This window comes from Leptodactylus fuscus, chromosome 5, assembly GCF_031893055.1.
Source record: "Leptodactylus fuscus isolate aLepFus1 chromosome 5, aLepFus1.hap2, whole genome shotgun sequence".
Classification (NCBI taxonomy): Eukaryota; Metazoa; Chordata; class Amphibia; order Anura; family Leptodactylidae; genus Leptodactylus; species Leptodactylus fuscus.
In genome coordinates, this window is record NC_134269.1 from 125518503 (window position 1) to 125590591 (window position 72089).

General features: G+C 41.2%; 2 protein-coding genes across 2 annotated transcripts; both read right to left on the bottom strand.

The window, feature by feature from the left end:
* Window positions 1–12890: 12890 nt before the first annotated feature.
* On the bottom strand, window positions 12891–41348 carry HDAC10 (histone deacetylase 10). Its single transcript, XM_075276289.1, has 21 exons — window positions 41250–41348; window positions 40512–40578; window positions 40250–40384; window positions 38229–38325; window positions 36395–36492; window positions 35870–35974; window positions 31706–31774; window positions 30666–30792; window positions 28622–28687; window positions 28439–28498; window positions 28244–28333; window positions 26987–27093; window positions 25694–25761; window positions 23300–23534; window positions 21989–22076; window positions 20632–20717; window positions 19431–19487; window positions 19157–19241; window positions 18736–18924; window positions 15396–15555; window positions 12891–12979 (listed from the first exon to the last, which is right to left on the bottom strand). Exons 2-21 carry the CDS (start codon window positions 40574–40576, stop codon window positions 12972–12974), a joined length of 1995 nt encoding a protein of 664 aa, XP_075132390.1. The 5' UTR covers window positions 40577–40578; window positions 41250–41348; the 3' UTR covers window positions 12891–12971.
* A 12080-nt stretch (window positions 41349–53428) lies between these two features.
* LOC142204955 (secreted frizzled-related protein 5-like) lies at window positions 53429–55640 on the bottom strand. The gene is made up of 4 exons (XM_075276290.1): window positions 55315–55640; window positions 54575–54744; window positions 54337–54429; window positions 53429–53736 (listed from the first exon to the last, which is right to left on the bottom strand). The coding sequence occupies exons 1-4, from the start codon at window positions 55596–55598 to the stop codon at window positions 53429–53431; spliced, it is 855 nt and encodes a 284-aa protein (XP_075132391.1). The 5' UTR covers window positions 55599–55640.
* Between the last annotated feature and the right edge of the window lie 16449 nt (window positions 55641–72089).

The following is a 72089-nucleotide window of genomic DNA, read 5'->3' on the forward strand; positions in this document are numbered from 1 at the left end:
CAGAGCCAGAATCAGTATGAGAGGTCAGAGCCATAATCAGACTGAGAGGTCAGAGCCAGAATCAGTCTGAGAGGTCAGAGCCAGAATCAGTCTGAGAGGTCAGAGCCAGAATCAGTATGAGAGTTTAGAGCCAGAATCAGTATGAGAGGTCAGAGCCAATATCAGTATGAGAGGTCAGAGCTAAAAACAGACTGAAAGTTCAGAGCCAGAATCAGTCTGAGAGGTCAGAGCCGGAATCAGTCTGAGAGGTCAGAGCCAGAAGCAGTATGAAAGGTCAGAGCAAGATCAGACTGAGAGGTCAGAGCCAGAATTAGTCTGAGATGTCAGAGCCAGAATCAGTATGAGAGGTCAGAGCCAAAATTAGTATGAGAGGTCAGAGCCAGAATCAGTCTGAGAGGTCAGAGGCAGAATCAGTATGAGAGGTCAGAGCCAGAATCAGTGTGAGAGGTCAGAGCCAGAATCAGACTGAGAGGTCAGAGCCAGAATCAGTATGAGAGGTCAGAGCCAGAATCAGTATGAGAGGTCAGAGCCAGAATCAGTCTGAGAGGTCAGAGCCAGAATCAGTCTGAGAGGTCAGAGCCAGAATCAGTCTGAGAGATCAGTGCCAAATTTAGTATGAGAGGTCGGAGCCAGAATCAGTCTGAGAAGTCAGAGGAAGAATCAGTGTGAGAGGTCAGAGCCAGAATAAGTATGAGAGGTCAGAGCCAGAATCAGTCTGAGAGGTCAGAGCCAGAATCAGTGTGAGGTCAGAGCCAGAATCAGTATGAGAGGTCAGAGCCAGAATGAGACTGAGAGGTCAGAGCCAGAATCAGTCTGAGAGGTCAGAGCCAGAATCAGACTGAGAGGTCAGAGCCAGAATCAGTATGAGAGGTCAAAGCCAGAATCAGTATGAGAGGTCAGAGCCAGAATCAGTGTGAGAGGTCAGAGCCAGAATCATTATGAGAGGTCAGAGCCAGAATCAGTATGAGAGGTCAGAGCCAGAATCAGTATGAGAGATCAGTGCCAGAATCAGTATAAGAGGTCAGAGCCAGAATCAGACTGAGAGGTCAGAGCCAGAATCGGTCTGAGAGGTCAGAGCCAGAATCAGTCTGAGAAGTCAGAGCCAGAAACAGTCTGAGAGGTCAGAGCCAGAATCAGTTTGAGAGGTCAGAGCCAGAATCAGTCTGAAAGGTCAGAGCCAGAATCAGTATGAGAGGTCAGAGCCAGAATCAGACTGAGAGGTCAGAGCCAGAATCAGTCTGAGAGGTCAGAGCCAGAATCAGTATGAGAGGTCAGAGCCAGAATCAGTATGATAGGTCAGAGCTAGAAACAGACTGAAAGTTCAGAGCCAGAATCAGTCTGAGAGGTCAGAGCCGGAATCAGTCTGAGAGGTCAGAGCCAGAAGCAGTATAAAAGGTCAGAGCCAGAATCAGACTGAGAGGTCAGAGCCAGAATCAGTCTGAGATGTCAGAGCCAGAATCAGTATGAGAGGTCAGAGCCAAAATTAGTATGAGAGGTCAGAGCCAGAATCAGTCTGAGAGGTCAGAGCCAGAATCAGTCTGAAAGGTCAGAGCCAGAATCGGTATGAGAGGTCAGAGCCAGATGCAGTATGAGAGGTCAGAGCCGGAATCAGTATGAGAGGTCAGAGCCAGAATCGGTATGAGAGGTCAGAGCCAGAATCAGTATGAGAGGTCAGAGCCAAAATCAGTCTGAGAGGTCAGAGCCAGAATCAGTGTGAGAGGTCAGAGCCAGAATCAGTATGAGAGGTCAGAGCCAGAATCAGACTGAGAGGTCAGAGCCAGAATCAGTCTGAGAGGTCAGAGCCAGAATCAGACTGAGAGGTCAGAGCCGGAATCAGTCTGAGAGGTCAGAGCCAGAATCAGTATGAGAGGTCAAAGCCAGAATCAGTATGAGAGGTCAGAGCCAGAATCAGTGTGAGAGGTCAGAGCAAGAATCAGTATGAGAGGTCGGAGCCAGAATCAGTATGAGAGGTCAGAGTCAGAATCATTATGAGAGATCAGTGCCAGAATCAGTATGAGAGGTCAGAGCCAGAATCAGACTGAGAGGTCAGAGCCAGAATCGGTCTGAGAGGTCAGAGCCAGAATCAGTCTGAGAAGTCAGAGCCAGAAACAGTCTGAGAGGTCAGAGCCAGAATCGGTTTGAGAGGTCAGAGCCAGAATCAGTCTGAAAGGTCAGAGCCAGAATCAGTATGAGAGGTCAGAGCCATAATCAGACTGAGAGGTCAGAGCCAGAATCAGTCTGAGAGGTCAGAGCCAGAATCAGTCTGAGAGGTCAGAGCCAGAATCAGTATGAGAGGTCAGAGCCAGAATCAGTATGAGAGGTCAGAGCCAATATCAGTATGAGAGGTCAGAGCTAAAAACAGACTGAAAGTTCAGAGCCAGAATCAGTCTGAGAGGTCAGAGCCGGAATCAGTCTGAGAGGTCAGAGCCAGAAGCAGTATGAAAGGTCAGAGCCAGAATCAGACTGAGAGGTCAGAGCCAGAATTAGTCTGAGATGTCAGAGCCAGAATCAGTATGAGAGGTCAGAGCCAAAATTAGTATGAGAGGTCAGAGCCAGAATCAGTCTGAGAGATCAGAGCCAGAATCAGTCTGAAAGGTCAGAGCCAGAATCGGTATGAGAGGTCAGAGCCAGAAGCAGTATGAGAGGTCAGAGCCGGAATCAGTATGAGAGGTCAGAGCCAGAATCAAACTGAGAGGTCAGAGCCAAAATCAGAATGAGAGGTCAGAGCCAGAATCAGTATGAGAGGTCAGAGCCAGAATCAGACTGAGAGGTCAGAGCCAGAATCAGTCTGAGAGGTCAGAGCCAGAATCAGACTGAGAGGTCAGAGCCGGAATCAGTCTGAGAGGTCAGAGCCAGAAGCAGTATGAGAGGTCAGAGCCAGAATCAGTCTGAGAGGTCAGAGCCAGAATCAGTATGAGAGGTCAGAGCCAGAATCAGACTGAGAGATCAGTGCCAGAATCAGTATGAGAGGTCAGAGCCAGAATCAGTATGAGAGGTCAGAGCCGGAATCAGTATGAGAGGTCAGAGCCAGAATCAGACTGAGAGGTCAGAGCCAGAATCGGTATGAGAGGTCAGAGCCAGAATCGGTATGAGAGGTCAGAGCCAGAATCAGTCTGAGAGGTCAGCGCCAGAATCAGTATGAGAGGTCAGAGCCAGAATCAGTATGAGAGGTCAGAGCCGGAATCAGTATGAGAGGTCAGAGCCAGAATCAGATTGAGAGGTCAGAGCCAGAATCGGTATGAGAGGTCAGAGCCAGAATCGGTATGAGAGGTCAGAGCCAGAATAAGTATGAGAGATCAGAGCCAGAATCAGTCTGAGAAGTCAGAGCCAGAATCAGACTGAGAAGTCAGAGCCAGAATCAGTGTGAGAGGTCAGAGCCAGAATCAGACTGAGAGGTCAAAGCCAGAATCAGTGTGAGAGGTCAGAGCAAGAATCAGTATGAGAGGTCAGAGCCAGAATCAGACTGAGAGGTCAGAGCCAGAATTAGTATGAGAGGTCAGAGCTAGAATCAGTGTGAGAGGTCAGAGCCAGAATCAGTGTGAGAGGTCAGAGCCAGAATCAGTATGAGAGGTAAGAGCCAGAATCAGTGTGAGAGGTCAGAGCCAGAATCAGACTGAGCGGTCAGAGCCAGAATCAGACTGAGCGGTCAGAGCCAGAATCATTGTGATAGGTCAGAGCCAGAATCAGTCTGAAAGGTCAGAGCCAGAATCAGTGTGAGAGGTCAGAGCCGGAATCCGTATGAGAGGTCAGAGCCAGAATCAGTATGAGAGGTCAAAGCAAGAATCAGACTGAGAGGTCAGAGCCAGAATCAGTGTGAGAGGTCAGAGCCAGAATCAGTATGAGAGGTCAGAGCCAGAATCAGTGTGAGAGGTCAGAGCCAGAATCAGACTGAGAGGTCAGAGCCAGAATTAGTATGAGAGGTCAGAGCCAGAATCAGACTAAGAGGTCAGAGCCAGAATAAGTATGAGAGGTCAGAGCCAGAATCAGTCTGAGAGGTCAGAGCCAGAATCAGTATGAGAGGTCGGAGCCAGACTCAGTCTGAGAAGTCAGAGCCAGAATCAGTCTGAGAGGTCAGAGCCAGAATCAGTCTGAGAAGTCAGAGCCAGAATCAGTCTGAGAGGTCAGAGCCAGAATCAGTATGAGAGGTCAAAGCCAGAATCAGTATGAGAGGTCAGAGCCAGAATCAGTCTGAGAGGTCAGAGCCAGAATCAGACTGAGAGGTCAGAGCCAGAATCGGTCTGAGAGGTCAGAGCCAGAATCAGTCTGAGAAGTCAGAGCCAGAATCAGTCTGAGAGGTCAGAGCCAGAATCAGTATGAGAGGTCAGAGCCAGAATCAGTGTGAGAGGTCAGAGCCAGAATCAGTATGAGAGATTAGAGCCAGAATCAGATTGAGAGGTCAGAGCCAGAATTAGTATGAGAGGTCAGAGCCAGAATCAGTCTGAGAGGTCAGAGCCAGAGTCAATCTGAGAGGTCAGAACCAGAAGCAGTATGAAAGGTCAGAGCCGGAATCAGTATGAGAGGACAGAGTAAGAATCAGTATGAGAGATCAGTGCCAGAATCAGTCTGAGAGGTCAGAGCCAGAATCAGTCTGAGGGGTCAGAGCCAGAATCAGTCTGAGAATTCAGAGCCAGAATCAGTCTGAGAGGTCATAGCCAGAATTAGTCTGAGAATTCAGATCCAGAATCAGTCTGAGAGGTCAGAGCCAGAATCAGTCTTAGAGGTCAGAGCCAGAATCAGTCTGAGAGGTCAGAGCCAGAATTAGTATGAGAGGTCAGAGCCAGAATCAGACTGAGAGGTCAGAGCCAGAATCAGTATGAGAGGTCAGAGTCAGAATTAGTATGAGGTCAGAGCCAGAATCAGTCTGAGAGGTCAGAGCCAGAGGAAGTATGAAATGTCTGAGCCAGAAGCAGTCTGAGAGGTCAGAGCGAGAATCAGTATGAGAGGTCAGAGCCAGAATCAGTTTGTGAGGTCAGTGCCATAATCAGTCTGAGAGGTCAGAACCAGAATGAGTCTGAGAGGTCAGATCCAGAATCATTCTGAGAGGTCAGAGCCAGAAGTAGTATGAAAGGTCAGAACTGGATTCAGTAGGAGAGGTCAGAGCCAGAAATAGTCTGAGAGGTCAGAGCCAGAAATAGTCTGAGAGGTCAGAGCCAGAAGAAGTATGAGATGTCAGAGCCAGAAGCAGTCTGAGAGGTCAGAGCCAGAATCAGTCTGAGAGGTCAGAGCCAGAATCAGTATGAGAGGTCAGAGCCAGAATCAGTATGAGAGGTCAGAGCCAGAAGCAGTATGAGACATCAGAGCCAGAAGCAGTCTGAGAGGTCAGAGCCAGATTCAGTCTGAGAGGTCAGAGCCCGAATCAGTCTGAGAGGTCAGAGCCAGAAGTAGTATGAAAGGTCAGAACTGGAATCAGTATGAGAGGTCAGAGCCAGAATCAGTATGAGAGATCAGTGCCAGAATCAGTATGAGAAGTCAGAGCCAAAAGCAGTATGAAAGGTCAGAGCCGGAATCAGTATGAGAGGTCAGAGCCAGAAGCTGTATGAGACATCAGAGCCAGAAGCAGTCTGAGAGGTCAGAACCAGAATCAGTCTGATTAGTCAGAGCCGGAATCAGACTGAGAGGTCAGAGCCAGAATCAGTATGAGAGGTCAGAGTCAGAATTAGTATGAGGTCAGAGCCAGAATCAGTCTGAGAGGTCAGAGCCAGAGGAAGTATGAAATGTCTGAGCCAGAAGCAGTCTGAGAGGTCAGAGCGAGAATCAGTGTGAGAGGTCAGAGCCAGAATCAGTTTGTGAGGTCAGTGCCATAATCAGTCTGAGAGGTCAGAACCAGAATGAGTCTGAGAGGTCAGATCCAGAATCATTCTGAGAGGTCAGAGCCAGAAGTAGTATGAAAGGTCAGAACTGGATTCAGTAGGAGAGGTCAGAGCCAGAAATAGTCTGAGAGGTCAGAGCCAGAAATAGTCTGAGAGGTCAGAGCCAGAAGAAGTATGAGATGTCAGAGCCAGAAGCAGTCTGAGAGGTCAGAGCCAGAATCAGTCTGAGAGGTTAGAGCCAGAATCAGTATGAGAGGTCAGAGCCAGAATCAGTATGAGAGGTCAGAGCCAGAAGCAGTATGAGACATCAGAGCCAGATTCAGTCTGAGAGGTCAGAGCCAGAATCAGTCTGAGAGGTCAGAGCCATAAGTAGTATGAAAGGTCAGAACTGGAATCAGTATGAGAGGTCAGAGCCAGAATCAGTATGAGAGATCAGTGCCAGAATCAGTATGAGAAGTCAGAGCCAAAAGCAGTATGAAAGGTCAGAGCCGGAATCAGTATGAGAGGTCAGAGCCAGAAGCTGTATGAGACATCAGAGCCAGAAGCAGTCTGAGAGGTCAGAACCAGAATCAGTCTGATTAGTCAGAGCCGGAATCAGACTGAGAGGTCAGAGCCAGAATCAGTCTGAGAGGTTAGAGCCAGAATCAGTATGAGAGGTCAGAGCCAAAATCAGTCTGAGAGGTCAGAGCCAGAATCAGTCTGAGAGGTCAGAGCCAGAATCAGTCTGAGAGGTCAGAGCCAGAAGTAGTGTGAAAGGTCAGAACTGGAATCAGTATTAGAGGTCAGAGCTAGAAGCAGTATGAGACATCAGAGCCAGAAGCAGTCTGAGAGGTCAGAACCAGAATCAGTCTGATTAGTCAGAGCCGGAATCAGACTGAGAGGTCAGAGCCAGAATCAGTATGAGAGATCAGTGCCAGTATCAGTATGAGAGGACAGAGCCAGAAGCAGTATGAAAGGTCAGAGCCGGAATCAGTATGAGAGGTCAGAGCCAGAAGCAGTATGAGACATCAGAGCCAGAAGCAGTCTGAGAGGTCAGAGCCAGAATCAGTCTGAGAAGTCAGAGCCGGAATCAGACTGAGAGGTCAGAGCCAGAATCATTCTGAGAGGTCAGAGTCAGAATCAGTATGAGAGGTCAGAGCCAGAATCAGTCTGAGAGGTCAGAGCAAGAATTAGTACGAGACGTCAGAGCTAGAAGCAGTCTGAGAGGTCAGAGCCAGAAGCAATATAAGAGGTCAGAGCCAGAATCAGTATGAGAGATCAGAGCCAGAATCAGTCTGAGAGGTCAGAGCCAGAATCAGTCTGAGAGGTCAGAGCCAGAATCAGTCTGAGAGGTCAGAGCCAGAATCAGTCTGAGAGGTCAGAGTCAGAAGCATTATGAAAGGTCAGAACCAGAATCAGTATGAGAGGTCAGAGCCAGAATCGGTATGACAGGTCAGAGCCAGATTCAGTCTGAGATATATATGCGAGCGCATATATATGCGCTCGTAAATACAGGGTGTCCAAAGAAACCGCGCACGCACATGGGCGCGGGTGTCCCATATATATACGTGCACATATACAGGGTCTCGCATATATATGCGTTCCATATATATGCGTTCCATATATATGCACGCGCATATATAGGGTGTCCCATATATATGCGCGCGCATATACAGGGTGTCCCAAAAAAATGTATACACATTTTAGCAGCTGATAACTCAATTATTTATTCTTTCTTTACAGACTGAACCCATTACGAGCGCTCCCATTGAAGTTAAAGGGAAGTATTCGGCAGCCTGCCGTAGCGCTGGCGTATACAGCTGTGATACACGCTCGGCGTTACTCTGTGTGAATGTTCCCTTACACGTGGTTGTGCACCTCAGTTTCACAACCTGAACAGGTGAGAGGCCATCGGGTCTAAATAGATATTATTACTTTTTATATTTTTTTTGTACCAACCATATTTTAAAAATTACTACACTATCATCGGTTTTTGCTCAGTGCTGTTTTGTTTTGTGTTCTCTTTGAGGTTTAATATGATGGAAGTTCTTGGTTTTCCTGATCTGGTCCTAGTCTTCACTGAAGTCCTCGCCTGTCTTGGATTGTGTTCAGTCCTGGTCTTGGGTTGTGTCTGGCCTTGTCCTGGATTGTGTCTGGCCTTGTCCTGGATTGTGTCTATTCCTGTCCTTGGGCTGTATCTAGTCCTGTATTGGGCTGTGTGTAGCCTGGTCTTGGGCTGTGTCTAGACCTATTCTTGGGCTGTGTCTGACCCTGTCCTGGATCGGGTCTAGTCCTGTCTTGGACTGTATCTAGTCCTGGCCTGGCGCTGTGTCTGACCTTGTCCTGGATTGAGTCTAGTCCTGTCCTTGGACTGTATCTAGTCCTGGTCTTGGGCTGTGTCTGACCTTGTCCTGTGTTGGGCTGTATCTAGTCCTGTATTGGGCCGTGTCTAGACCTATTCTTGGGCTGTGTCTGACCCTGTCCTAGATTGTGTCTAGTCCTGTCCTTGGACTGTATCTAGTCCTGGTCTTGGGCTGTGTCTGACCTTGTCCTGTGTTGGGCTGTATCTAGTCCTGTATTGGGCCGTGTCTAGACCTATTCTTGGGCTGTGTCTGACCCTGTCCTAGATTGTGTCTAGTCCTGTCTTGGACTGTATCTAGTCCTGTATTGGCCTGGTGTAGCCAGCTTTTGGGCCGTGTCTAGACCTATCCTTGGGCTGTGTCTGGCCTTGTCCTGTATTGTGTCTAGTCCTGTCTTGGGCTGTATCTAGTTCTGACCTAGGGCTCTGTTTAGCCTGGTCTTTGGATGCTTCTTAGTCTTGTCTTGGGCTCCGTATACTCCTGATCTAATATTATCTATAGTCAGAGTGTTTTGAGCATGCATTATCCCTAGCCTCACACAGCGGGGACTCAGTAGTCAGCACTGCTACATTTGTCAGACCCCATAGGAATGTTATTATCCATATTCTGCACCGATTCTATGCTGACGGCTTAAAGTGACAGAGCAGACTTTCATATAACCTTCTTGGAGTGCATCTGTCAGGGGTTTGTGTGATGCTGCAGTGCCGCACGTGTCTCATTCAGTCCATTCTTTGTTACACACACACATACAGTATATATATATATATATATATATATATATATATATAAATATATATACATACTGTACATATCATGGAGGCTTCAGACCCGGGAGGTCAATTATTACCATCTCCCAGTACATGCTCGGCGTTCTACCTCCCAGAGGACACAATCCGCAGCAGAACCATCACCCAATTATATCGACAACCCAGCAGGAGCCACAATTATTATTATTTCTTTCTAGTCACGTCCAATGTAAGCATTATAAAAGTATTTGCCCCCTTCCAGAATCATTATTTATGAGTGTAAATGTACTTCAGTACTTTCCTCCTGTATTTGTAGTGCAGAAGTCTCGCCCCTGGCCATTGGGGGTAGCTGGTTCCATAGATCCAAAAAGCCCCAAGATGTCTCCGTAGGACAGAGGCAGGGTCTTCAGTATGGCACCTGTGAACCGAGTAGGGTCCAGTACGTAGACAATGGGGCTGAGCCACAGAACTACCATTGGAGAGGCTAGACAATGTTGCAGACAGAAAAATGGAAAAGAGTCCATGTTGCTAGTTGGGATGGGTACAGCACAGATCCAGTTGTGAACCCTCAACAACATGGAAGACGTCATCTTATCAAGAGACTGAGTTGGCCTGGAACCTGGAGGACAAACCTGGGTTTGTCTTTGTAACGTAAGAGACCAGCTTGTAGGCTGTGGGTTGAAGACCAGAGGCAAAGACAGCAGAGACACTGCACTTATTTGGAGATCCCTGGGTGGAAGTGGTGATCCTGACACCGCCAAAAACGGCCTATAGAGTCACCTGTAGGGGTGGGATGAAGCCGCTTCTCCCCAGTTCTGTTGATCTACTTGTTAAATATTTGGCAGGTTTGCAAAGACAGTGATAAAAGGTTCCACCGATGTGATTCTGAGCCTCCGGTAGAGCAGGAAGCCATAGGCCTCCTGCCCTACCACTCTGATATATAGGTTAAAAGTACCCTGCGGTCTACAAGGTGCGAGGAAAACAGACAAGTTACGTGTCCTGGTGCAGGTGGTGGAATAATCACTGCCTTGTGTCCCCCGTGTCGGGTCACTCATGTCCTCTTAGAACTCCCGGTACCTTGTATGTGGCTCACAATCTGGAAGAAGAAGCAGCGTCACCGCGGGATGGCGGAGGTGAGTATAATATTCACACATCGGGGGGGGTTATAATAAGGGGACATTGTGGGGGATTATATTATTGGGGGAATCAGGTTACATTACAGGAGGGTATAAAAACATGGTGGCAGCAGGTGACATTGATGGTCTTAGAGCACATTGGGGGGATTGGTTATATCATGGGGGTATCCGGGGATATTGGGGGAATATTAATACAAAGAGACACCATTTATATCAGGCTATAGTCATACTACCTTCTTTCTATCTTGAAACACTATGCTAAAAAAGCGCAATGCCACAAAAAATGTTTAACAAAAATATATCAGACTTTATTTAAATACATGTTAAAACATATATAAGAAAAGAGATAATGAGGTGGTACAACCATACAAAAAATGGAGGCCCAATTGAGATACTATATATTTATTACTCTCATTGCATACATATAAGGATATATACAATATCCATAATTTTAGAGTGCAAATACAACATAGAATTATCATAGTACAAAAATATTAATTATCTATGGGAAGACCTCCATATAGTAAACGCACCCCAGGGACCTCCAAACAAGGACACAGGTCGCAGCATGGGCATGTTATACTGTATGGGGGAGCACTGCTGGGCTTGCTATACTGTGGGGGGACACACTGCTGGGCATATAATACTGTGGGGGGACACACTGCTGGGCATGAAATACTGTGTGTGTGTGGGGGGGGACACTGCTGGGCATGTAATACTGTGGGGGGACACACTGCTGGGCATGAAATACTGTGTGTGTATGGGGGGGGGGGGAAACTGCTGGGCATGTAATACTGTGGGGGGGCACTGCTGAGCATGAAATACTGTGCACGCCACTGCCCTCCCCCTTAGCTGCAGCAGTACCCCCAAAGATCTCCTGCTCCCCCTTAAATGCCAGAAACACCCAAAGAACCCTGTCTCCCTCCATGCCAACGACTCCTATACCACCCTAAACATCAATCCAATCCCCCAGACCCTCCGGGATACAGTACCATATAAAACATCACTCTCTTTTCAGCCTCATCCAACATGCAGTCCCGTGTAACTACATAACTCACCCCCCCAGCCTTACCCAACATACAGCCCCATGTAACTAACTCACTTCCCCCCTCAGCCTCAACCAATGTGCAGTCCCATGTAACTACATCACTCCCCCCTCAGCCTCATCCAACGTGCAGTCCCATGTAACTACATCACTCCTTCCCTCAGCCTCATCCAACATGCAGCCCCATGTAACTACATCACTCCCCCCTCAGCCTCATCCAACGTGCAGTCCCATGTAACTACATCACTCCCCCCTCAGCCTCATCCAACGTGCAGTCCCATGTAACTACATCACTCCCCCCTCAGCCTCATCCAACGCGCAGTCCCATGTAACTACATCACTCGCTTCCCTCAGCCAACGTGCAGTCCCAAGTAACTACATCAATCCTTCCCTCAGCCTCATCCAACGTAAAGGCCCATGTAACTACATCACTTGCTTCCCTCAGCCTCGTCGAACATGCAGTCCCATGTAACTACATCAATCTCTCCCCTCAGCCTAATCTAACGTGCAGTCCCATGTAACTACATCACTCCTTACCTCAGCCTCATCCAACGTGCAGGCCCATGTAACTACATCACTCTCTTCCCCCTCAGCCTAATCTAACGTGCAGTCCTATGTAACTACATCACTCCTTACCTCAGCCTCATCCAACGTGCAGTCCCATGTAACTACATCACTCTCTCCCCTCAGCCTCATCCAACATGCAGTCCCATGCAACTACATCAATCCTTCCCTCAGCCTCATCCAACATGCAGTCCCATGTAACTACATCACTCCTTACCTCAGCCTCATTGAATGTGCAGTCCCATGTAACTACATCACTCACTCCCCTCAGCCTCATCCAACATGCCGTCTCATGTAAAACAAACCTGTCTCTCCCCTTCCATCCTCCATTACCACGCTACAATCCCCTCTGCTTTCTGTTCTCCAGCTCCATGTGCTCTGCTCCGGCTTCCTCTACACAGCACAGAGCAGTGATGGCCGAAACTCCGCCCTCCTCTGAGAGGCCACGCCCCTTCCTTTGACATCATACCTACCAGGAGCAAGTCCACTCTAGTCACGACCACAATGTTACAGCGCTGCGTTCCTGTTCTCACTGTGCGATATAGGAATTAGCAGTGGGCCAGCACCTAACGCACTATGTACAGCCTATTATCGCACGCGTGCTGCAATATGGCACAAATAGTGTTCTTGCGTTTTTAAGCAGGGCCTAAATCATCATAATGGCACCCAAAGTGCATCTGGGAATTTTATCCTAATCGTAGACACAATTTCTCTCACGTTCCCATATACACACTTCCTTCCACTGCTGGGTTCAGTATTGAAATTTTTTTGCAGACCAAGTATATATTCCATTTTCATATTTTATTCAACATTTTCTAGGAACCATCAGTGAAAAACAGAGTGAACACTGGTGACTTGTGTGCAAGTTTTCTCACTGACCCACAAGGGGGCGTTCACACTACCGCAGCTGGCCGCCCTTTGTGATTCCGCTGAAAAGCCAAGAAAGACTTCACATTTTTCTCTCTTAGCTCTGTCTGGCTCCAATTTCATAATAAAAATTCGAACCAGAAACATATTTCATGTCTATTCTACAATGTCAGATGCAAAACCTGCAGCTTACGTTTTAATGACAGAAGAAAGATGATCACCACAGTATGGGACAGAGTAGCACCTCAATGACTAGATTTCACAATTCCATATCATTTTTATTTTTTTTATAGTAAAGGTCTTAGAAATTCAGAATTCGTATGGCCTTCTTTTTCATCTTAATAAATTGCATGATATTTTTCGTAATATCCACGTAACCATAATCAAACATTTCTTCTCCTCCGGTTTCTTTTGACCAAATCTGTCTTCAGGGTTTCAGCATCTCACTGCAACTGTTTTGGCTTCTACTTTGCTAATAGTAAATAAGAAAACACAATTAATGACATCATCTTTAAATGTTTGTGACACAAGCTTTCAATAAACCAGCACTGAACTTTACTTATTATATATGTGTAGGCTCATAAAAATCTGATGTCTACAAAGGTAACTACCCCATGGAAAAATGTATAATTTCCTGCAAAAAAATAAATAAAAATAATGGGTTTTTCCGGGCAGAAAATCTTTTTTATTTTATTTGTATAAAGTTCTGTTAGTGCTAGTAATGGGTAAATAAGCCAATATACCTTTAACAGTGTTTGGAGTGATTTCTGGGTGTTGCTGGCAACTGCAGCATCCTCTGCCTTTGTTTATTTGGAGTTAGCTTCCTGCTGTGCAGCTGCTATACTAATTCCCTCTCACGCAGCCCCCCTCCTCTCTCTCACTAGCCTAGCCCCTACCACCCTCCCTGTCTCACTAAGACTAGCGATCCTACCCATTACTAGCCCCTCACCCCCTCCGTCTCCCTAGTTAACCTATTCCATCCACTACTAGAAGACATGAATAGAGGAGGAGCCATTCCCTGGTCACAGGAAGGTTATGAAGGTTTGGTAAGTATTGATGGGGATAGTGGAGGGGGAAGAGTAATGGTGACGTTCCATTTCAGAAGCGGTAAAACGAAATGTCACCAGATTATCAGAAAGTGTCCCTGGGGTGGTCACATGACCGTTCCAGGGATATGGGTGATTATAGATTTTTTTTTTTTTTATTGAAGTAAATTAGAAGTTGGGGGGGCAAGGAAGTTTGGTTTAGAGGTTAATTCTCAGTTTATCCTGGACAACCCCTTTGAGGACACAGCCTTAAAACACCTTAAAGGAAACTGATGTGTTACTTTTTGTGGTACTTATTTTGTTACACTATAAAAGGGCTTGTCCACTTTCAGCCTAATATTGAGAGACAAGTGCTATTGCTTGTATAATAAAAAGTTATACAATTCTCTAATATCATTTCTGTATCTATTCATCATTGTCTTTTAGATTTCTGCTTCCTGTTACTCATTCTGCTTACTCCCAGTGTATAAAAAAATAGTCCATGGTCAGGTGATATACAATCCATTGTCATGTGATGAACACAGGTGTACAATTCAGTACCAGGCAGATGTCTGATTACTGTGCTGTGGTTATAATGCAGGGGTCAGCAACTTCCGGCACCTGTGCCAGGATTGAAACCTCAGGCACATTTACAATGCATAGAGTTCTTTTTAAAATACTGCTATTCCAGACACTACGGGAGCCTTCACACACAGTAAACGCTCGCTCATTTTGGAAAAATACACATGTAAAAAATACACGTGTAAAAATAAGACTCCCATTGACTTCAATGACATTTTACACGTGTATGTTACACGTGTAAAATACACGTGTTAAATGTCATTGAAGTCAATGGTAGAGATGAGCGAGTACTGTTCGGATCAGCCGATCCGAACAGCACGCTCCATAGAAATGAATGGATGCACCTGGTACTTCCGCTTTGACGGCGGCCAGCCACTTAACCCCCCGCGTGCCGGCTACGTCCATTCATTTCTATGCGAGCGTGCTGTTCGGATCGGCTGATCCGAACAGTACTCGCTCATCTCTAGTCAATGGGAGTCTTATTTTTACACCCATATTTTTTACATGTGTATTTTGCCAAAATGAGTGAGCGTTTACTCCATGTGAAGGCTCCATAAGAGAAAAAAAAACCAAGAGGCATGATACCCGAATGTCTGGATTGTAAGCCTGCCTAGTCAGGGGGGCATCCTGTGCAATTCATTTTTGTACTTCGAAGCAAGTGCAAAAGTATGCTATGGCAGCTGAACATGGTAAAGTGGGCATTTGTTCATTTCAAGAAGGCTGGACAGATTTGTATGGATTAATTTAACAAAAAGAATGGGCTATGTAAAGGACTGAAGACCACTCTGCATCACAGCTACGGTATCTCACTATAATCTTGCACATACATGTAGTGCTCCACAGCCCGGTCATTCTCAAAACAGTACTATGCATAAACTGGCCATGGAGCTATTGGGGTCATCATAGTACTATATAGGGGATGACGATACTGGGAACATACCCAGTAACACCGGATAGTCAGCACATACATAATATATCATGTTAAGGAGCCATGGTGTAGGCTACTAGCAGGAAGCTTTTGGGTGGGCCCCTAGAACAAGTTACACTTGTGGGCCCTTCGGTCCTACACTGCGAGTTAACTCTTAGCGCTCAGATTTGTTACCGCTTATTGTCAGGTGTATAATACAACGGAGAATGAGAATGCATGCTCTTTTTTAAAAGTTTCAAGGCAAAAAAAGTATTATGTCCAGTGATCAATGACACTTCATAACTTTTCAACTATTTTCATACAGTAGTTGTGCATATAAAATGGAGAGAGAGAATGGTTATACAGCAACATACCAAGACATTGCAGCATTCTCCATTTTGTCTGCAGGTCAGTAAGTTCTACAGTTAAACTTTCTACACATTCTTTGTCAGGTGGTCTGTAAGGTCCAAATGACATTGATGCACTGTCTGCTAGGACATTAGACAAAGTTTCTATGGTTTCTTCTTCTGTTTCCTGTGGAAGTAAAAAGCCACAGCAAAGGGGAAAAAACTGAATAAAAATACATGAAAGTTGTTTTCAATAACATCACCAATTTGTTGATCAATGAAAAGACCATATTGATAAGAGGATCACATCCAGCAGGACGTAGACAACCTGCAATTTTATATTAGGGAGTCACATACATACAAAATACAAATGAACATCCACTGAAATACTTTCTATCCATGAGTGAGGTGGATGCTTTGTATTCTAAATGCGCACAGAAAAGCCTTTTTATAAAGATGCCAATGGAATATAATGTGATATGACAATAAACACCCTTGACACAGGTTGCAAGTTGCATATTTTTGGCACAGCTTCAACTAATACCTAATGTACAGTATATAATTTAACCACGCCCCCTACCCCCTGGCCAATTCTCCTCCTTTAACCCTTTCGCTGCCAGGCACGTACACTGTACGTGCTCCCAAGGTGGCACTTCAGTGGCGGAGGACGTACTTAGTACGTCCTCCCTACTAATGCCGATATCTCTGGACTGCATCAACATATCTAGATGCTTTAAAATGCATTTTAAAGAAGAGACTCTCATCTTTAAAATGATATCAAGAACTCGATGATTGGATGTACAGTCTTGGAGCAATTCACTGTTGAAAAAACTATTTGGCATTGAGATCCAACTGCAGATCTCAATTCCCGACAGCGTTTCAACAGTGAATTGCTCCAAAAAAGTACATCCAATCATCGAGTTCTTGATATCATTTTAAAGATGAGATTCTCCTCTTTAAAATGCAATTGAAAGCATCAAGATATGTTGATGCAGTCCAAAGATATAGAGCTCCAAAGTGTCCCCCCCCCTCCTGTCTAAGCAAGCAATTTGAGATCTAACAAGAAAGGAAGAGGGACACGGAGCAGTGCAGCAGAGAGAGAGAGACAGTGAAACGATCTGACTCTCTGCATAACTTGTATGTGACAGCAGGAGGTGGCAGGGACTCTATTGTCCCTATTAACCCTTCTCCTGCCAATCAGAGCGTATACTATACATTTGTCTCTGATTGTCACATACAGTTATAATGTAATTCCCCCCTGAGCTTTACTAGTGGGGTATTCTTATGTTATACCTCCTGAAAAATAACCAGGAAGTTTGTTGGCGCTGTGACCCAGACGTTTACCATTTTACAGGTCGCAGAGCCAAAAAAAAAAAAAGTCGCACCAAACACTTACACAACATATACATAAAGTCGCAAATAAAGTTTACATTTCACCCAATCCCTGTCCTGTCTATACCTGAGCTTTCTACAGTAAAATACTGTACGTCTCTAGTGATGTCCGTTACACACTAAAATAATAGTAATAACGATTATCACTAGAGATAAACGTACAGATTGCTAAAATTATTATAGGGGGATGGAAAATAACATTTTTATGTAAAGTCCTATTTAATTTGCATGCACAAAATGGGATGGCGCATTTCTGCGATTTTGGCGATTCTTTAACACCCGCCCCTGTAAATATATACATGTGCGGTATGTATGAACTCCTCACATATTGCAGTTTTATGGACAGTACATTATATGTGCAGAAAGGGATTTCTTGAGCCGCACTTTAGTGGCAAATTTGAATTTTTGCGCAATTTTTGCTAACAATCTCCGTTTGCGGCAAAGTTGAATGAAGGTGGTTGTATATATAAACTATTAAATTGTGTTTTTATATACGGTATGCTGTGTACTCTGAAAAAAGTTAGATTTTGGTATCACAGTCACAGTTTGGTAGGTGCAGTATAGCTTTTTAACATATTAGTGAACAACAGCAAAATCCTGCTTGTCTTCTGTATTCGTGTTTTTGGGAGTCCGAGCTCTTGTTGTAGTTGATGTTTGCGGTACATATAGTATATATACACATTGTATACACCATAAGCTATTATTTTAAAAGTATTTTGTATATGAATGTGAGATTGAACATGAGTTTTAGGTGCAAATATGTGTTTTAGCGTATTTTTTCAAAACATTATTTGTGTTGGTCGCAAAGTTGCATGAAGGTGGATGAGGCTATCGATGACCCATTAAGACATTTGTAATCTTCAGGTTGTCTACTTTCAAAAAATATATAGGGTTTAGGGGTTCACTTACTTTTCATGGTGTGTAATCCCTACATTTTATAGGATGATACTTTTTTAACATTACCAGCTTCAAAACAGAATTTAGTTCCTTCCAGTTCTAGCGATTTTCTGAAGACACGTGCATGCGGGTTCAGGCCATAGTGATATGTATGAACTCTGCACATGTTGAACTCTTATTTTTAGGAGGTTTGGTGCATTTAATTTTTTGTTTGGTTTCCGCTTTTAACAACTAATATACATTTATTTACATTTTTTCATAAAACATTCACTTTAAATCAAAATTGCATGAAGGCGCCTGTTCGTATACAGTACCAAGTGGCATTCTGACAATGCTGCAGGTGTCTACTTTAAGAAAATATATAGGTATGGGGGGGGTTGGATGCTTTTTTAATGTTGCAATTTAGGTTTGATTTGTCCATCTCAAAACTGTGAAAATTGCTCTGGCTACTGGAGGTGCAAAATTTCCAGAGACCCTTGGCAGCGAAAAGGTTAATTAAATTAAAGAGGACCTTTCATCAGATCGGGCACATGCAGTTTTATATACTGCTGAAAAGCTGACAGTGCACTGAATTCAGCGCACTGTCGGCTTTCCCGATCTGTGCCCGGTGTAAAGCGCTATCGGTCCCGGTACCGTAGAGCTTTAGTGTCAGAAGGGCGTTTCTGACAGTTAGCCAGGAACGCCCTTCTGCCCAGCAGCGCCTATCGCTCTGTACTGTGGAGCGGGGAGGAACGCCCCCTCCCGCTCCTGATAATACTCGTCTATGGACGAGCTGTGTGAGCAGAGGGAGGGGGAGTTCCTCCCCAGTCTTAGAGCACAGCGCGAAAGGCGCTGCTGGGCAGAAGGGCATCCTTGGATAACTGTCAGAAACGCCCTTCTGACTGTAAAGCGCTACGGTACCGGGACCGATAGCGCTTTACACCGGGCACAGATCGGGAAAGCCGACAGTGTGCTGAATTCAGCGCACTGTCAGCTTTCCAGCAGTATATAAAACTGCATGTGCCCGATCTGATGAAAGGTCCTCTTTAAAGCATATTACGTCATTCTTGTCACATCAAAGAACAATGTTTCAGCTTACCGTAATAACAGTGAGTAATGCACCATCAGACAAACCCTGCAGCAAACTGGTAAGCAGAGCAATATCCTTTGTGCCAATACTCTTAATTCTTTCAATCGCTAATATAATAAAATCAGGCTGATAGGAATAAGCCAATGGAAGTAGAAATCGGAAGAGTGCATAGAAGAAGCTGCTTCCTTCATGTGGACTCTGTCAGAATAAAGCAAAGTAATGGCAGATGTAAGAGCAGGTGTAATCATAAAAAAAAAAAAAAAAATTGATTGCGCAAGTGTCTGTGCAAGTCTGTGAGTTGCACACTGATGTTCTTAAAGATATGCATAGAAAGAGAGGCTTGCAGTAACTTGTCCCTGAAGTGTCTCCAGTGATTAGAGATGCATACATTTTGGAAATCAGATATTAAAGCACATTCTGTTTTACTTACTTCCTGCCACTTGAGAAACGCCTGATACTGTGAATAAGCCCTCTCAAGTATCTTGTCTCCAGGAATTGTAACACACAGAGTTTTCCTGTAAGGTGTAAAGTAAGTAAATTTCTAAGCATTTATCAAAATAATTCATTAAATATAATCTACATGTCAATTAATTATTTTCATGTCTATTAGTAAACACCATGAAAGAATGTATTACTAAAAAAGAAAAATGATAAATGTTTATTGTGTATGAAACAGGAAAACCCTTTATTTCAAGGTCACTTACCCATCATTTGTAATTTCAGGTTTCCTATCCACATCTCCAATAATGACAATGAATAACCTGCACAAAGCAAAAAAATAAATGGCAGGATATATTGTGCATCTGGTCACATCCTCCTTCACTACAAGACCTGGTCTTTGTAATGTTTTCTGGTCTTAATATTGGATATATGTGTACTGGTTTGTGAGAAAAATGTTATGAGTTGCAATCACTCATTCCTGTATTGCATGGTGGCAGCAATGGGGAAGTATACAGCATTTAATACTCTAGTAGACTGACATAAACACATTACTTTTAATCATATATATATTACACACTGAATGCAGCAACAGTAGTACTAGTGACTACATAGGATGCTTTTACAATACATTCTCAGACATGAGACTCAGTCCATGTGTGGGTTGGATTTACCGGCCTGAACTCTATGCCAGGAGGCCGACTCCTAGCATTATAGTTACTGTGACGCTAGGAGTCCCTGCCTCACCGCAACACACTGTCCCCATAGTGCTTCTAGATATGATAACTATGTGATATATAGCTCTGAAAAAGGTGTAATTTTTATTGCAAATTATTATTATTGAGTAAATTGCTCCGCGCAAATTTGCTCCTCACAGAAATAATATTTAGAGCCAAGGTTTCACTGTACTCCAATATCTCAATGTACACAAATTACAAAAAAAAATAAAAAGACCGAAACATATAGTGCTAATGCTGTAATCTAATGCAAAAGTTTTTACTATTTTTTAGAATAACGTAAAAGTTTTCATTATAATAAAATTGAATATCAGGGCTAAGATTCAGAGCCGGGAACAGGTTTAGGTGGAGTCCTTCCATTACTTTCATAGGAATGCAATCACTAGCTTTATTCAGTGTGACCATGGCTGCCAGCTACTTATGAAGGAGTTGAATCACGCATCAGGAGCTAGTGGTTTGGCCTACCAACTCCACACTCATGGTTAATATAAATACTGTCGATATGAGTGCTATTTTGTTTAGATTGATAATAATGTATTACCTGTGGATTAAACCTAACATAGAGTTCTGATAAATTTTAATCCATTTACAGCCATGGACAGGATCTGATCCAATCCTATAAGATCATGAAAGCCTTTCATAAAGTCATATGTGTTCCAGATTCCTTAATACTAAATAGATGTCTCCCATAGAAAACCATAATGCAACAATATGAAAACTGTATATGTACCTTTCTGAACCCAAAGCTAAAAGTTGTTGACTGGCAACCGCAGTTGAAAGAGATACATTTGAAGATAAGGTGATACAATTCCTTGTCTAAGAAAAGAAAGAACACGAATATTAAACAAACATTTATTTTTAACAAATTAATTTAAAGTTACTTAAAGGGGTTGTCCAGGATAACTGGAAATCCCTACACTAATCTAAACATCCTCCCCCCTCCTATTTTCTAAATAACATAATTAATCAAAAATGTATAGTTACCCATATCCCTGGGGCAGTCATGTGACTACCCCAAGGACATTTTCTGATTATCCAGTGACGATCCTGTTCCCCATTTCTGGAAACGGATCGTCACTACTACTCCTCCTTCCCCATCCACTTCACTATACTTACCCTCCACACTTCTTCCTGCGAGACGGCTCCTCCTTCTTTTCTGAGTGCCTTCCCTTCTCCCAGTGCTGCTCTGTGCACTGCTGCCAATAATCCACCTCTATTCTGCATGCGCAGTAGAGGTGGATCATCACTGTACAGAAAAGAGCAGCGATGGAGAAGAGTGCACGCTGTCTCAAAGGAAGATAGGTATAATGTATAATGGTGACAGGTTGGGCTGAGTTGGTAGGGAAGGGCGGGATAGCTAGAGAGACAGGGAGGGAGTGTATGGGAGGGAGAGAGGATGGAGGGATAAATGAGGGGGGAGTGAGGAATTAGGGGGAGGGTAAGGTGAGAGAGGTTAGTGTGGAAGTTACAAAGCAGAAAGCTGATGTATGTAAACAAATGCAGGAGATACCAGAAGCTCCCAAACACATCTAGAAATCACTCAAAACACAGCTAAAGGTATGTGGGTACATTTATTAATCCATTAATAGCTGTAAAAGACATTTTTTTTAAAAAAAAGCATTTCTTGCACGGAAAACCCCTTTAACTGCAGAATTTAAACTTTTTATAGAACAACTGCATAAAGATACAATCTATAGAGGTGTCTGATATCAATGACTTGTGACAACAGAATATATCATTAGTTTCAGATTGGTTGGGGTCCAATACCTGGGACCCAACTCAATCAGGTGTTTCGGCCGTAGAAGGCCATATACCAGATATATGGCTGGAAGAAGTCTTTCTCCTATTGAAGAGGATGGAAGCGGGCCTCCTTCCGGTCATATTGCTAGTATACGGTTTCCAACATCCGGAAGACCTGAAGGGTTCCAGATGTTGGACCACGACCATTCTGATACTGATGACATAGCTATTACCTTTAGATCCTGGACAACCAGGATCTTTAGATTTAGCCTAAAACTTATCTTGGTTCTAATATTAAAATGCTTTAACATTAATGCTAAACCTATATATAGTTACAAGAAACTCACCTTCCTATGGACAAGCTTGTGTAAGGCCAGTAGCATTTTACTCACAGAATTCAACAGATTTTCATTCAGTTGATCTTGAGTGAACACACTGAAAATTAACACAGTGAAATGAAAGTCACTGAAAATGTAGAAAGAAAATGTGTGCCACTGTACAGGCTTCCCTTCCATGCGCATGAGGATTTAACAGCACCTATACTTAAAGGGGTTGTCCCATCACAAGGATCCTATCTATACTGCTTGTTAATGTGGATGTAAGACTTTTCCTAAATACACTGCTTCAGCAAAACTGCTTTGTTTGTCCACTATCTTACTTTATTCAATTTTTTGTGGCCACAGCCCTGACCTAGCTGCTCCTGAGTCAAATGATGTATCTGCCTGCTCTCAGGGGGGAGGGAGGAGGGGCTAAGTGCAGGGAGCCAGCCTGTATATCTAGCTATTCCTGTGTCTACACCATGTGACCTAGCTTCCTGTTAGCAGATAGGGGAGAGGAGCTGCTTTCATTTCTTCTGTTCTCCCAGTTATCAGGCTAGCTAATTCAATTGTGTTCATTATGGCAGAGACAGGCAGTCTCTGTATGTAACACAGAATGGAGTTCCTGCTGCCTGTACTTCATAGTCCAATATGGGTGGGCGGAGCTACACACGAATTTGGGGGCGGAGCTAAATGGCAGGTTGCCTGTGAAACCCTGCCCACCAAATGATGCAAGAAACCAGGAAGAAAGAAGATTTTACAAGAGTGAAGACTGCTGAGTATGTGAGGTGGGAATACCCCTTTAAAGCATACCTCCAAGTTATTTTCATACATGAATATTACCTGTGAATATAACTTTGTAGTATATTTGAAATTGGTTTCTGTCCAGTTTCGGGCAGGAAATGGACACCTGCAAAATGCAGACTGGGGCGCAGATGTGAACGAGCCCTTTGAGGTGTTTTTTCTCCTGCGAGGTCTTCACTCTGCACTTTAGATAACCAACCCTGAAACCTAATTCTAATTGGAAACTGGATTTTCTTTTTTATTTGGGTAGAATTTTAATAACCCTCACTATATTTTTCACAATGTTGTTGCCTATGAACTGGCCCATATATATGCAGGTTGTTCGATAGAAACTGGTGACACATTATCAGATACCAGCAACTAAACCTCTATATTTAGTAGAGACTGGTATCATACATCATAGACCTAGCCCAGTGAAACTAAGTAGATTCCTAGGTAAGAACTTTTTCTGAATCAGAGGTTTAAACCTTTGTCTCTCTAAACAAATATTGTTGCTCGACCAGTGTATTTCAAGAAGTTTATATTCAGACATTCTACCTTAGTGCATTAGTTGCTTGCTCTGTAGTTACAGTGTCTTCTTCTAACTGCACACCTCCATGCAAGTGAAGTGTGTTCTCTGCAGGAGCTACCAGTAAGGTTGTTATTGGAGGTTTTGGATGCAGGATCTTCTTCATGTGATTTTCTAGAAACTCATCCACATTGGCTACTTCAGCAATCAGAGGCTTGGGCGCTGATAAGCCCTTTGTGCTTATCTCTTGTACTAACCTGGTTTCTTTCATAAACAAAATACACAAAGAAAACAAATATTAATGACTTGTTTCATGCATCATCGGTTGGAGTCTAATCACTATGACCCTCCCCCCCAACCAGAGATCCCCCCCCTTCTGACAGTAATGTCCATAGGTCTGTACTGTCAGAGGGGGGCGTTCCTTACCGCCCAGCAATGACATTAAGCTGTGAAGAATGTTTCTCACAGGTTAGCGTCATGGCTGGGCGGTAAGGATTGCCCCCTCTGACAGTACAGACCTATTTACAGTACTGTCAGCAGAGGCATTCCTCACAGCCCAGCTATACTGATAGAAACGCCCTTCTGACAGTGAAGAGATATTGGTAATAGCACTGATATCTGTTTCCCAGGGGCATATAACGGGAAAGCAGACAAGGTACTGAATTCAGTGCACTGTCGGATTTCTAGCGGTATATAAAACCGCGTGTACATGAGGACATGAAAAGTCCTCTTTAACCCCTTCCCGACATGCGCCGTAATAGTACGGCGCATGTCGGGTCTGTAACTATGGCGACCGCCTGGGAGCCGGGGGGCCGCAATAGCCGCCGGGTGTCTACTGCTTTAAGCAGTAGACAACCAGCTCTAAAGCCTCCGATCGGTCCCCGGACCGATCAGAGGCATTAACCCCTCTGGCGCCGCGGTCAAAGGCGCCGGAGGCGCCATTTTCCCGGCGGCGCATGGGCGCCGCCATTTTGGCCGGGATCGCCGGCTCCTAGAGCATGCTCCAGGGCTGACGTCCCGTTGCCATGACAGCCGGGAGCCTTGTACAGGCCCCCAGGCTTGTCTGCAAATCCTCTCGTTTGCAGGCTGGTCTATGCAGCCTGCAAAAGAAAGGATGCTTTTTTGCAAATCATTGCAATGCATTAGCATTGTAATGCATTGCATTAGTGATCAGACCCCCTGGGGTTCAACACCGCTGGGGGTCTAATAAATGCAAAAGAAAAATAAAAAAAAAAAGTTAAAAGAATATAAAAAAATATAAAAAGAATTAAAAGTTCAAATCACCCCCCTTTCCCTAGAACACATATAAAAGTAGTTAAAAACTGTGAAACATATACGTTAGGTATCCCCGCGTCCGAAATCGCCCGCTCTACAAATCTATAAAAATATTTTCCCTGTTCGGTAAACGCCGTAGCGGGAAAAATAGTCGAAAGTGCCAAACCGCTGTTTTTTCACTGTTTTGATTCTGATAAAAATTTGAATAAAAAGTGATCAAAGCAATAACATTTCCCGAAAATGGTAGAACTAAAAAGTACACCCGGCCCCGCAAAAAAAGACGCCCTATGCATCCCCGTACACTTCCGTATAAAAAAGTTACGGCTGTCGGAATATGGCGACTTTTAGAAAAAAATTTTTTTAACAGTTTTGGAAATTTTTTTAGGGGTCAAAATGTAAATAAAACCATATAAATTTGGTATCCCTGGAACCGTACCAAAACACAGAATATAGGGGACATGTCATTTTGGCTGCACAGTGAACGCCGTAAAACCAAAGCCTGTAAGAAAGTCGCAGAAATGCATTTTTTCTTCAAATCCACCCCATTCTGAATTTCCCAGTACATTATATAGAATAATTAATGGTGGCATCATGAAGAAAAATTTGTCCCGCAAAGATTAAGACCTCATATGGCTCTGGGAGCGGAGAAATAAAAAAGTTATGGGGTTTAGAAGGAGGGGAGTCAAAAACGAAAAACGAAAATCAAAAAATGCCATCGGCGGGAAGGGGTTAATATTTTATCCTGTGTCTCAAAGGTTAAAACCATGAACAGCAGCCAAACAGCTTTTCACCTTGTTCTCCACAGTATTCGAATGCATTTACATTATATCTAAGTCTGCCTAACAATGCATAAGTTTATGCATTACAAAGTCTCTGGAAAGCTAAGAAACAACCGTACGGATATAGCAATAATTGCTAGTAGTGAATCGGCATTTGCTATTCATGTATAAGACCAAGATAACTACAAGATACCCTGAGTATAATAATAAAAGATTACAAAATAATCTAGATCACATTTTATTTTTTAAAGAAAAATGCAATTAGTATTTCAGCGTAGAGAGAGAAGTAAAAAAAAAACAAACCAAAACATCAGTCAGCCATGCAGAACAAAAAAAACCTAAACAAATCAAGAAAAACAACATAATTACCATCATGCAATAAACACTTCCAGTATGGGGAATGTGCATGCCTTGCATTCTGTATGGATTCTAAGGCACTATAAAATAAAGCATATTACTGATCCCATTTACAATTATAAGTTGCACAATAACATGTCAGTTTCAAGTACATACATTTTCTCCTGCATATCTCATAATGTAAATGCTACATAGATGTGCAGTACTACAGACCACTAGAAAGTCAGTATTGCGCCCCGGTGCTGGAGATTTCGATGATGTTAGTTTCGGCACCGATATCTCTTCACTGTCAGGAAGGCGGAGTGTGAAAAATCTTGCCTTACCAAGCTGTTTGGCACACCTGCGATCACCTTTCTTATCTTTTACTCACGCCCCGTGAGTGTCTGAGTTCATAGTTTAATATGAAACAAGCTTTATAAATTTTATATATTTATTAACCTCAGTGGGGCTATACTAGTCATTAACATATACAGGAATGCATATTAGTGGATGACAAGTAAATACAGGTAAAAGTACAACAGCATACAGAAAATAAAATGGGAATAAAAGAGTAGAAAATGAAGTTGTGGTCTGGTTCGCTGTCAGTAAGGGTGGGTTCATACCTGCTCCCGGTCTACGCTTTAGCCAATCCAACAGGTTTCTGTCTTCTGCTCCGAGAAACTGGACAGGGGACGGAAACCCAGCGGTCAGTTTTCAAACCCATTCACTTGAATGGGTTTGCAAAGTGACCGCCCATGTGCGTCTTCTGTCTTTTTGCGGAAAAACCGTTTTTTTTTTTAACTGGACACAAAGTCCTGCATTCTAGTGGTATGCAATGTCGCTTATCTCTGTGGACATAAAAGGGACTCTTTGAAGGCCCCTTTAGACAGAATGATTTAGTAGGAAATTGTTGGGAGTGCTTGTATAAGCACTTGATCCCAACAATTAGTCTATCTCAGAGTCAACAATCACCTGATGAATGTGGAATAAACCTAAGTAAACTTTGGTTTATTCCAGGCTAATCATTATTACTGGGTGAAGTTTTTCTGCTAACGAGGCCAGTATTCAGAAATGATCTGGAATTAATCAGTGTGTCACTTACCTAGTAATGCCATCTACTGTCCCATAATGGAGTGCACTTATAACTGAAATTGGAACACCGTGTCTCCACCCTTAGTGTAACTGTACCCTTACTTCAGGTTTCACTTACCCAATGTAACAAAAGTGCAGCAGGGATTAGAACCATCCTACTTTTAAAGTTCTTATCTAAACAAGATTGAGAACAGTAATAGAATAACATGCATGAGGAACAATGATAAAACATACCTGTGACACGGTTTCATTTCTCCAGATATCCTAGGTACTGGATCTCCAAGCAACGTTCTTACAGTCATGGAAACACATTCTGACAGACAGCGCAAATGGTATCCACCCTGTTAGAAAGATACTTGTAATTACATACTATCTAAAAGATGACAAAGTGTGAAGCTACGCTGCATGAATAACTGTTATTTTTTATCTTGCAAACAACTTGCAACTTACGGAACATACAACTTTGTAGTTGTGGACATCATAACCAAAGACAACCACTTCAAACAGTAAATGTCCCACTGACTATGGACCAACAAATAACCTCCCATCCATACATTTCACTTTTAATTAAATATATTTATGGGATGGTGGTGAAATTAACCCTTTAACCATTTATCTAACTGCATACTGGGATCATAAACCAGACATAGGACTCCATGGGTTATATCTTTCACCTTCCGGAAACAATACAGGTATAAAAATGTTATACAAGAGTTTAATATACTGCCCACATATTAGAAATCTGTATGTTTCCCTTTTCAATAAATTAAGTAAACAAAAGAAGAATATACCCTTAAATGTCACATACAAGTTAGCGTGAAGAGTAAAAAATCATGTACTTTCAAGACAAACTGTATTAAAACACTAATTCATAAGGGCAGGATCTGTTTCCAGTTTAGCACATGGTTGGTTTTAGTGGACAGACCCGGCACTCAGAAATAACAAATGGGTCTTAGTAAACCCAATTAGTAAGGCTGGCTCATTACAGCTACAGTAACATGCTTTATTTCAGAAATAGACACTGTTCATTTTGCTCCAGGATCCTTTTCTCTTCTTGTAACATGGCATTTATACCATGCATTAATACAGCTCAAAATCCATAGTCTACAGCTTGCAAAAGTAGACCGTAGAAAAAAAACCTGCTGATATCATCCACTTACGTGCATAGTAAAGGCTTGGATGAGCTCAGAGCTTGAAATATGAAATATGCACAATAAAGCTGTGCTCACGAATGTACAATAGACATCTTGTCCGTAACAATGCTATAAAACCCTACAGTAATCCTCTGCTATAATGGCCACTGACAGGAAATCTAGCCAAAACTGCACAACAAACGTAGAGAAGACAAGACTTCCATTGAACATGGAACGCCAATCCCTCCAAAGATTCTAAGTCCTGTTTTCATTTGCATTTGTCTACTTTTGGGTCAACCAAGGTATCCACAAAACAAGGGATGACACACAAAAGTGCTTTTATTGCACAAGTATTTACCTCAAGGATCATGCAAAGTTTACCACCAGCAAGATGCATAAGCATGTGAGTGAGATGGGCAAAACACTCAGGAGTAGCGCACATATGTCCCTGCAAACATACAACATTATTACATTTTACTAAAAAGAATGCTCAGGAAAACAAAATAGTAACAATAAACAACTATATGTTAATAAAAAAAAATATGATACATGCCTCAGGGTCTCCAATTCCTGAATCATAACCGGCAGAGACCAAAACTAGTTCAGGATTAAACTGGAAAAAAAAATAATTAAAAGCAACCAGGTTCATTTTTCAGTAAGATGTGGTATCCAAAAACTAACTGAAGTGTATTTAATATTATAGGATTATGCTAACTATAAGCAATTTAATAGTTACCTCAAAGGCCATAGGGAGGAGCACATGGAAGAAGGCTGCAATATAATCTGCATTACCCATGCCAACCTAAAAAGAGAACCACAGTGAAAAGTAAAACAGAAACATGTATAAATGTGATCAAATGTATTTTGACTTCTATATTGTTTTGTTGAAATAACTAAAGGGAATTTACTTTTCTCGCTTATTTCATTGGAGGACACAGCATCACAGGTATAGACCTAGCCACTAGGAGGCTGACACTAGGAATAGCAAAAGATGTCGACTAGACCCTCTCCAAAGACACAGTGCTAGCTAGTTTGTACCGCAGCCGTAGGAAAAAGACACAAAAACAAAAAAGAATACAAACATGTCCCGAACCCAAAAACGAACCAAAACAGCCCAGGGCAGGAACAACAAGAAAACAAGGATGGGATCTGTGTCCCCAAATGAAAACAACGAGAGAAGGATTTTACAGTGAGCACAAAAATCCATTTCTTTCCCATAACACAATTTGCACCTGAAGTAGATGCCCAACATATAAAATGAAAAAGCTGAACCTAGTGCAGGGGTCGGCAACCTTTTCTGTATGGCGTGCTGATGTAGTTAATGTGACGTGTAGGACGCAGAACGCTACTTGAAAGTGATAGAAGGCAAGCTCTATCCACAACCAATTATTTAGTTGATCAGACTTACATTTCAATTGGGATCTTTATCCCTGACTTTTTATTTTTTTTGAGAAGATGATCCTTCTCTGGTGGATAAGACTTTTGGCTGAAACACAATAAGACTGCTTGTGGGAAACAGAGGATGCCCCTCACACAGGCCGATCTTTTTATTCAATATATCTATACAAATCATTTAATCCTTACTTATATGGAAGTCGAGTTCAGTGTGTTTAGCTACCATATTAGATTTTTGCAATGGTATCACGTGTTACACTTATTTTCTCTTCCCGTCTGAATGGGGTTCCAAAGAGAGCCATGTACCAGGTACAAAAGCCTGAAGTGCCAACTCTGGCACCGGTGTCGGGAGCTGCTGACCCCTGATCTAGTGTGTTGTAAAAAGCTAACAACTGGTTTGGATCTGTTTTATAACATGCAAATGTGTCATCACTCAAACTGGAGGTAAGTTTTAAAGGAAGGTAGGTCAACTACCTGGGCTAAAAAGTGCATTGCTCATTCTGACTGATGCACAACCCAGAGTCAATAACATTATCCCCTTTACTGTACTTATAAGGGTACCAACCACAACTAAATAACACATCACAATTCTGAAAAACTACAGAAGGTAGATGGACGCTGTCATTGAGCAATTTTGAGTTGTCTATCAAATTCAGCTGTTCCTGTTTGTGTTGATGCAAATTAGGATCTATAACCCACTATGGCTTCTCTTGGGGAAGGGTCTGTGTGCTGTACGTCACTTGGCTAATAGACCTTAATGTGTATAAATGGTAACATGGCTATCTTTGGTATTGCTGATCAGATTTATATAAAAAAAATACTAAATTTCTCAGGATTTCATATGATGTACGTCATTTGGCTTTTCAGACCTGGTGACAGGTTCTGTAAGGAAAGTTTTACATTTGCATTGTAGGCTCTGACAGTACTACAAAGTTATTAAAAAATGTGGCTGAAAAAAGTGCATGTAGGACTCTCTCATCTGACAAAATGGTAGGTACCTAAAAGACTCCATTTGTTCACGTTGGTAATTTTGTTTTTCTGTTTCTAAAATTAAACTGAAAAATGGAAATCTAGTGCAAATGTTAACTTACCTTTCAAAGTGACCCAACCTTTTTTTTTTATATAAAGAACTTATGAATTAATATTTCATTGAATGCTCAAAGTTACACGAATGAAATAATCTGATTGTATAGGTGGCAGAGCTCCCTTACCCATTTCATTATGTACTATACAATGCTGTTTCTATCAGCCCCACAGACATGGAAATGACCAACATGGTGAATGCTTGAACAGTGAAACATATTAGGCACTTCTGTGATCAGACATTTATCACTTATCCTGTGGACAGTAGATATGTTAATATTTTCCAAACATTAATGTTTCACCTGGTTCCAGGGTAGATTTATATTGTAGCCAGCTCCTTTGTCTTTTCCAATGGAATCATAATCTGATTCCCTTAGGTTTGGCCAGAATGATCCATGTTCATAGCGATGCCATGAGAAGTAAAGGACACTAAAAAGATAAAAGGAAATGCAAAGATTACATCATATTTCTATTAGAAAAAAATTAAGCCTTTATTTAAAAAACACTTTCTTTGTATCGCCATATTCTGACAGCCATATCTGTTTTAATATATTCTGTCCACAGAGCTATTTTTTTGTCTGTTGTTTTATTTAATATTGTTTGGGAGTGCTTTTCACTTTTTGATCACTTTTTATTCAGCTTTTCAATTTTTTATTATTATTATTTTTTTTAATCAAGGGGAACTGGTACCTCCAATCATGACATCACCATAAATTGCAATGCTACAGTATTGTAGTTTATGGTATAATCACCACATTTTTGAGCCCTGCCAAAGGAAAATAAGCAGTAATGGCCTTCAGACAGCTCCCATAGCAACCAAACGTCTCTCTTAATCCACGTGAAAGCTGTTCCGTGCAGAAGAATAGAAGTGTAATTGAGCTTTCAGACATCACTGTCACGTGACTGCGGCATCTGAGGTTTAAATGCCCATGATCAGATATGTGTCCACTTGTAAGAAACAAGTTAAAATGTGCCAGGTTTATTAGAAGTGTGCACCAATATTCTAGCACAGTCTGAAGAGAGTCAACTAAGAACTAGCTTAAAAAGAAAACAGTGTCTAACTTCTAACAAGATAAGCCATGTGCTGCTATGAATGCAGGGTCTACTTTTAAGCTATATAATTTGTAGACTGCATTAGTAAATGTTGATATATTCAGATACATCTACTATATTATGTTTAATGTTATTTTCTTAAAAGATAAAGCCGTATACAATATGTAGATCTAATATTATAGAATGATGAGTTACTAATTTAATTTCTATTAATGTACACCTGAAATTCTTAAAAAAAATAATACACATTTAAAATTTCATCTCTGTATTTATATGCATTTATGCAAACCTTGGGTCGTCTTCAAAGATGTACTGGATTCCTTGCCCATGGTGAACATCCCAGTCAACAATTAGAATTCTGTGTAAAAGGGTAAAATATATTATTATTATTATTATTATTAATCAATCATCATAAGGAAACCCTATAATATACTACATACTATTACACTTCATGATATATGTGTACACCATTGCTAAGTACATCATCTATCACAAGAACAAACTATGTGTTATGTTTAAGTTACAGTGTACTCCTTATAGCTTTTGATTACCCTAGCATATCCATTCTTAGAGGGAGTCTATCACCTATGTCATGTGTTTTAAACTACTGGCATAGTAATGTTGGTGCTACAAATACAAATCCAGACATTTTTTTTTTTTTTTGGAGATTCGCCCATCAGTTTGTGTATAATAACCAGTTTTCTGTTTATGCAAATGAGGCTCACAGAGCACAGGAGGCATTCACTTGCTTCAGGAAGAGCACAGCTGCATCAACACAAAGAACGTCCATCCATCGCTGAAGCTCAGCCCCCTCATCCTCTTCAAACCTGCATCATCAGGAGTTCGTCATGGAGCTGAGCACTGATCGCCAATGCTTGAGGACTGGGCAAAAGAAAAGTAAAAACACATCCTCAAAGAACTAGAAAAAGAAAAGATGGTGGACAGAGGGCGATCTGTTCTTGAGAAGATTCTGCAGAAGGAAGAGACAGTCACCAACAGGACAGAAGGCAGAGAACTACACAAAGGCACTAAAGGGGACCTGGAGTTTCCCTGAGGACGACATTGAGGCCCTACTGAAAAACCAAAGGATGGTAGGGAAGAATGCAGTAAGCCGCTTCCTGCAGGAAGGTCTTCACCAGAAGACGAAAAAAACAGGGTCCTCGGAAGAGGATGGAAAAGGGGGAAAGACTGCCTTAAAAGAGAAGGAAAAATCCAAGACCCTGACTAGACCAGAATGGAGGAAAACAGGATCCAGGGTAGATAAAAGAAAGCAGACTGTGGGCAAAACCTAGCAGCATCACATATATACCTCCACATACTATGATAGAGTCTACAGATTGGGGTTGTTGGCATTGAGCAAAGTCTAGAAATGAGACCCCAAAAAACCACTCAGCCCCCGAACCTGGCTCAAACAGCCCACCCTTAAGCACAGCCGAGGTAAAGATAGGCAGAATATGAGGACGACTTGAATACGAAGAGGCCCAGGAGGATCCACAAGGAAAGGATGACCAGGGATCCTGAGAGCAATGGCGGTGGTCTGAGGGACCAGGGACAAGAGAAGGAACTTGAGCCCCTCCATCGCGCAAGCTCCGCCAATTGCATGAGGAAAGAGCTGGTAGAGAAGAGACCTTGCGGCTCCTGGAGCCTCCTTAAGGAGTCAAGGAAGCAACCACAGTCAAGCTGTTTGTCTGGACAGTGACCAGACATCTCCGGAGGACAGTGGTCCGACAAGAGAGAGCAACTAAAAAAGGGGGTTTAGGGGCAACACGGTGGCTCAGTGGTTAGCAATGCAGCCTTGCAGCGCTGGAATCCTGGGATCGAATCCTGCCTGGAACTACATCTGCAAGGAGTTTGTATGTTCTCCACGTGTTTGCGTGGATTTCCTCCCATACTACAAAAACATGAAAAATAAAATAAAATTTAAAAAAAAGTACATTGTGATCCAACCAACAGGGGGAAAAGAAGGAAATTGCATGCAAAAAAAGAAAGAGAACACAGAGTTTCTCCAGAGGAAGGACACACCAGACCAGAGAGCATGGACTCCGGAAGGTAAAAAATAACCCTGGAGAACACAGAGGAGCATGTACAGGATGTCCAAGCACAAGGTACAAGACTAGATTATTCCACATTGATGAGCCAGCCAAACTTGTGAAGGAGATCCAAGGTGACCCTTAAAGGGGCTCTATCAGCAAAATTATGCTGATAGAGCCCCACATATGCGTGAATAGCCTTTAAAAAGGCCATTCAGGCATTGCTAATGTTATATAAACAAAGTATGAAAACACAGTGATGCCTCTGGAATGGAAGATAGCCATGAGGGAAACCATCACCTTTGTTGAAAAACCTGGGAGGCAGAGACCAGCTTGAAGGGAAGCGTGACAAACTGAAAAGGGCAAAAACCCACCACAAATCGAAAAAATGCTGACGACATAGTGCAAAGAAAATGTGGAGGAAGGCATTGTGAATGTCAAACATTGACAGAGACTTGACTCCAGAGATGCTACCACCCACCGTAGAGACTCCATGTACAGCCTGCAAACATGGTCAAACCGGTTTCACCCCATCCTGGACCTATAGATTATCTATGGGACGGAGAAAGAGTGGAATAAAAGCCCTGACACTACTCATAAGCGGAACAGGGAAAAGAAACAACGTTTTGTAGCTGTATAGCAAAGACTGCCTGCAGGAAGCCAAGGGAAGTAGAGTAGCCAGTTGACACCACCTAGGTCTTAGGAATCACCGACACTGACAAGCCAGAACTCCCATAAGGAGAGCGATGCCCGCCCTCAACTCGGGGCTGCTTCATGCAGAGTAGCAAGGGAGTCTTAAAACTAGAATAAGAAGGTCTTGAGAATGAGAGACAGACCGCCAGTAAGTTGCTTCCAGAGAGGCATTGCACAGATACTAGGAAGCATCAGCTGGATGCGGAACCTCCTCTAGAAAAAGGGGGCTCCAGTAGAAAGGCCCTTCCAAATCTGTTTGGCCCAAGAAGCAGCAAGGCTGCAGGAAGGAGCCAGCTGTTACTAAGGCTGTCTTAAAAAAGGGAGTTCACCATCAGACCGAGTGACCCCTGAGGGAGATAAAATCTGCCAGAGGTAGAGCAAAAGCCACAGTTAGCCTAGCTATGGGGCAGTCCACCAAGGGAGGCCTGACCATTTGGAGGAAACAGGACGCCTGACTTCTAGCGAACGGCAAGTGACTGTCTGGGTGGAGCCGGTCAGGCAGCTAAATATAGTCAAAAACCCTGTGAGGGATAGGGGGTTGCGTTCCAGGGGGACCAGTACACAGTCCATAAACAAAAGATCTCTGATCACCCAGATGAGCTCCAGAAAGACAGTGGCTATGGATATGCCTAGCAAAGGCTCCGGGTCGGAGTCAGAGGCATCCCCAGGAATGGCAGACCGGGTCGTAACAGAATTCACTGAGATATGTATCTCTGACCACATGGATGATCTCCTGCGTAGCAACGGCTATGAATATGCCTAGCTGAGGCTTCAGGAAAGAGTCATAAGCATCTCCAGGTTAAGCAGGCCAGGGAGAAGGAGGCTAGGTTCCACCTGTTGTGGTGGAGCCAAAGCTGTAGCCCTATCTTGAGGAGGCGTAGAGGAGGGGAAGGGTGGCAATGATGCGTGATTAGATGTTCCAGTCCATTTGTGGGGACAGCTCCAGGAGAACTCAGAGATGGGCCCAGAGCGGCAGTATAGGAGGGAAGCTGTTCCAGGAGGACCACCACAGACAGCAAGTCTGGTAGGGTTAGTCCTGGCCCAAGTAGGGATTGGAGGTGGCTAATACAAACCTGATCCATCTTCGAACGCTGCAGGATCACCGGCAATCTGGCCGCCAATGCCACTGTGATAGGGACCTGGTGACCGGCAAAGCTCTCTTTAACAGAGCACAGCAGCCGCAGGAGGGCACTACTAGTGTGGCATACATGCTGAAGACCCTCCTGCATATAAATAGAGAAAAGAGAAAACGGTGCCAGGCCTCCTACGGACACTAGGCTAAAACTGACTAGCACATTGTCTGTGGAGAAGGTATAGCCCAGAGGCTGAGCTGGCTTCTTTTGTTATTCCTAAAGTCAGCCTCCTAGTGGCCAGGTCTTTACTCATGGAGATGTGCCAACCAATGAAATAAGTGAGAAAGTATAATTTTATTATTCAGGTGCTAAAATCTTTTAAAAAGAAAATACTAAAAGGTTAATTAATGACTAAGCTTTTATTTTATTTTTTTTTTAATGCTAATAGAGTAGCTTTATATACACACTCATTAGGTACATGCAGAAATTAAAGTATACGCACGGATTCCACACACTTTGTTACCAAAACAGTACCATAAAAAGTTCAGACTAATTTCATATTATATGTACTAGTTTGTTTACAAAGCCATTTTCTACTTTATTGTCTCTTAAGTAGAATTATAATGCAAAATAACGTCTTGTTTTTTGTCCTCTCACCTCTGAACGTTGTACTTGCTTTTTGCATATTCTGCAGCAACTGCAACATTATTAAAGACACAAAATCCATTGCTTTCACTTTGTTGACTATGATGCCCTGGAGGTCTGGAAGATATACCAATGTTAGTCAATCACTGTAATACAAAAACAATGGAACAATATGTAATCTGTTCTTGGCTGAATATCTATAGAAATTGAGATATACCATATGGTTACACAAATTGAGAGGCAGGAGAATTCATAGGGGCTATAGGGACTGTGGCATTAAAGTTGTTCAAAACTGGCATCACATTATATAGTGGACATTACATAACAAATTAACAAAAACTTCAACTTTATAGCGGTTCCCTCTTTGCTACCATGAGGCATACAAGCAGGGCTTGTACTATGTGACGGGGACATCACTTATTTGCAATTGTATGGAGGAAGAAAAGATAATCCCCTAGTGGACATCTATGACAGGGTTTCATACTCTGAGAGGGAACAATGTGTCCAATCATTCTTTCACCGATAACCTTTCATTACCTTATAAGAGCCATTCCATTTCGAACATCTCCTGACATTACAGCATCAACTACTTGCAGTGTGCCACCGAGTGACAGCTTAGCACAGCGGTAAGAGTTCTGCAAGAAAATTACATATTTAATTTTTAGGAACCTCAAGCACAAAGTAAATGCTTAAAAATCATTTACATGAAAATTTTCTATAAATCCCACTATATGGGACATTGCCAGCGATGATATATTACCAAGGGATGCTTCCCACTATACTTTACCAAAGTAAGGTGTTAAAGCTAAATTCCATTTATTATGCTAACCAATCCGTTACCCAAGAAAGTAGTCAATATAGTCCAACAATTACTTTTACTCTACAGCATGTTACTATAAAAGTTTGCTATTTTTGTAATTTGCCTTTTCTGTTCACCTGCTAGCTAAATAAACAAAGTGAGAAGGAGACATCTACAAATCCACTAGGATACTCTATGATCTGCCAGTCTGGAATCATCCTAGTTCCTCACTCTGCATAAAGTAGGGATTATACTCTCTATATACTGTTACCGGGATATTCAGCTGTAGTTCCTGTGGTTGGCTATTTCTCATAGATAGAAAAATGTAATAATGAACATTGTAAGAGATTTATCAAGCCCCTTTGTGGCTTAAAGAAATAAAAAAAGCCTTGTGACTCACCACTTCCCAAAAAGGGACACTGCCATCAACCCCACCGGATTTATAATTATTTACACTAGTTTCTGGTGTAAATTATGCCTGAAATCTACATCAAATACCAGCTGGGGCAGATGTAAGTGAAAGCCCACGACTTGCACCTTATCATAAGACTGGACAATCATAGAACTTAGCAATCCCCCAAACCCTCTCAGGATTTATATTCCTCTTTGTCAAGAAACACATTGTCCAATATTCATATAATAATTGAGAACAGCTTAGAGGTACACAAAACATGCCACAAAATCTACACAGCTATAAAATGCTAGAAGAATATTACACTGACTAAAGTTCCTTGAATGCAACAGAAGTTTTGTTCAAAGTTCTTTTGTGATTGTTTTTCAGTGACTAGCACACTGACCTAGTCTTTTCTACGGCCCTAAATACACAACCATATTTTTCATGGGTTCATGAGCCCAGACACAAAACTTAGAACAGGTCTTCTTCTGATCTGTTTTGCAGTCGGAACTTATTCACTGAAGTGCGAGTGTGTTGAGAGCAAAGAAGGGACACAGATAAGGGAGCGTTCACACTACCATCAGTGTCCAACAGCTAGCGTCCGCTGCTAACGTCCGTGCAAAATCTTGTGCGGACATTAGCATCGGACACTAGGTGTGTCCGTGACATTTTGCATTGTTTAAATGGACATCGGGTGCGTTCTTTTACTGTCCGTGTCTGTCCTTAACTGTCTGTTCCCAAAGATGTCCGACTTTTCAAGCGGACAGCAAAAACCTACATGTCGGGTTTTGCTGTCCGCTTGAAAAGTCGGACATCTTTGGGAACGGACAGTTAAGGACACCCACGGAAAGTAAAAGAACGCACCCGATGTCCATTTAAATAAATGCAAAATGTTACGGACACAGTTAGTGTCCGATGCTAATGTCCGCACAAGATTTTGCACGGACATTAGCAACGGACACTAGCCGTTGAACACAGACGGTAGTGTAAACGCCCCCTTAACATGCATGTGCCACTTGTTTTATTATAATTTGACCCATACAGGACACATGGTCGTCTACATGTAGCCTACTTTTAGTGTAAATGTTATGTCATAATTTAACTTAAATAGTGAACTCATCCTTTCAGGTAATTTCTAAAGCAAACAACCTCTTTAATAGTAGAATAATGTTTCAAACCTGATGGAAGTATGCAGCAATATACTTCTTTGAGGTTTTCTTCAATTCATCTACATCCATAGTCTGAGTACTTTTAACTACATCGAGGTATTCAGGACTGAAAACAGATTGTGAGATCATCAGTGGGATCGGTATATACAAATTAATATGAGAATTTATACATTATAAATACAGGTGTGCATGACACTGTGTTTAATCAATAAGTCTTAGGCATATAGTATGTCAGTAGTATTGCACAATATATAACTGACATTCCACTGAGCAGTCGCATATTGAACATTGGTTGCAATACAAAAAAATATATATATATATATATATATATATATATATATATATATATATATAAATATGCGCATTAGGGCTGGGCTATAATGCTTAAAAAATAAAACTCTTTCAAGCTTATGGACATGCATGAGATTTTATTTCAGCTGACAGGAAGAAGCAATGAAGAGGTGGAGAAGGCAGGTACAGCAAGGAAGAAGAGGGCAGCAATGCAGGGAGAGGATGATGAAGCGGGTGTTCTCGGAGGACAGGAGGAACTTGTAGTCATACACTTCACTTTATATGAAAATACAGTTCTACTTTATCATTAAAAAAAGAAAAAAAAAGTATTCCTATTCTAGCATAGTCATGGATGCTCTGTTTTATCTATCTATCTAACTATATATATTTTAATTACTCTTTGGAAACATATAGCTACAATCAGTGTATGTATTTTCCAGCAGCATGTGCCAAATGTGATGTCAACATAGCCTAAAGAAGGCAGATACAAAATAAGAAAGTCATCCATATAAACAGGCACTGATCTGAATAGGTACACATTGCCCCAAAGCTAGCATTGACGTTTGTCTATATACATTTCAAAATAGTGATAGAATGTAAGATTGATTCATGTAATGTAAAACTCATATTTCACCACAAGACAAACGTGTAGGGGGTAGAGATGCTTTGTACTACGTGCATACATACACCAATTTATATATCTATATGAACAGAAATATGCAAAATTTAAAAGGGATTTTCTGGAAATGTAAAAAAAATTAGCTAATGGCAGAATATGCAATAAAATAAATAAAATTACTCTTCCTAAAAAAACACCACCACTCTGGTGGCCCTCATTGGTCTTTGCTGAATTTCCTGAAGAAGTATCATGCCATACACCTATATAACTGCTACAATTAGTTACTGGGCTGAGTGGCAAGGCCTGCATGTACAGCACAAGAACACTATGGCCAGTCAGATTGGAAAAAAAGCAAAGGTTGACAGGGAAGACTACACTAGACCAACTACTAAATTTCCTGCCATTAGCTTAATCCCTTCCCACCGAGGGTAAAGATATTAACGACCTGTCCTTAGATTATCAATATAAAGTTGGTGTGGGTCCAACACCCGTCAACCACACAAAACAGATGTTCACAGCAAGCAGTAGCAGTAGAACAAACAAAGAGAATGTGCTAGAAGTACAGCTCTGTTTAATGTGCAGTGGCCAAGCTGTGTTAGCGCAGCTCATGTCCTATTCACTTATATAAGCGATGCAGCATGTCCATAGCTGACAGAGAAGTCATCTGCTTCCAGTTTCATTCTCTGTGTTGGTTCCGATAGCTGCTGGAAACAACTGAGCAATGCGGATAGTGGATGCCAGACCTACATCAATCTGTTATTGATGACAAGTGCCAAAAATAGGTTATCAGTACCTACATTTAGAACAGAAAAACAGTCCTTGATGTCCTTTAGAACTAAGCTCACCTTCCGTTTCTTAAACTGGTTTGGAAAATTTAAAGCTGCACTCAGATTGCTTTCCATGGCTAACCACACCAGTTTTTCTGTGTATCATACAGCAATATTCTTTGTATCTTGGTTACAAAAACACTATGTATAAAATGTGTCTTACTAGACAAGAACAAGAGTCACTCTGGATATAAACAACTTGATACAACTAATCATATAAATAGGTGTTGTGTAATGTAATACTTCCCCTCAATGCAACATTGATGTATCTACCTTTTTCAGAGTATACAGACCTGTGAACTAGTGTTATTTCTTCCTCTGTTGCCTCTCTGACAGGTAACTGGACACATCTGTTCACAAGATCATAATCCTGGAGCCTCTTGTAGGAACAAGATAGTCTCTCTGGCACCTCAATAGCACACTCCGGGCTGACACACAAATATAAAAGAAAGACAATTTAGACTAAATTCACTGTAGCAATTGTTAAAATAAAATGTTATTTGCTGCTGCATATATAGTTCCAACATCTGCCATAGCACAGTACAGATTACTTACTCATCCCAAAGCAGCCGATAGCTCATCATCTCTTCATCATAAACTAGTGCTGTGCCGGACGACATTGCTGGAAAACAAAGTCATTTACATTTAATATTATATCTATATAATAATGGTACAGTAAAGTATATTTGGGCTAGGACAAAACTCACAGTTCCTGCCTATATAGCAATTTTCTGTAGCTGCATCTTATATGAGTTTAATACACACCATCACTAGATACATACTAATGTTTTTAAGTGGTAAAGGGGGGGGGATTAAAGCGGTTTTCCAGGAAAAAAAATGGACAACCCGTTTAATTTTTAAAGGAGCTGGGGCCAGTGAAAAAAACTTAAAATTCATACTTACCTTACCACGGTGCTCTGGTGCCTCCCAACACAGTCTGGTCTTCTCCAGTGTTAACAGTGCCAGAAGTCCCCACCAAACATGACCGTTAGGCCTCAGCGAAGGGCAGGCGATGTCACTACCTGTGACATCACAGGACTCTTCCTGAGGCCTGCTGAGGGCGCTGACTGGCCTCATAGGTCATGTGACCACTGAGCCAATCAGCGGCAGGGATCCATGACATCACAGCTGGTGAGTAGTTTCACTTTCAGAAGACACCGGAGCAGAAGGTCCCGACCATGCTGGGAGGACACCGGGGACAGGTTTGATTTTTTTTTCCACCTCCCCCCACCCTATTGAAATAAATAAATAAGGTTTAATTGTGATTGTAAATTTGGATTATATGCAATTTACCTCTGATAATCCTGTTTATCTTGCTTGCAGTAATTGTGTTCTATTTTTGAAAAATGGCTGCGAATGGGAGTTCTCAATTAAAGAGATCTAATAGGAAAAAAAAAAAAAATATATATATATATGTACACAGTCCAAATCATGACCGCACCAGCAGTACAGGGTGTGTGCCAGCCCCAGGATAATTAATCTCACTTAGATAATCTTCTCAAAAACACCATTGCTGGTGCCGTCATGATTTGGACTGTTATAAATATATACAGTAAATGGATTTATTTTTTTTTTTATATTGGCTATAAACAGTTGTTACTAATGGACAGACATGCAAAATGCAGCTACCTAAACAAAAGCACCCACAATTCTGACTTCTGGCTGAAAATGCACACATTTTAACACACAGACTTGCATCTTGTTTTAGGTTGTTTTTTTTTCTCCATGGCGGATATGATGTAAATAGAGAGGGTTGTGGCGTACAATACAACAATATGTACCACAAATGCATCCAAAATATCCGCATCAGATTAATCTAAGTGACAACTCGCAAAGGCGCTACACTGACCACCATATTGCTTATCACCCAGCTTTCCCCAGGAAAATACAGAAATTCTATTTGCTATAACTAATGTGAGTACCTCCAGTACTGTTATTATCTATTCCTCTCCGGTAACTGAAGTGTTACAGTGTGCCCACCAATATCATAGATTAATACACAAATATATATTGTAAAAAAGATTAATAAACACAGCTAGTAACTAATCCAAATAAAATACAACAATAAAGAGAGTGGAGGGTAGAAGGGAATAGCTAGCCCTAAAACAGATAATGCACATGTTATACAGCTTTACAATTGATGGTACTACAAATGTGTATATGTATACATGTGCAACCCCAGACTGATACATTGCTATAAAATACGTGTCAGTAACACCTCATGGCAAATACCACGAAATAAATATAGATGGGCTGATACACATACATGAGAACCACAGCACACGTGCAGCATGAACTCTGATTACCTACTGAGGAAGGGACGTCCAGTAAGATGCTGAACCTCCACAGGTCACATGATCACAGTATCAGGCTCTAAGCCTTACCCACTTCCGGACATGTGCATTATGTAACAAGTACCCGGGGCGCCATGTTGGTTTAGGGAAACCAGTAAGTATGCACAAACAATAAATTAAGTAACTAGAATAGCTGAATGAAAACATTAGGAATTAGGACTAAAGTAACAAATGCATCTCTAACACACATATAATGCAACAATTCAATAAAGAAGACCTATATAAAACCACTGTGAATAAAGTGACGGTACCAAGTAGGTCCTGAGAGTTCAAAGTAGCAAAATCATGTGTAAATATGACGTGTAAAATACAGTTAATGTGAATACAACAAACCACATATATCAACTAATATATGAAATACATCAATTGATATACCTTATACATAATAAATATACATCAATTCATATGTAAATACAGCCATTCATGTGTATATATAATGTTATGAATAACAATGACTAAATGCATGTAATAACATTATAAATAAATGCATGTAATGTTTGAATTCAAGAATAAATATAAAATATACAAATAATTCAATTCATAAATACATCAATGCATAATTGTGTGAAAAAGCACAAAAGTTCATAAAAATGTATTGAGATAAATGATGTAACCAACGTGCACTCACAACACTATTCTTGTGCGTACAGTGCAGCAGCTAATCTATAGTAGCAGTGCATGGTGTATATGTTGGTTTTAGGTAACAAATACAGTGAAATAAAAATGCATAATTTAAATGATAAAAAAATGCAAAAAAAAAAATCTCATATAAAATATATTCTCATCGCACATGATTTATGATCTGCGATTAACGTCCATGTAAACTAAAAAAATTTTTTAAAAAAAAATTAAGCCCAGCTACTAAAAAAAAAAAAAAAAATATATATATATATATATATATATATATATAAATTAAGTATAACACAAAACAATGAACAATCAAGGTAAATTATAAACCCAAATAGAAGATAACATCACAATGATCTAAAACTATTCCCAAACATCATCGAAAAATCCATACTAAGGTCCCTTGCACACTAACACGTATGGCCTGTCGGCTGTGATTCAGTGAATAGGGGCCCCAAAAGCACGGCCACAAAACTGCAATTGATACTCCCAGTCTATATCCTGAAGTGCAGCCCTTTAACTTGAGAAATTTGGCTTTTTTTAAAATCAAGAGATTTTTTTCCCGGAATCTGGATAGATTATGGTCACTATTGCCGAGATTTTCACCGACAGTCTCGTATTATTAGATATGATCAGATCCAGCAGAGCATCCCCTCTAGTTGGATTTTCTACAAGCCATAAAATTGTTGTGCAACAAGCTGATGATTTTTTTCCCCTTTACAGTCGATTCAGAACCATGACCCCAGTCAATATCCAGGTAGTTAAAATCTCCCATCAAGACCACCGTACCTGCCTGCGCCACCCACTCAATTTCCTTATACAACTGACCCTCTAACCAGGGAGACAGCAAGCCATTTGGTTGAGTTGGTCCTGGTGACAAATTATACCATCTGTCTTCCTGATTATATAATCCCCTATAACCACTAACTTCGCCATACCTACACCACCGTCCACCCTCCCACTACCAGCTGGACTGTCCTCCTAGCTGTTAGGGAGAGCATGGATAACCTACTCTGAACTTGCCCTCAGACATCTGCCAATCAAGTATCTTTCATCTACTGTATACTGTGCCAGTGGCGTAACTACCGCCATAGCAGCAGAGGCAGTTGCCACAGGGCCCGGGACATTAGGGGCCTGGTGACAGCTGCTACCGCTGCTATCATTATACTCGGGGGGGGTCTTTTCGGACCCCCGAGTCTTTACCGGGAGAAGTAAAAAACATAAAAAACACTGATACTTACCTCTTCACGATCCTGCCAGGCCTCCTTCCTGACTTCCTTTCTGACGTCACATGAATAGATTGTAAGCTCTTGCAAGCAGGGCCCTCAGTCCTATTGTGTGAAATGACGTTTTTTGTTATGTATCTGTCTGTATTTGAACACCAAATTGTACAGTGCTGCAGAATATGTTGGCGCTATAGAAATAAAATTTATTATTATATTATTATAACCCGGCCTGCGTCCCGGGTCATGTGACGTCCAACGTCATTGAAGAAGGACGGCAGCAGAGGTCGACAGCATATTTGCTGGGGGACAGGTAAGAAACAGTAGTTTTTTATGTTTTTTTCCCCGGGTCTCCGATTATTATACTCTGGGGTCTGAAAAGACCCCAGAGTATAATAATTGTTTATGGGTGTCCACAATGGGACATAATACTGTGTGCAGGGGCCACTATGGGGGATAATACTGTGTGCAGGGGCCACTATGGGGGATAATACTGTGTGCAGGGGCCATTATTGGGGATAATACTGTGTGCAGGGGCCACTATGGGGGATAATACTGTGTGCAGGGGCCACTATTGGGGATAATACTGTGTGCAGGGGCCACTATGGAGGATAATACTGTGTGCAGGGGCCACTATTGGGGATAATACTGTGTGCAGGGGCCACTATCGGGGATATTACTGTTTGAAGGGGCCACTATGGAGCATAATAGAACGCGCAGGAATGCGTAGGAGGGGGTCGGTCGAGGTCTTCGGGGGGGGGGGGCATGTCAAAAGTTCGCCACGGGGCCCCGCCATTCCTTATTACGCCACTGTACTGTGCACCATATTGGATGGAAACTGATGATGATGCTTTATATTTGTGAAAGCAGCCATACAATGTAAAACTTAAGACCCTGCAGATGTGCCATATTCAGAGTGTTGCACGCAGTGTGATGGATTTGACATATTGCTCAAACTTTTCCTATTCATAAAACAGCTCTGACAGTTGTCTTACTGTACATTATTTTTCTGTGGAAGATGTCTGGCACATGCTTTTAATAAATCTGGCACATTTTAGGACTAAACTACGTCTCGTTGTCGAAATCTTGTTATAAAGTTTCCTACAAGACCTGTTATTTTTGGTACAAATCAATAATACATTTGTCTAGAATGATTTGCAGTAAAAATAAGGTTATGTGAGATTTCTGGTGCCAGGATTGCAGTGAATGTTGGCCATTCTTTTGGCTTTAATGTCTTTTGGTGTCATATGAAAGAGAAGACTTTTTATATGCAGCTGCATATATATATACCACTTTCGACTGTATTTTCAATCAGTGGTATTTCTGTAAATCTTCTGTGTAGAGCTGCATCCCGTGATGAGATTCTCCTCTTTTATATGACACCAAAAGCAAGTCTCTAAGATTTATAATGCCAAGATATAGCCACTTGAAGTTACTCTTCCTCACCCTCATTTTCTCTTCATTTCACACAGACCACCTACACAATGAGTACATGAGAAGCAGGATATACACTGTCTAGCAATAAGTATATGAACACCTATGGTAGAATAGAAAAACAACATTTATTCATATTCAATAGTTGACAGAACCCAGCAGATGCTTCCTTACGGATGGTATTGATCGACACAATACTCCCGTATACCTGTTGAAACTCCTGGTGTATGTGAGCCATCGGTTGGGTGCGGTTCTTCCGAATTTCTCTGGCCAGCACTCGTCAGTCTCTCTCTCCCAGTTTCAGGGGTCTGCCGACTCGGGGCACATTTTGACAATCACTGTTCACCTTCCACTTCATAATCACATAGGCCACTGTCAATTTTGGCTAATTCAGTTTGTTTGCTATGTCCTTTAAGGATCGACCATTTCTGTGGTACCCCACAATTACCCCTTTCTCGAAATTTTCACCGCATGACACCACAGATATCTTCATTTGCATGGGTGTCCTAATACTTATTGGTAGACCGTGTAGCTCTTAATCAAGAAGCTAGAGAAAGAGTGAAAAAATTAAGGGAACCAACATTTGTTGCTAAAGAATATTAATTTTTTTAATTATTATTAATGATGATACAATTACTGCCAAAAAAATCAAAACTTGTGCACAAGTTTAGTGTTATGCCTTAAAAAATACAAATTTAAACACTGCCAGTGCCTTAGTGTGTTGATTGTCCTTTATCAGCAACAATTGGTCTGTGTAAATGTGGCTGAAGTGCTGTCCTATATAAAACCCCTCTACAATGAAAGACTTGTTTGGGCACCATGCTAACAGAGGAATTTTTTTTAAGAGAAAGATAGTTTTTAAAAATAATAAATATGATGCTTATGCTGATTTCCAATTCATACCTATTTTCCCACAGAGTAAAGCATTCCAGATGACCTGTAAAATGTATAGAATGGTAGGTGACAATATGAACAGATAAGTGTGTGAGATGAGTGTGAAAGTTTGTGTTATATGATCATCAGACAGATTATTACTGCTGTTTCTTTTATGACTTTACATACATTGTATTATGTATAATATGTATTTTTCTGTACTAGACTAGAACTACACAATCACCTTTTTGTTTTTCTTACATTTGAAAAACTGTAGCAATAGAAATTGTAATAATATAAATCTTAGAAAAAAAGCATTAAATGTGACCAGAGATTTCCAGACACATGAAATTACTTTCTGTACCTAGTTTATAATATAACAGCCACAAGGGGAAGCTGTTGCCCACAATTTCTTCATGTACAATCTACTATTGTTAGTAAAGGTAAAGATGAGATCAGATATATGCTGTTTATGGATATTTTTTTCTGTTACTGTTCATGGATGGGAAAGCTGAATAATCAACAGGCAGTACAGGAAAGTGATTTCTTCATATATTGGTTAATACTTTTTGTTAAAGTGAAAATCACAGCAATAATCCTGAAAGTGTGATAATTCACCCATTGCTTCCAGCATATAATTTCAATTTTGCTAGTCCAGAAGCAAATGAATGAAAAGATATAACAAGTTAGTTTTTTTTTTTTTTTTTTTTTTTTGTTTTTTTTAAATAGCTGGTGATGGCAATACAAATAAATTAAAAGGGTATTCCTATGTAAGCATTTATGGCTGTATCCAAAGGATATGCCATAAATGCCTGATAGATGCAAGTCGTACCACTGGTCCCCGCATTTGTCTCGGGAACAGAGCACATTCATGTCCTGAAGTTGGGCATACATACGCTAATCTCTCTCCAAGGCTGCCTGGTCAAATATTTTTGTAAGTCCCATACAGGTGAATGGTGGGACCCATATCTATCAGGTATTTATAACATATGTCTATCTATTCTATATATCTATATATCTATGGATATAGCTGTAAGTGCCAAGATGGGACTACGCTTTTTAGTTTCTAATTGATTTCTCTTAATAATTCTGTTGCTTTTAGGATAAGTGAGGACCCCCCAATACTGGCTGCATCTGCATCTAGGGGATGAAGTTGAGTCTTAGCCAGTACATTAACCAATAAGCTATATGGCCTTGTCACCAGGACTTTGGAGTTGATAGCCAGACCCCTACTCTGATTCCTCTATTTTTCCATACCCCAACTCCACCTACTTAATAAAAGGCTGACAACTATGGTCAGTCAGTAGCAGTAAAGATTTTTTTAATTTGTTAAAAAAACAATGACTGACTTTCTATAAAAGTAAATATACAACAAACTATGTATTTAATTATACAATAATCATGAGTATATAATATAATTAAAAACAATTATTTTATTTTGAAGTTGGCAAATCCACATCTGCAGCTCTACAGCCCTAGTTGTCACATGACTACTTCAACAAATAAATTTGAGGCTGTTTTTTAAAAGTGCAGGTCTTGTATGATTAGTGGTCACAGTGTGTAGTCATGTGACGCTATATATGCATGGAGGGGTGTAACTAGCAAAAATTGGGCCCCATTGAAAACTTTTGACTTAGGCCCCCATGGCATAGCACCCCCTTTCCTGTCCCCCACACAATATAACACCCCTCCCAAAGTAGGCTCCAGACAGTATAATGTCTTATAATGCCCCCTCCTCACAGTATAATATCCCATAGCGGAACCTGCACACAGTATAATGTCCCACAGTAGCCATTGCACACAATATAATGTTCCATAGAAGTCCCTCCACACAATATAATGTCCCATAGTTTCCCCTTCACCCAGTATTATGTCCCATTGTTTTCCCAGCAATGTTCACTGCAAATATTGCAAAATTTTCTGATTCCAAAATCTTTGGGGTACACTACCCAAAAACTATTATTATACTCTGGGGTATTTTCAAACCCTATAGTATAATCAGGGCCGCCATCAGGAATTTTGGGGCCCCATACAGCCTAAGTGTCTGGCCCCCCCCCGCCACCATTTTAAAACTACCTTATTTTGCGACATACCCATTATGTATTACATTTCCCTTTATTTAGTAGCATTACAAGGCTTAATCAGATTCTATTTGCAGGTAAAATCTGCTACGTATGACAGCGCCTATAGAGAGCCAACACCATTTATAAGAGCCCTCTTAATAAATCCTCAGGGCTTATTCACATTGCGTTTTTGGCCTCCCTTGCTGGGATACGTTGGTAACCAGTCAGAATCAGCTGTCAACTTATCCCTGCACAAAGAACTGGCCATTAAAAAAAAGGGGGGGGGCCTGCAGTTCTCCGTGCAGGGATAAGTGGGTAGCTGATTGTAACTGGTTACCAACGTATCCCGGCAAGGGAGGCCAAAAACACAATGTGAACACTCCTTTAACGTGAAAGTCCCACCCCCAAACAGGCTGCTATGCTAGCAGCATAGCAGCCTACATCATTATTAATACAAAGCACACATACCTTTGGAGGTATTGTGTGCTTTGTAGTTCTCCAGCTAAAAACGTATATATTATATATTATTGCCCCAGTTCCCTCTCCGCAGTGCCGCACACCCGATGTCCTAACAATCCCCCCCCCCCTCGTCCACCCTCTAACATCTTTCCATTGCCCCCTGTACCCATACCTCCCAACTTTTGAAGAACCAAAAGAGGGACAAAATATGCTTTGCGCGCCGTGGGAAATTTAGCCCCACCCACTGTTATGTTGACTCCGCCCACTCATTAATTTTTCATGTGCCCGCACACTGTATAATCCTCCTACAGTCACCCGTAAATTAAATGTCCCCCCTCTATCTCTCCCCCAGCTTCATATACACCCTTCATCTGCCCCCAGTTTCATGTCTCCCCCTCCATCTCTACCCCCAAATTCATGTCCCCTCCATCTCTGTCCCCAGATTCATGTCCCCCATTTTTGCCCAGTTTCATGTCCCCTCCATCTCTGCCCTCAGATTCATGTCCCCACATCTCTGCCCCAGATTCATGTCCGCACATCTCTGCCCCCAGTTTCATGTCCCCCCATCTCTGCCCCCAGATTCATGTCCCTCCATCTCTGCCCCCAGATTCATGTCCCCCCATCTCTGCCCCCATATTCATGTCCCCCCATCTCTGCCCCCAGATTCATGTCCCCCCATCTCTGCCCCCAGATTCATGTCCCCCCATCTCTTACCCCAGATTCATGTCCCCTCCATCTCTGCTCCCAGATTCATGTCCCCTCCATCTCTGCTCCCAGATTCATGTCCTCTCCATCTCTGCCCCCAGATTCATGTCCTCTCCATCTCTGCCCCCAGATTCATGTCTCCTCCATCTCTGCCCCCAGATTCATGTCCCTCCATCTCTGCCCCCAGTGTCATGCCGTCCTCTCCATCTCTGCCCCCAGTGTCATGCCGTCCTCTCCATCTCTGCCCCCAGTGTCATGCCGTCCTCTCCATCTCTGCCCCCAGTGTCATGCCGTCCTCTCCTTCATCTGCCCCCAGTGTCATGCCGTCCTCTCCTTCATCTGCCCCCAGTTTCACGTTCCACATTACACTGACTTACCTTCTCCTTCGTTCCCCCGCTGCTCTCTGCGCGCCTCTCTCTTACTGGCGCACAGTTGTAGACGCGATGTGATGTCATCACATCGCATCGCATCTACACTGCCAGTAGGCGGCGTTCACGCGCGAAGGAAGGAGCTGACCTGTGTCAGCTCCTAGCTTCAGCCGCGTATGTCTTCAACTCAGATCTGAGTCCTCTGGACGCAGATCTGAGTTGAAATAGGACATACAATGACTGCTGCGGGCGCCAGGGGCCGGCACACGGTGGCGGGCCAAAACCGGGCCCCCCCATTTTTCAATTTGGCCGGGCCCCTGACTTCAGTAGCAGTAGTACTGGCCTATCGGCGGCCCTGAGTATAATTATTGGGTCCATGGGAGGTGGCAAACATGAAAAACAATTGTACTCATCTCTCCTAGGCTCCAGCACAACTCTCTGCTGTTTTTGGCCCTCTTCAATGATGCCATAGGTGTAGGTTACAACAGCGTCATTATATGTTGTGATGCCAGCCTGACCCACATGATGTCTGTGACGTCACTACAGAAGCCCAAAAGACAGCATGGATTTGCACTGAAGCCCAGAAGAAGTAAGTAACTCTGGTTTTTATGTTCTCTCACCTTGCCTGGGCCTCTGATCACTGTACTCCAGGGTCTAAAGAGACCCCTGGATATAATAATAGTTTGTGGGTGCTGAACCCCCCCCCCCAAAAAAAAAAAAATAAAATAAAATAAAAAAAATAGCAGTATTTGTTTGCTCAACAAATACTGTTGCCATGAGCCTTCAGCTTTACTTACTCAGCCTTACTGCCCTCCAGGGGGCTCCAGTGATGTGATATGGGAAGCACAGGGCCCGCTGAAGGGCAATAGGGGAAGTAGAGGCAGTCATAAGCAGGAGCGGGGCTTGGTAAGTAAATATAGCCCATTACCTGCTGGGATTACTTTAAAAAAAAAAAAACGGCCCCGTTATGGCTGCTATGGCAGTACTTACACCACTGGAGGCATGTAAAGGATGAGCCAAGTCTGCATTGTTGATATGCAGACAATGATATTAAAGGAGGACTTGACTTATCATATAGGCAGCAAAAATCAGTTAAAAAATGAGTTTGAATTAACATGGCCAATACTAAAACTTTTGTAACCTTTTCATAACTGAGCTTAATACAGTGAGATTCACTCGAAAGAGGTCCCTGAATATCCTGTAGCATCTCTCGCTAGGATGAAGCGATCTCAGTGAAACATTTGGCATGTTGAATAAGAACTCCCAGTCTCTCTGTGCTAGGCATCTCAAAGATTTTTGTAGGCGACTGCTTCAAATAATGTTGCAAGTCATTGATTGTGTCCTACAATATTTTCGGGTGGTCTCTGACATGAGAAGGGATCAATAATCCAGTTGGGTCCAGTTTCTGTACCATCTTTTGAATATCACTCTGGAAGAGTCAAGAGCACCATCTAAAATCGCCTATACAAATTGGTGACCCAATAGGTTGGCACCATTAAGATGCTCTCTGTGATTACTGTACACCATCACAGTGACTGAGAGAAGTGATACTAGGGTATACACCTGGAAGTCACAAACAGAGGTTAAACATCGAAATGATTGTTTGGTGCCTACTTTTTTGCTCTGATGTCCAGGCCTCCCGGCTAGTTTGACGCTCTATATACTGAAGAGCACATCTTATATGCCAATTTCAAATATTTTATTATTCAAATTTTATCAAATCCCATTGATGGCATATTGAAGATGGTTTACTGCCCATAAACCATTTTATGAGATTTTAAAGGGTTTTCTTGGCTAAAAATACTGATGACTTGTGCTAAGGATAGGTTATTAATGTTAGATAGATGGGGGTCCAACTCCCCTCACTCACATCTCTAGTTCTATTCTTTGTGTAGTGGTAAGGAACGCCCACTCTGACTGTACAAGTCTATGGAAGAATACTGTCAGGGAGTCCTTCTTCACATCCCAGCGATGACTCTGAGCTCTGAGGCCTGCCCCTCTGACAGTGGGGAGATATTGATGCTGAAACTAACAGCACCAACATCTCCAGCATCGGGGCACCTACAAGGAAAGCCAACGGTGCACTGAATTCAGAACACTGTCAGCCATCTAGGATTATAACATGTCGCACATCGGTGAGGACATGAAAGGTCCTCTTTAAAATTATAATATTTTCCCTGACTGTTCTAACATGGGAATAGCAGTATATAAACACAATACAGTAATGACAGCAATTTAGGATATTTTTAAAACAAATAGGCTCTTTTTAGATGATTTCGTAAGTTCCCCAATTTGTATTACAGTTATAATGGTATCTCTGTTCTTCATTTTATTCATACAAATAAAAGCTGAGCATTTTTTCCATTATGTGAGTGGATCTAGATTGAACATCCACTTAAGTTACTATAGTTACTGTTGTAGTCTTGCCTTTTGACACTCTTTCACAGGCTATATGTCTATTTTTATAAGCTCTGTTGTCATTGTAGCGTCTAATTCTCACACACAATCGTGAAATTATTTAATAGCATTTTATTATTGTTTAACTTTCTAGAACAGTGAGTATGTTCTTCAAAACTGGGTATACTGATGGTATCTATACTGATTAAAGGAATATCACATGAAGGAACAATCGATCGATGATCAGCTGATTGCTATTAGCATGGAAACCTCTGGCAATAACAACTGTTTACCTGGGGTTAAACTGACCATATTCATTAGATGTATATCGGCTGAACCTGACAATTTCAATGGGACCATCTAATGTGTATGAGGGCTATTGACTCCTTTGCAACAGCAGGTGCCGTGGGAGATAAAGTATGAGCAGTTATCTTTCCACATGCCCCAAATGTTTATTCTCGGGTAGGTAAGCCTCCTATAGGGAAGTTAGATCAGCAGCTGGATCTCTTCTTCTTGCTGAAAACACACACATACTCATTAAAGCCCATAGTTCATGTGCATGGGAGGATGGAATAGGTAACTGTCTATACAACAAGGTTTCTTTCACCAGCTATCTAATGTATCCAATGTGTATGATCAGCCTTAGAGTAGAAAAGCAACATGTGGACGTTCTTTTACACTCCGATGGCCACCACAGGGGAAGTGTAGCATTACCTGTCCCCAGCCAAAAATAAATCATTAGTAGATTTACTGAGACAACTAAATGATTGATTAGAAAAATTATTTTTATATCAGTATATTTTCAAAATCTATATACATTAGATATCATTTTTACATTTCATTCAGTTGCAGTTTAGCTGAAACACATAACTGCCAGCTGTTGATAAAATATATTTATTTATGTATATATAGATATTTACATCTGATAGTGTGCCTTAAATATGTAGAGAGAAAAGTTCAAACAGTCCATTAACATTTATGCGTCTTCCACTTCCTAGTGGCCAGGGTCAGCTGAGAGTCCTTCTTCTGCCAATGGAATACTCTGTTAACCACAGCTTTTCCATTCTGGATGTTTCCAGCTAATATGTAGACCATGGATTTGGAGTGGTGGATCATCCTGTGGGCACAGTTTTCATTGATCCTCAGCCATTGCTCAATCAGATTGCGTGTGTCATATGGAAGCAGTAATCCTTTTTTAATAAAGTCGACTGGGCCTTCACTTACATATTCATGATGTCCTGATGCAAACTTTCTTTTTGCCAACTGTACCTTGACAGCTGTGAAAACACAAAGAGTTTTTCAATTAGCACTAATCTTAGAAGTCCCCATTCTACGCCATAAATAAAGTACTATCTATTAATATAGGATAACCTCAGGATGGTGAGCCCATTACAAGGGCATCATGTCATTTTCTGAGTATTAGTTATTTTTTGTCTTTGCATCTTAAAACAGCAATTAGGATCTTAATTATATACTTTGTGTTCATGTATTACCAACCCACTGACACAGTTAAGCAAAGATATTAACACTATCAGCTCATTAGCGCTATCTCAACCTCCCACTGTTTTGCAACACCTAGGGAATAAAAGCAGATATTTACCTCTACCATATTGGAATTATTTTGTAGAAAATGGAACAAATTGCATGAAATGAGCTAAGACTACTATCTATCTATTTATCTATCTAAATATCTAGCTCAAAACAGGCAGCATTCCAAAATGAATTTTGACAAAAAGGCGCTTTATTAACCCAATAGCTGTATTACTTTTGGAGTGTCACCTGTTTTTTAGCTGTTTATTTATCTTTATAAAACAGGTATAATGCTAACATTAAAATATGAGTGCTAGAAATCATGTACATAAGAAACAAAACATTACCAAAGTCATTGTCGCAAAAGGCTCCCAACACACTCTTGTAGGAATAGGATTCTTCAATCAATGGACAGCCTTGGCATGTTGGTTTTGGCTGTTCTATAAAAAGAAAAAAACTTTATTTTGAGTTTTCCTTTATTTATAAGGTTAGGAAGTAAATCACCTGTAAAAGGTCAATTATATTTTATCAAGTTATTAGGTAATTACTTTTTATCTTTTCGTTTTGCCAGTAAATCAATATTACCTTTGTAATTATATTGGTATTCATTACTCAGAGTGGACAGGCACATATCTTCACCAGCTGGAAAACGCTCACAGTTCAGGCTCTCTGGCCAGGATTGATCATGACATGCTAGTATGGGAGCACAGCTGTCTCTCACAGCCTCACACATACTACGACAAGGCTGGATGAACCTACGACAAAAATGAAAAAGTGTTATTTTCAATCTTGAGAAGAACTATAGTTGTACACTGGAAAAGGAAAACATTAAATTGCCTCTGATTGGTCTTACAAAGCACTAACAAAGCTCTATCTATCTATCTATCTATCTATCTATCTATCTATCTATATCTATCCATCATCGGTTATGATAAGAGAACTCTGGTACCCCAAAATGTGTCAGTGTATATTCACCTAGCCCTAGATTCTAGATACCTATGTTGCAACGCACCAGGAATTAACGTAGTAAGGGTCAAGCTACAAAGTGGGCAGCATATAGTCTTCAAACTTCTTTGTTGCAGAGGAACTGTACAGTGAAGAATACTAAGCAGTTTATGGCAGCAACTTAGAAATAGTGGTAAAATCTCTGAGTAGTTACTGCTTGATATTGAAAGATTGAAAGATTTTGTTACCACAGCTTAGTTTCTTTAAAGGATAACATTTAAAGATGTGGAACATGAACAATGGTTAAGAAAGGATGCAATGAATAATATAGTCTGAAGACTCTGTGTCTAAAGAGGAGATATAGTAAGATTTCTACTTACGTATCTAGGCAGACTGGAGAAAACAAGGAACACAGAAACATTCTGGCATATGGATGGCAGTCAGTTTGCAGAAGCTTGTGCCACTGTGGTGCTTTGGACACAACTTCAGGGATGGTAACATGCCCCATCAGGTTAGGAAGCCTCATCTCTGTGTAGCCTAGGTTATGGCAAATTCCTAGTTCTCTAGGTATAGAGACACATCTTGTTGTTAGTCCAATATCGAATGCCTTGCATAATCCTGCAAGGAAGCCAGTAAGGAGGAGAAAGATAGTGGAGGAGGTCATTTTGTTTATGAGATGTCAAGCTTTGCTCCAGTGTTCAGGTACTGGCACAGCTGAGGTCTCAGCTGTTTATATACAGGATGGAGCCTCCAACCCTTTCATTATCCATGACTTATCAATATACACAGACACAACTTGGACTCATTGCCCACTCAGGTGATTGTTGTGATAACGAAAGAGGTGGAGACACACAGCCATGGTAGACTTTCCTACAACGTAACATTTACATAATAGATTTCATTACTTTGAAAGTGCCAAGGCTATGCAGTATCCTTAGGACTTGGATATTAAAATGAGACAAATTGAGGTTTTGTTATGTACATGCTAAGTGGTAAGGTAGGAGAGCCTGGACAGACTGGCTGTCTCCTCAATTTGGCAAGTCTGCATTATACTGTACCATGCTGACCTGACATATCCTAAGAATGGACTTATCAACAGAGCAGGTTCTGCTATTGCTAATTACTCTATGTCTCTGAGAACATTTTACAGTCTAGTAGGATACTTTCCCATGTTACCAGGTGTTAGCAAGTCTTCTTTTTGGCATTAGGACAATTTTCAGAGTCTGGAGTCTAACATACATAACAGACTGTTCTAATTATCCAGAGTCTCTGATCTTGTAGGCAGCTAATATTGGAATCGCTTATTCCATGAGAGTAACAAGGCTCCTGTATACAAAATACACATATGTGGTATAGTAGTATGTTTATTTACAAGAATGACAAATAGCAATAATTTACAGTGATATTTTAATAAGTATTTTTAAACAACCTGAATATTTTCTGGCAATGAATGGATCTAGTTACATATAATTATATTACTGATACAGATGTAAGGCAATATAAACTAGATTTCAGTGCAAAATATATCAATCTGCTTAATAATTATAATAATAAATTATTAACAACAACAACAACAATAATATGAACAATAAATAGAATAAAAATTATAAAAGTAAGTAGTGAAAAAAGATAAATAGTCTTTAGGTAAATAGTTTGATTATATTGTTCATTTGATCCTGACCAAATCTCTATACCACTGGCCATCTTTACTCATCATCGCCTGTACCACACTCACATCCCAGACCACCGTTGCCTCTGTATCACCATCCTACATCCTCCTCCAATCTCTATCCCAGATTCCACTGATGATGTTTCCACGCAGTCACATAACTACTGATTTACTGAATGCAACAGTGACCACAGTGTGGTCCACTGCAGCCTTTGATTGGTCGCAAACGGCGCAAAACCATATGGCCAGGATCATTGAAGACCAAGAAAGAATTATGTGGAACCTGCAAAAAACTGGCATGGGAGCAGTGTAGTTCTGAAAGGTGTATAGTAAGTTTGTTATTTTTCACTATTGTAAAGCGATCTTTATGAACTGGACAACTCCTTTAATTATAAAACCACAGTTATATTACACATATAATAGCATGACTGCTTGGTAGTAGAGTTAAGTTCTAGAACTATAGTCTGCATCATGCAACCTTGTTTTAATGAGTTTATTCATGATGTTAAGAAAGCTTCATTCACTGGAAAATACATGAGTCAATGGTGACAAATGTATCATTCTCTGAAATACTCTATACTGTATATAAGTATATTGTAGAATTCCACTTCTTTCATAAACATGCCATGGGGGCACAGCATAGTTATCATAACATATGCATTAAGAATTCACGACTTTGTTCTAAATCAGGAGAGAATGAAATGCCACTGACTCCCTAAGAAAAACTTCTTATCAGACATGGCATTACTGTATAAGTCTGGCACAAACAAGCTGTTCCCACTGACTACTCTGGTTCACACATGGTGCTATATTAATTAACAGCACATTAAATAACGTATGCCTTGTTTTTGGAGATGTCATTTGTGATGGAAAATAAAAATACAACTCTTGGAGCCACAGAACTGAAAAAAAAAAAATCCTCTCCCTGGAGCAGTACAGACACCTGTCCTGATAGCAGACACAAAGATGTCTGTCTCCCTGACCTCATTCAGAGGAGACAGGACCAGGGTAATTACCTGTACAGATAAGTGCCTATCCATTAACACTTCATTGTCAAGTTCATCACGCAGTAGCAGATCCCTCTCTTCTCCCTAAACACTGTCGTGTATTGTAAAAGAAATTGAATTATACATCAAAGTCTTAGTGGAAAGACAGAGCTTAACATTTACCACAGGAAACAAATCCTCTAAGCTATAAGCAATAATACGCTCAATATTCTTCATTTCGATTCACTGTGATTATGTAGTGGTTGCCTGATTTACTCCGTGCCATTCTATATACTTCGTATAGTAGAATGGTGTAAACCTGTAAACCAACACTGAGATCCCATTCTCCACAGACATTGTTATATTAACAAATAACATGGACCAACATGACATGATTCCGTTCCCGACTCCGCTTGAAAAATGCGGAGAAAAAAGTCTTACAAGCAGCACTTTTCTCTCTGCTTTTATCTGGTGGAAACCGGATGGAGGCCCAGAGATTCCCATTATAGTATATGGGGTCCACATGTTTCCATGGGTAACCACTTTGTAAGCGGATTGAGTTTCCGTTTTTCAGGTCCCCAAGTGGACCTGAAGAACAAAAACCAGAGTTCAAGTGTGAACCTAGAGTAAGGCAGGGAGCTGTCGTCTGACTTTTACCCACCACATCACTATGTACATCTTAGTAGTACAGAAAAAGATTATTCTCATAATATACTTCAGAAATGCATTATGTGTTCTTCAACCATACAATCTGTCTTTGTGTGTCGAGAGACCAAGTGAGCAATAATATCAAGACATAGAAGAACTTAGCTGAGCGCTGCAGGCATGGATTTGTGTTTAGTTTCCCAAAGGCCCTGTTCACACGGGGCACGGATGGCGGATTTTGGTACTGATTCTGACGTGGCAAGCTGCGTCAGAATAGGGCAAAAATCCACCTGCCACGACTGTTGCGGCTTCCGACAGTTGCGGCACTCCACTTTGGAGTAGGTCCAAATGAATGGCCGTGGAATCAATGAGCCACGGAATCCGTCTGAAGAAAGGGCAGCTCGCTTCTTTTTTTGTGAGGGGCCAGATTATGACGTGGATTCTGCAGCAAAATCCACCCCCTCTTGACATGTGTGAACGGAGCCTTAGAAGGCAGCGTGAGCAGTATATTCATAGGAGTTGGTGTGGATTTCTGTTCAGGCAGAAGGACCCCGGAGGATGCACTCAATTTGTGATGGGGCATGCACCTCACCTTATAGTATGTGCAAGCTGGAGGGGCTGAAATGATCAAGATCAGAGTGAAAAACTCTGGGCTAGGTAACTCAGTCCCATAGACTTTCTATTAACCCATATACAGCCACATCTACTATCAAGAGAAAGCTGAGCAGAGCTTATCAGAATCAGAAGACCCCTGCCTCTTTGTTATATCAGTCAGTGGAAGTCTCAGCACCCAGACTCCACTAGAAAAAAAAAAAAAAACATTTCAAAAGCCTTCCTTTTAATTTTACTCTAAGGGAGCGTTCACACTACAGTCTGTGTCCGACAGGTATTGTCCGCTCAAAATCTGGCACGGACATTAGGAGCGGACACTAGCTGTGTCCGTGACACCTGTCATTTATTTAAATGGGCATCAGGTGCGTTCTTTTGCACTCCGTGCCCTTCCTTCCCTGTCCGCAAGTGAAGATGTCCGACTTCTCAAGCGGACAGAAAAACCCGACATGTAGGTTTTTCTGTCCGCTTGAAAAGTCGGACATCTTTACATGCGGACAGTGAAGGAAGTGCACGGAGTGCCAAAGAACGCACCCCATACCCATTTAAATAAATGACAGGTGTCACGGACACAGCTAGTGTCCGCTCCTAATGTCCGTGCCAGATTTTGAGCGGACACTAGGAGCGGACACTACCTGTCGGACACAGACGGTAGTGTGAACGCCCCCTAATACAGAAAAAAACAGTTTGAGAAGTCCACCCAAAATGACATATATTTTGGTCTTCTAGGAAAGTGGGCTTGTCAGAGGACATGGTTAATAACAAAAACTGGTTAATAACAAAAACTGAGGGTATGAGAAAGGGGTAAATAGACAAGTATTCCAACAAAAAGTCCATATGGAACCAGAGTGGTTCCCTGTGTAAATTAGGCCTATATGTACTTCCTGTGTGGGCATGTAAATGTATATCTGAATTCTTGAGTAATTTTATGTACTTCCCTATTAATTATAAGATGAAAATATGGTAAAATATTCCCCTAGCATATGTTGCTTCTAAGAGAGAACAGAACTCCGGGTGATTGGATTAGTAAAAATTGCTGCTCTGACTTTCAAAGATGTCAGTTTGTGAATTAATGTGACAAAATTTTGTTAAATGTGAAAAGAACAAATCTAGATTCCTTATGATTAACAGATCTGATGGAACAAGAGTTAATAAGAGCTTTAGAATGAAGAACATGTTTTTAGCTTTAGCACTGTAATATAAAAATATTTCCTTATGTAGGCCAGGTTATCTTCAGATATTTGCACATGGGATCAATATTAAGTATGTAAGTCAGCAGAACCTTTTTTCATCCAAGTATTTATACCATCTAAATAGTAGCAGTAAATGAGCCTGGATTGGATTGTGGGACATTTAGATGCAGATCATTGTAATACATCATGGCATGTTCTGCAGAGTTTAGTTTAGTCCTGTTTACTTACATTTCTTAAAAGGGTTTTCCAAGAGTTAACTCCTTAGGATAAGATAGGATAGTCATCAATATCTAAGTGGTGAGGGTCCAACATCTCAGACCTCCACAGATCAGATGCTTAAAAAAGTATACTGGTAAGCCCTGTGGCTGCCTCACTGAATATCAAGCACAGAGCTGGATATTGCATAGAGGCTGTGATTGGCATTACAGCTCAACCCCATTCACTTAAATGGGAAGGGCTGTGGCTGTACTAAGTGAGTAATGAACCTGACATCATCAGCACAGGGAAGAGGCTGAAGTCTCTTCGAACAGCTGAATGGCAGGCGTCCTGCATGTTGGACCCAAATGTTTTGATATAAATGATCTATCCTAAGGATGGTCTAATAATATTTTAGTCTCAGAAAATCCTTAGAAGTCTTTTACCTTTTTTGTGTATATAATCTACATACAATTACACATACTCTATAGTTATACAATATTATATACAATTTAAAATGTGGAGAAAAGATAAAGCTTCCATGTTAGATGCTGTTTTTGATAATTATTGCAGCAGCATACCTGCTTCCTGGTACACAGCTCTCATTTCACAGTTCTGAAGTTCTGGTCTCTGCCTATAATTAGCTTTAAAATCAATTTATTAACATATAACCAGTTTTCACAATTCCAGTTTTTCTGTATAAAATTGATTGCGTGGTACTTCATAACAATCTTTATGCTAATGGTTTGACGTGGGTAATGAGGCAAAGTGATGTCAATAGTAAGTGACATCCGACTGCTGCTATTTCAATCAATTATATTTGGTTGCTACAAAACCTCCAACACTTGCAGTACTCATGCTAAAAAATAACAGCAAGCAAACCTTCCATATAAAACAGATATATGGGGATCGTTCACAGAATAAAACGCTTTATCCAAAAATGCCAAATATAGTTTCAAATTCTTCACCCTGCAATGCATCTTCACCTTGTTTAACATGCTGTCATTGACCACGCTTGTCATCGCTCAGGGACACTTCTGTTCAAATTTATCAAGCAATGAAAATAAGTTTTCCCTTCAATCATAGAAAAGGAAAGTATTGGTAAACTACTGGGATTTTGGTGGAGTTTAGGGGACGTGCCATTTTCTTACAGATAACTAGTGACATATTCTGCCATTTTTATTAGTAACTTTCATCAAACTTTTTTCAGGAATGAAATAGTTGCACATATTTAAACAAGACGCATGATAGCTGAACATTGTCCTGAAATCCTTAGCAGGCCAATGCTGAATTTATATTTCAATGGGGTCGGTCCACAAAAAAATGTATCATTTATACATAGCATAGGTTCATGGGGACGGGGGTCCTGTGTACACCAATTTGAATGGAGTGTTGGTTACCACATCATTAAAGGGGCTCTAACAGCAAAATTATGCTGATGGAGCTCCACATACGCGTGAATAGCCTTTAAAAAGGCCATTCAGGTTTTGCTAATGTTATATTAAACTCCCCCCACCCGTTTTAAAAATAATACCCTAAAAAAGAATATGATAATCATACCATATCATGCACGCGGGCATGCACGGTCCGACATCATCTTTATCCACGCCTACATCTTCTTTCTTCTTGCAGCGATGTCCTTGGGTCTCGTCTTCCTCGTCTTCTTCTTCCGGCATCATTGCTTGTAATCCCTCACCGGCGCAGTAGCAGGGGAACATTAGCAGGGGAACTGAGCATACTAAGCATGCTCAGTTCTCCTGCTACAGTTCCTCTGCTACTCCTCGGGTCCCATCTTCCTCGTCTTCAATCCCGTGCTGGCGCAGTAGCAGGGGAACTGAGCATATGTGGGGCTCTATCAGCATAATTTTGCTGATAGAGCCCCTTTAAATCATAACATTTTTAGTGCTTATGTGTGATCACGGCTGCATTCAAACATAGGAGCACGAGACCCTGCTTTGGTGATTGTTGGGGGTCCCTGTTGTCTGTTTACCATACATTCTGATAATTCAGCTATTTTTTTTATTTATTTTCTGGGGCAAATCAATTAAATTGAATATACTAAAAATTTAAATAATATTTTTGAAGAAGTATACTGTATAATTTGAAGCACCCAGATAACATTAGTATTGTTCCTGTCAGCTACATGTTGTCAAGAGTACTTTTCATGTTTTGACTTACAGTGTTTAGTGTGGTTTTGCAGACCTTTCTCCCAGCCTCCACAATGACAATGCTTAATATTTTTGTGTGAAATAATAATAATTATTATTATTTTATTATTATTGTTTATTTATATATACCGTATATAGCACCATTAATTCCATGGTGCTTTACATTTGGGGGTTACATACAATACACAAAATATACAGGTAGATATAAAACTAACGGTGACCGACTGGCACAGTGGGGTAGAGGGCCCTGCCCGCAAGGGCTCACAATTTATGAGGGAAGGGGGGTAGAGACAGAAGGCGACTGTTCAGATGGTGGTGTGGTGATAGTGTTATTGGAAAATAAGTAATATAAATGATATCTAGAAGTCTACAAGTTCCAAATAAACTGAATGATAAAAGCTGTTGTCTAATGGATTCCCACCACTGAGATCGGAGTGTAAGTTGTATCTCCCGGGACCTAATGCAAAGTCTATAATAGGGCACCTACCTACCTTGTGAAATATAGAATAATAATATAATGTTGTGGAGGAGTCTTTGGGGCCCCTCAGTGTCCAGGACCCAGTAGATACTGCTACTGCAGCACCCCCTATGGCTATGCTTTGCAGTCAGGTAACCAGCCTTTTAATACCAGGTGCCAATTTGCCTAGAAGAAACCGCATTTTTGATTGCAGTGCCAAGTTGCTATTACCTCCTTGGTAGCTAAAATAGGTTTACACATATTGGAGGAGGCAGTGCCTACAATATCATACCATTCAGAGACATATGTAATGATTATTAATGATTTCAGGGGTGCACAGGGTAAACATCAAGGCAGTACTGCCATCAGGGGCCCTTTCACAGTTTTTGGCTCTAGTTCCAGGCCCACTTCACTCATCAGCTGCGGCGCTGCTAGCCCACGAGGAGGGAAGAAAGAGAGTCACAGAGAAGAATCACATATACACCAACTCCACCTGTACTGGTGCCAGAACCATGAGACATTTATTTAATATTCAAGGAACATTTTGATGTCAGCGTCAGTAAATACTAATGAAGCTGATTACTCTGCTATTGCTGGCTCACTCATTTGAGTCAGCCCACTCCTGCCTATCCAGTCACTTAGCTGAGCTTACCCACTAAACACCCCTCAGTCACATGGTTTGTCTACCTGTGTTATGTCAGTCCAGGTAGCTGCAACGGGGCTAAGGAATAGCAGTAGGAAATCTCGCCCTGCACTACTCCCACTAGCTATCCCGGTCCCTGCCTCACGGGTGTGGGTCGGCTGTTCTCAGGCTAAGCCTGACCCCGACGGCTCCTCTCTCACTGATACCGTAGGCCTAGAGGGAAGTGGGAGAAGGAATGCCCTATAAGAACTCTAGGACTGGAGACTAAAGGGGGTCACCCCTAACGAACAAGTGAAGCTGCTACTGACAGGGGCTGACAAGGGTGTGCGCTGACTAACAACACAAGCAGCACACAGGAAAAATGTGGGAAAGGATTCCCCCAAACCAATATGGGAAGGTACCTTACACTTAGGAAACAAACACAGGGAAACTGAGTTAAAATCAAAGGATAAGGCAATTCACTCACACAGTCAATTCACACAGAGGAAGGATTGGTGAACACAGAAGGGAAAACTCACACACCAACTAGTTCACCCAAACCTCCCAAAAACCAATCACGGAACTTCCTCTATCCCAGATCACCACCTACTCCTCCTGCTAAGGCCTAGCTCTGTAAAAGAGACACTCAGCACAGAACCATGGGAGGCATGGGTTTAAATACAGAGTAGAGACCACTCCTCCCAGGTGCAAATGGGAGGACAGACTAATAAACCAGGAAATAAAGCTGCCTACCAGCAGTGCTCGCGTGCAAGTCAGAAGGTGTGCACCAATACCCACGACAGGACAACCCCGCAGCGCCAGGATGCCACCCCAGACACCGCGCAGCCAAAAACTCCCCAGGTAAGAAAAATAGAAAGCAATGAACCTAAATACTCCTAACAACCTGCTTCAAACTAGATCCAGACACTTAGTCCACCTGCCACCTCCAGTCCACTTACTTACTGTCAGGAATCTCAGTTTGGCTGTTATTGCTTTAAGGTTAGTGTCAGAGTTCTTTTAGACTTAACCAATTAATAGCTGAGGAGGTATATTTAAACCCTCTTCCTCTTCAGCTAGGTGCTTAATATTTGGTTGTACCTAGTTTGGATTTAATAAACTGATTGTGCTGCACTGCTTTATACTGTTGTCTGGTTTGATACTGGAAATCCATTTGTCTCCTGATTTTGGCTCTTACATAACCTCTAGGAACTGTCCCTTGACTTGATACTAGAAATCTATTTGTCTCCTTATTTTGGCTTGGCTATTACCTCCTGAACTGACTATTGGCCTGAACGTTCACTTTTGTGATTTATCTCCCTGATTCCAATCCACCTTGTAAGTTTTTTGGGGAGTTCTGGTTTGATTTCTGATTGTGAAATGTTTTTCTTGTACCAATTTCTGTGGTGATAACTTGGACCTCAAATTCAACAAAAAGTTAATCTAACTTAGCCCTGGCTGGCTTTCTGATTGGCTTTCTGATTGGCGGTTGAAGACCAGTGTAATAATATGGCTGCTATCAGGGGATGCAAATTCATGGTGCCTAACCATCTACCCTACAGTCTAAACCTGGCTCCCAGTAATTTCTTTCTCTTTCATACCCTTTCGTACCAGAAATTTCTGCATAGGCAAGAATTTTCTGATGATAATGCAGCCAAAGAGGCGGTAACAGGGTTCCTGCAGCAGCAAGTAGCCTCCTATTTTGAGGGCGTCCAATCTCTGGAGACGAAGTGGAATAAATATGGTGAAATCAAGGGGATTACATTGAAAAGTAGAAAGGTCAATTTTCTCAGAAAATTTGGCTTTCATATTCCAGTAGATAACCTATTGAACACCCTTAGTACTAACCATGTAATTGTGACTATACAGAAGAAATTATTCAGATAGTGAGGACTTTTTCTTGACATGGACAAATGCTGACCAAAGGCTGATGTCTCTCAAAAAATTGACAGACAACTCAGCTTCTGCACAATTACAGTTATGATCTATTTCTGTCTGTTGCTTTCCTGTGTATATCTCTAGTAAAAGTGGTTGCCTATGCAGAAAGCAAGTTAAATAGAATAATGACCTGATGATAAATCACATGACTCCTCACCCACATGACCAGCATTCTGAGGTCCCTATAATCTCTGTATGCTATATAGGTTGTAATATGTATAAAGGGTATGTGCAATATAATACAAGGTATTGTCTTACAATACCGTGTACCATGCACCATTGCCAACCATTGACATACACTCTATTTTAAAAATACATATATAGCATTACATTTCAGGTGTCCTGTTGTGTTCTATAGAGTAACCAACATGAAGTAGCTTAATCATCACAGCATGAACCTTTGGTGAAGTCACTTAAGATATAAGCCTCTCTGGAAGTGTCACCAATAGCTTGTATACCAGCCCACTCTGAAATTGAATATCCTAATTTTCTGAAAGCGAACCAGTATACCCTATTAGAATTATACTATTGAATTTAATAAGACCATTAAGTAATATTACAGCTGATGTATTAGAAGTATTAGAAGTGCATTAGCAGCTCATTTCTGACCTGTGAATGCTATAATTGATTCTGTGCTGTAATTTTCAATCTAAATACATTTGTGTACTTTTTGAAAACCAACAAAGATCTAGGAGGAATTACTTCTATTTCAACTTGCAAAAGTTATACTTTATTGACATCAAGTTTTCTTCAAAATGCTACATCCAAATAAATGGAACTTTCCTTTAATTTCTCAGTGTATGGATCAAGACATCTTTTGGTCTGGTTAATCTATGAATTGGGGCATCAATCACAGGGATAATTTATTTGGTTACTTTTTCACTGAACATATAGGGGGAAGTACTGAGAAAATATCCTATATCCCGGATAAAGGTTTTTCTTACAGACATCTTCTTTTCGTCCAGTGGTGTAACTAGGAATGGCGGGGCCCCGTGGCGAACTTTTGACATGGGGCTCCTCTGACCGACGCCGAAGATCCCGACCGACCCTCCTCTTCCCCCGCATTCCTGCACACAGTATTATGCCCCATAGTGGCCCCTGTAAAAAGTATTATGCCTCACGGTGGATGTGCATCAACAATTATTATACTCTGAACCCCAGTGTATAATAATCAGAGACCAAGGGGGGATGCAGGTCCTGGTCAAGTGACGTCAGGGACATCACACAACTAGGCCTGATGCCTGTATGGAGCGCGGAGAGGTAAGTAACTGTGTTTTTTATGTTCCATTACCTCTCCCGGGCCCGGGCCTCCGATCATTATACTCGTTAAGCCACTGCTTCGGTCAACATCTGACATGGTACTTTGAGATTTCCAAATCATTGCATTCTCATGGCCCTATTGATTGGTGATAAGTGTCTCTTGCTTTTTGTAACCACTGTCTGCCTTCTAATGCACAACTGGGATTACTGAACCCCCCTTCTTTCAGTTGGTGAAGCTAAAAAATATAGTCCCACCTATCGACAGCCAGAATTCCCCTTTAAGGTTCAAAGATTTTTTTTTATTTGTTTTTGTGGAAAACTATTATATCAATAGTTATATTAAGCAATGAAAACACATCCGAAGAACAAATTTGCAGCTGTAAACTCAGTGTCTAAGGCCTTGTTCACATCTGCATTCGGTAATTCTTGCAGTGCTTTTCTCTCTGCATGATTCGTGCGGACACCGCACGGAAAACACACGGACCCCATTATAGCCTATGTGCTCCATGTGCTTTCTTTGCTAACCACTTTTTAATGCATTCGGTATTACGTTCAGGGGTTCCCCAAGCGGACTTCCCGAATGAAATACCGAACGCAGATGTGAATCGCGCCTAGTGTAGAAAAAGTTATTCCCTTTTGGTAAATAACATTCAATACTGCCTTCTTAAAATGAGTGGCTACTTACTGTAGTTGATTTTATAAATGCTGTGATAATCTTTGGATTTTAGGTTAGATTTATTTCCTCAATAAGAAAAATATGGCAGGGCAGACTTGAAGAACGTGAAGTGAAGGTGAAGTGTTTGAAGTGACCACTGGAAGAAAGTGTTACCAAGAGACTAAAACTCTCTTGTTAAGTAAAAGTAGTTGTTTTCAGACTTTGGGATTAATTTGGAAGTAAATGTTAGATACATAACAATTGCTTGGGTAACACCGAAAACGAGCATCTTGTCTAGTCTAATGATTCTTGGTCTAGTCTAGTGACTCTAATGACTCTAGTGACTCTGTTTTGTAGTCGTCTGTCTTCTGATAAGTGTGATAAGACAAAGTACTTGATGTCAGGCCCATAATGTCTGGCATATGGCTGTAACCATTGAGTCTCTGTACTGTCTGCACAGTGCCCAAGATCATTAGCTATCAGCATATCTTGAGAGATTGTATTATCTCAAACAGTGCTTAGTAGAAATTATACCATTACTCTATATAAACAAAAGCTGCTCATAAATGATCTCTATGAAAAGTATATGAGTGGGGATGAATGATTGGATCCATATCATCACTTAGCCAATTAAGATAATTGGGGACATCTCATTTGTGCAAATCACATATATAAATATCATGTGTGTATATATATATATATATATATATATATATATTCTATCTAACTATACATTCCTTCATATTAAAGGGGTGTTCCATCTCTTTTCTCAACCCCTGGGGAGGCTTAAAATCACCTATCCATTCGGTCACGAATCCAGTGGATTGCCTTTGTTTGTAAATCATGAGCTAGATATAGTTTTATTGATAGAATAGAATTTAGGGGGAAATTTACTAAAAAAAAAAAAAAACACTTGGTACACTAAATTAAATATGGTGCATCTTTTGCCTGTCCATGTGTCAGAAATTCAAACAGTTGTACCATAACTTATGCCAGTTTTGGTTGTAAAATGTGACTGTGGGAAGGATAACTCTTTCCACTAAGCAATGCCTACTTATTTTGAAAGTGGTGAGCATGGTGTAAAAAAAAAAAATCACAAAAAGTTGCAAATTTTAGTGCCAAGATCATGAGCACTGGAACACCATTTTTAGCAGCAACTTTGGGTTATGTCAACAAGATTTCATTGTATCTGATACATACACTAGTACACAGTGTAAACCATATTATAAATATGTGTTATTTTACCAGTTACTAAATTGGCCAGAAAAGAAGATTTCCTTTATTTCCTAAAGCGTGGGGACATTGATATGAATCATTATTACCTGTCTCTGCAGGAAACCTTTTTTCTCCATATATAGTATATGCAATTGTAATACATGCATTAACCTCAAAATCAGTCCAAGGTATACACTTGTTTTTCCTTAAAAGCTAATAATGCATAGTCCAATTACCTACAAAATGATAAGAATTGGACCTTGTATGAGGCAGATATTAAACTTTTGTAAATGATGCAAGAACTCAATACATATATATAAAGATAGAGATGAGCGAGTACTATTCGAAACTCCCATTTCGAATAGCACGCACTCATAGGAGTGAATGGACGCAGCCGGCATGCAGGGGGTCAAGCGGCCGGCCGCCGGCAAAGTCTGCGTGCCGGCCACTTCCATTCATTCCTATGGGTGTGTGCTATTCGAAATGGCCATTTCGAATAGTACAGTACTTGCTCATCTCTAATAAAGAAGTGAAGTGAAGGTGAAGAGTTTGAAGTGACCACATGTTGAAAAATATCTAAGCTCCTACCTGATCCATCTTGTTCCCTGGAAAATAAGGAGTAATATAATCTGTGTTCATGTATCAGAGTTCAAGAGTAACCTAATATATTTATATAAAATTGCTTGATAAAGGAAAAAAAAACAGAATCAACTTTATGATGTGTAGTAAATGTTTAAGTAACTAACATTTTATTATATATCTTGTATGTGAAGTCTAAGGGTGCATTCACACTAAGTATACGCTGAGCTGATTCTGAACGTAAAACACATTCAGAATCAGCGCATACAAAGCAGATCCCATTCATTTCAATGGGAGCCGGCATACGTGCGCTCCCCATTGAAATGAATGGGCTGCTTTTTTTCCTATTGGTTTCAATGTGATACGCGCGTAATACATAGCTTTGGCGGCAGCAGTTTTCTTTTAGCCACATCTACCTTTAAGTTTGCCAGACAAATGTTTTTTGGACCAAAAGGTATTTCTCCCAACTCCCCATAAACATGGAAGATCAGATTACTTACATCTGTATGTTTAATGTCATAAGCATTAGAAGATAAGTTGTTGACAGACACATCTGCCAGTACTTGTATGCCAATAAAACAAAAGGTTTGCGTGATGGATGGCAGACATTGGGAGACAGCCAAGCTGCCCACATACTCAGAAGCAAATTTGCTTTTACTAAACCGGAAATCAAAAACATTTTTTCGACATATAGGTTATACAAGGAGAAATTAAATAAAATTAAGGCTCAAATTGTATCTTTAAAATGTCATAGTTATTTCTACCATAGAGAATGTTATTATCAACATATTTTTTACAGTTTAATTTATTTATTCTTGCTTATAAATATTTCACAAATATAGATTTATTTTTCAGAATATACATTGCATTGCTTTTCCATTTTCACAGGAGCCATTAGTTTGACACTTGTCTTGTGGAGAAGAAGACACAAACATGGTGCCTGTGGTCAACATCTCTTGTCTAACATGTTTCTTTTGTAAACATCAAAGACACGGACAATTGATTTCCATTATCATGTCCTACTCAGAAGCCAACTGATAGAGATGTCTCCACCCTAATGATTAAGCCCCATTCAGGTAACTGTAAACTAATAGGGTCCTCATTGCCTCTGGGTATGCAATTGCAGTGACTCCACTGTCCATTTGCTAGTCTGTACATTAGGTACATTATTCTCGACGAATTGTCTGTACATTTAGAATTTAAAATCTGAGATAGATGATCGATAGATAGATAAATAGATAGATAGATAGATAGATAGATAGAACGTTAGAATATAAAATCCTAACTAATAATAGGTTTGTGCATAACTTTGTACTTTAAAATGCTTAACTCAATGTGAAAAATCCTTTCATGTTTGATCATACATATTTTTTTGCTGGGTTACGCGATATTAATGTTAGTTATTTGTGCAAGCCAAGGAGGTGACATCAGAGTGTCTTTCGTTCCCTACTGATTTCAATAGGATGGGGGTTTCCGTTAAATCCATAATTATCGGAACAGAATGGACCATCAGAACCCCCCATCAGAGCGTCAGGTTGAACACTTGGTCATGTGCATGAGGCCTTAATGTAAGCTTGCTGATTAACATCTATATTAAAGGGGCTGTCCAAAATCTGACACTTATTCCCTATCTACAGCATAGGAGATAATTGTATGATAACTCGTGTATCAACCAAGAATGGAGAACAGCAAGTTCCTTTGAACACTCTAGGTGAATGGAACAGCAGCATGCATGCATGACCACCACTACAACAACTTCAATGGGATGGCAGTCTGTGACAGCCATGCAGAGGTGAATGAACTGGTGGCCATTCATGCACACCGCTTGTGAGCCCCTGTTCTACTGATCACTGAGGATTCCATCAGTCAAGCCCTAGTGATTAGGCAATTATTCCCCATCCTATGGATAGTGAATAAATGAATACAATGGGATAACCCAAGTAGGTTAGTCTGTTAACTGTGGTCCAGATTTGTTTACATACTTTACATAGTGGTGTTTGATGATCATGTACCCTTGTGGCCGTTAACATAGGTTCACACTACTCTTGGACTCTGTTCTCAGTGTATTTGCTAGTGAATTCTCTTAACATAAATTATTATTACACTAAATGTATGCCATGTGGAATATGTTTGCTGGTATATAGTATAGTGTATAGTATTTCTAAGATACGGCTATATTTTCAATATGACTGTATTAAAAAAAAATGTTTTTTTTCATCAAGAATCAACAGTAGACATATGCAACTGTGGAACTATATAGTTACATACATCTTGGTGTATATATTCAGAAGAACATTTCAAATTGACCCACCAAATTTTATGCTTGGCTGAAGAAGAACTGTAATCTTAAAGTGTTACAAAATAATATTTTGATCTTGCAAGGTAGCCATGAACATTAGTTATTTATCAGTGGCTTCATATAAGTTTGAAGGGATTCTTCAGATTACCAGCAACCCGGCTATAACATAAATCTACTGACATATGAACCCCAGCAAGTGGCCTGTTTTTGACATTTGGAGTTTATTTAGGTACCACTGCTTATCATACCAAACACTGAAAGACAAATGACTGAGCAAACATTGCCTACAGCTACTGTCCTTCAACTATCAGCAGCCATCAAAAACAGCACCCCTCCCATTCTTACCTGGCTGGGGCTAATCTGATTACCTTCATAGTGAAAAATGTATTCTGGCCCTAGACAGTAATATTTATGTCTTCAACTAATGATTCAATATCCTATCAGAACAACTGGAAAAGAAAGTTTTCAGGATATATGAAAATATGTTTTCCCAGAATCTCAAAATTCTCCCTGCTGTAAGATTGTGATGTCAAGTGAGAATGTCAAGCAGTGAACACATCTGGGAAGAAAGCACTTTGGAAATCTTCATATGACAACAGCCATCCAGAAAACTGAAAATCGGTCTGCACAGCTCATGCAGTAATATCTAAAAGGAGTTGTTGTAAGTG

Bases quoted from the DNA above. Each gene is read 5' to 3' on its own strand.
- LOC142204955 (XM_075276290.1), bottom strand. From the start codon at position 55,598: ATGACCTCCTCCACTATCTTTCTCCTCCTTACTGGCTTCCTTGCAGGA. The intron at 54,745-55,314 runs GTAAGTAGAAAT...TTTTTGTCGTAG, and splicing joins TCTCCAGTCTGCCTAGATAC to GTTCATCCAGCCTTGTCGTA. The intron at 53,737-54,336 runs GTAATGTTTTGT...GTGTTTTCACAG, and splicing joins CTTTTGCGACAATGACTTTG to CTGTCAAGGTACAGTTGGCA.
- HDAC10 (XM_075276289.1), bottom strand. From the start codon at position 40,576: ATGTCGTCCGGCACAGCACTAGTTTATGATGAAGAGATGATGAGCTAT. The intron at 28,499-28,621 runs GTAACTATTAAA...TTTTTTTTCCAG, and splicing joins TCCTCCCTATGGCCTTTGAG to TTTAATCCTGAACTAGTTTT. The intron at 23,535-25,693 runs GTAATTATGTTG...TGTTTATGAAAG, and splicing joins GAAGTGTTTATTGCATGATG to AAACCAGGTTAGTACAAGAG.